We start from the raw sequence: 72,089 nt of genomic DNA on the forward strand, positions 1-72,089 counted from the left end.
TGGTCGACACTCAGCAACTTCCTTCGTCTCTGGCGGACAGGCCGAACCTTGGGATCCATGGTCAGGCGATGGAACAGGAAGTCTGAGTTTATGCCAAGCATGTCCGAGGCGGACCATGCGAAGGCATACAGGTTCCGCGCTATGACCTCGACTATCTGATCTTGCACTGCTTGGTCGAGAGCGCTGCCAAGCTTGAAATATTTTCCTCCAATCTCTCTTTCCCTCACATCACCGGCCGACTCAGGTCTCCTCTCCCGGGTGATCTTTGCGCGGGTGATCTCTGCTCTGACGACCCGCTTTTCACTTTGTTCCCGAGTGGTGATAGTGGGTACTGCTCTCTGTACTCGCTCCCCCAGGCGATTTCTGCGGGAATGATATCGGACTGGGTGACCTCTTCTGAGTGCGGTGCACACGTAGTGACCATGAATACCCCTCTTTTTGTTTTGAGGTTGTTCTCGGAACACCTCTTGGCCTCCTTCTGATCTGATTTGATGGTGATCACCTTTCCCCCCAAGTCAGGTAGCTTCATCTTCATGTGCCTTGTTGACGATACCGCCCCCAGCCTATTCAGCGTAGGTCTACCTAGCAGTATGTTATAAGCAGAGGGGGCATTGACGACGAAGTACCTGATCTTCTCCGTACGAAACGCGGTACCATCCGTGAAGGTGGTCCTCAGCTCTAAGTGCCCACGCACCTCCACCTGGTCTCCCACGAAATCGTACAAGAGGCCAGTATAAGGCCTTAGCATGTTAGGGGACAACTGCAGCTTGTTGAAAGTCTTCCAGAATATCACGTCCGTTGAGCTTCCTTTGTCCACCAGCACACGGTGCACCTTCCTCCCAGCGGTTACTACTGAGATCACCACCGGATCATTGTTGTACCGCCCTGGTAGTCGGGAGTAATGACGTGGCGTCAAGCTATTATATATAGGCGTGTTGGACGGGACACCTGGCTGGCAGAAGGGAAGGAGGTCGGGGGGTTTGCGTAGTCGCCAGTTATTAAGTTGGCGTGCTCTGATCTCCACCATACCTAAACCGGCGGTCACCGAGTTGAAGATGAAGTCGCCAGATATGAATCCAGGCGACCAAGTGATTAGAGATCGCCGAAACAAGGACATCGCCGACAGTGAAGGCATATGGTCATTTCCCAGTTAGCCAGAGGATGAGCTTGGGAGATAGCCCACTTACACGGTGAAGCAGGTATGGCAGATCATGAAGGCGGCCGGCGAGACCACAGGGAAGGTGTGTACGAAGGCACCCGAACTCGCCATCCAGAAGAGATCGCGCTCCAAGGCAACTATGCACTGAGTAGTATCATGCATAAGTAACTTAGCCAAAGAAGAGTCAGAAGTAGCGCCCAAGTCAAGGATGCTCCAGATGAAGTGATGAGAATCAAATAAAGAAGGCTTTTATTAATGAAGGGAGAGGTCATTCACCTACACATTTGAAGTTCTTCCTTCTAGTCTGATTAAGTGAGTGAGATTTGATTTCTCCTCTTCCTAGTCTCATCTTGAGTGCCTTGGTTCTCTCAAGTGGCGGCGTTGCACACTTATCTTGGAGCATTCACACTTCAAGTGGCGTGTTCATCAACCAAGAACTACAACCACATAAGTCCTCTTTCTTCTCCATCTTCTCATTCCATTTCCGTGCCTATTTGAATTCCTAAACATGTCTTAGGTTCCTTTCTTGCTTTCTATTCGGTGTTCTTGCTTATTTTCATGTTTCAATCGGTTCATCTTCTTTCTCCTTGGATTTGTTCGGTGCATTTCAGTTTTGAAGCATTTTAATCGGTTCATTTCATTTGTTAAGCAATTTAATCGGTTCATTTGCATTTTTACATCTTTTAATTGGTTCAATTGGCAAGAAATGGGTCTTCCATGTGAGTTTGGTGTTTGGTGCAAGTTTTGGTGAGTTCTTGAAACTTAGAACATTGATCCAATTCTATTAAAAGTGCCTAAGCTATCTCCAACTCAAGGTGATTCCTAAGAATGTCAAGAATCATTCTCTATATGGCTAGTGGAATCACATCATGTGGTATCATGAGTCTTAGGTTTGTTCTTGTTTAATTTTGAGTTGTGTTGCACTTTTAATTCAAGAGCTCTATCTTCTTGTTGTTTCTTTTCTGTTTTTAGGATTATAATTGAGTATTCTTGCTGTTTTCTTAATTTGTGCATACCAAGTGTTTGTGTTTTTTCCTTTTTGAATCTATACAAGTTTTGTCATAGTCATGTTTTTCCAAGAATGTCATCACTTCTTGTAGTACTTTTATTGCATTTTTTGTTTCTTGCTTTGGTGTAAAACAGTTTTCTGCATTTGTATCTTGATCCTTTGTGCATTTTCTGTTTTAGAATTGAGTTCATACTTGTATTTTAGACCTATACAAGTTCCTATACATCATTTTCCATTATGTCTTTGCTAGTTCTTAATTCTGTTTTTCATTCCTGTTAGGATTCCTCTGTTTTCTGAAAACGTGCTTACTGTTTTTCCTTATTGCAATTGATTTACTCACTGAAAAATTCTGAAATTCTGGATTTGTGTTCTTCAAAGTGTTATAAAAGCATAGAAAAAAGAAGTACTCAAAAATTCAAAGTACACAAAAAATGATAAATAAAATACAAAAAGTGTACAATTCTGCCGAAAAAAATACGGTAATCTGGCAGCGATTTTGAAAAATTTATCTCAATTAATTGGCTTACTGTTTTTAAGTAATACCAGTGCCATTATTGAGTTAACATCTTGAAGTTTCTGTGGTTTAAATTTCATAATCCAGTTCGCTCTATATCATTCCAGTTAAATCAGTGAACATCAAGCACAGTTTGCATAAAAAATATTTTCCAGTAGCTTGTTTTTGTTTTCTTCATCTACTCTAGTGCTTTTCTTTAGGTATTCTTTTGTGTGCCTACTTTTTCATTGAGTTCCTTATTTTCTTGCTTGTCTTTTATTCATTAATCTTTGAGTTTGTCATACATCTAGTTTTCCTTTTGTTATAGCCTTTCATTGCTTATACCTTTTCTTGTTTGTCTTTATTGTTTTATTGGTTTTGTTGTGGTTGGCTTTGAGATTGGTGTGCCTTGCTTTGACATCTTTCATTTGAGGATTCCAAGACCTCAAGATCAGATTGGTGCAGGGACATTATTTCTTTGAGAGTGACTTCTTGTCAAGCCAAATTCACTTCGGCAGTTTGCTACCAAATTACTTTTTGCTAACTTTGTTTTCTTAACTTTGTTTGCTGTTTTGTTGTTTGCTGTTTTCTTTTATACATGGCTTCATATTACAGCAGTGGTTCTTCCAAACAGCTTTCTTCTAGCAAAGCTGCTGCTCTTGATGAATTAAAAAAGGCAAAACGAACCATTAATCTCAATGATGAAGCTATAAGAAAGTTGGAGGAAAGATTACAAAGACTTGAAATGAAGCAAGCTAGGTCTTCTCATTCTATTCATGGAGAGCATCATCATCATAGACCTTCATCAAGAGGCTCTTCCAATGATCATGGACGTGAAGAAGATCATAGAAGAAGGAGACCTCAACCCAACTTTCATGGATTTAGACCATCTCATGCTCATGAAGATAAACGTGAAGATGGCTACTACCGAAATGCAAAGGCTAGGCTACCTTCGGTCCAGCTTCCTTGTTTCAATGGCTCTAGTGATCCTAATGTATATTTAGATTGGGAGGCTAAGTGTGAACAAATATTTGAGACCCATAAGATCCTTGATGAGCACAAATATAAGCTAGCCACCTTAGAATTTAGTGATTATGCCAAAGAATGGTGGCGTACAATTGTAATGGACATTATGTATCGCAAGAAACCTCCCGTGGTTTCTTGGAATACTTTGAAAGAGTATATGCGCGCGAGGTTTATTCCTCATTCTAGGAAGGAACACTTGTTGAAGTTCCAAAGGCTTCCTCAAGGACATAGGATGGTAGATGAATACTTTAAAGATTTTGAAACCACTTTGACTAAAATGAATATGCATGCTAATGAAAAGTCAAAGATAAAATGGTTTGTCCGTGGTTTAAGAAGAGATATTAGAGAATTTATAGAATTAAATGAGTACTCTTCTTTGAAGCAAGTGCTTCGCATAGCCATCAAGATGGAATTATATCTTTTGAAAACCACGTCTACAAAACAAGTTTCTACTACAAATTCTTCTACTCCTAAGTCACCTACCAAAACTTCCAATATAAAATGTTTTAAATGTTTAGGTTTTGGGCACATAGCTCTTCATTGTCCACAAAAAACCTTAATGACAAACAAGGTAAAACAAGACCTACCTCACCCACCTCCCTCACGTAAAAATGAAAAAGACAAAGAAAGCCAAGTTGACATGAGTCTTATCCTTTCACCTCCAAGGTGTTTTCCTTCCTTATCTTTTTCATTACCCAAGGTTTCTATTTCAACACCATCTTGGTTAAAAAGTGTTAGGGATGATTTCATACCTCCTAATGGTTTTCACCACTTAAGAGGCCTTTTTCCAAAAGATATCATCATTCCCAAACAAATTTTTCCAACTTGGTCGATTTATAGAACCTCCTTTTCTGAAATCCCATTGTTTACAAAAACTAAGTCATGTTTGCCTTTTTCTTCTACTTTTACTTGTAAAACTAAACTGACTTTGTTATATGCAGGGATTCAGAATTCGTGGACGAATTCTCTCCAACTCGAGGAGTATGATGAGAATCAAATAAAGAAGGCTTTTATTAATGAAGGGAGAGGTCATTCACCTACACATTTGAAGTTCTTCCTTCTAGTCTTTTCAAAATTAAAAAGAAGACATAAAATAAAGAGAGGATCAAGCCATAAAGCCAAAGAAGTCTACAAGCTTTCAAGAATAGGCTTCATTTAAATATCTCTCTTTATAGTTTCTTTTATAAATTTGTAAATAATATAGAATGTTTAAATACATAGTTTTTAGGAAAGGTGCTTAGAGGGAAACCTTAGATACCTCTTTTGTAAAAGCATCTTTAGGCATTAGTTTAGAATTTTCTAGAAGGTGACTCTTCATGCTTCACTTTAGGTGCTAGAAGTGAGTAGCATGCAAGGGACTTTTGGTTAGCTTGTTTTGTAAGCTTCATGACCAGCCCTTGCTCCTATAAAAGGAGGGCTTAGGTCATTCACAATTCAGATTTGGAATTTGTAGTAAAGAAACTCTCCCAATTTGGTGATTGAGTGAGTGAGATTTGATTTCTCCTCTTCCTAGTCTCATCTTGAGTGCCTTGGTTCTCTCAAGTGGCGGCGTTGCACACTTATCTTGGAGCATTCACACTTCAAGTGGCGTGTTCATCAACCAAGAACTACAACCACATAAGTCCTCTTTCTTCTCCATCTTCTCATTCCATTTCCGTGCCTATTTGAATTCCTAAACATGTCTTAGGTTCCTTTCTTGCTTTCTATTCGGTGTTCTTGCTTATTTTCATGTTTCAATCGGTTCATCTTCTTTCTCCTTGGATTTGTTCGGTGCATTTCAGTTTTGAAGCATTTTAATCGGTTCATTTCATTTGTTAAGCAATTTAATCGGTTCATTTGCATTTTTACATCTTTTAATTGGTTCAATTGGCAAGAAATGGGTCTTCCATGTGAGTTTGGTGTTTGGTGCAAGTTTTGGTGAGTTCTTGAAACTTAGAACATTGATCCAATTCTATTAAAAGTGCCTAAGCTATCTCCAACTCAAGGTGATTCCTAAGAATGTCAAGAATCATTCTCTATATGGCTAGTGGAATCACATCATGTGGTATCATGAGTCTTAGGTTTGTTCTTGTTTAATTTTGAGTTGTGTTGCACTTTTAATTCAAGAGCTCTATCTTCTTGTTGTTTCTTTTCTGTTTTTAGGATTATAATTGAGTATTCTTGCTGTTTTCTTAATTTGTGCATACCAAGTGTTTGTGTTTTTTCCTTTTTGAATCTATACAAGTTTTGTCATAGTCATGTTTTTCCAAGAATGTCATCACTTCTTGTAGTACTTTTATTGCATTTTTTGTTTCTTGCTTTGGTGTAAAACAGTTTTCTGCATTTGTATCTTGATCCTTTGTGCATTTTCTGTTTTAGAATTGAGTTCATACTTGTATTTTAGACCTATACAAGTTCCTATACATCATTTTCCATTATGTCTTTGCTAGTTCTTAATTCTGTTTTTCATTCCTGTTAGGATTCCTCTGTTTTCTGAAAACGTGCTTACTGTTTTTCCTTATTGCAATTGATTTACTCACTGAAAAATTCTGAAATTCTGGATTTGTGTTCTTCAAAGTGTTATAAAAGCATAGAAAAAAGAAGTACTCAAAAATTCAAAGTACACAAAAAATGATAAATAAAATACAAAAAGTGTACAATTCTGCCGAAAAAAATACGGTAATCTGGCAGCGATTTTGAAAAATTTATCTCAATTAATTGGCTTACTGTTTTTAAGTAATACCAGTGCCATTATTGAGTTAACATCTTGAAGTTTCTGTGGTTTAAATTTCATAATCCAGTTCGCTCTATATCATTCCAGTTAAATCAGTGAACATCAAGCACAGTTTGCATAAAAAATATTTTCCAGTAGCTTGTTTTTGTTTTCTTCATCTACTCTAGTGCTTTTCTTTAGGTATTCTTTTGTGTGCCTACTTTTTCATTGAGTTCCTTATTTTCTTGCTTGTCTTTTATTCATTAATCTTTGAGTTTGTCATACATCTAGTTTTCCTTTTGTTATAGCCTTTCATTGCTTATACCTTTTCTTGTTTGTCTTTATTGTTTTATTGGTTTTGTTGTGGTTGGCTTTGAGATTGGTGTGCCTTGCTTTGACATCTTTCATTTGAGGATTCCAAGACCTCAAGATCAGATTGGTGCAGGGACATTATTTCTTTGAGAGTGACTTCTTGTCAAGCCAAATTCACTTCGGCAGTTTGCTACCAAATTACTTTTTGCTAACTTTGTTTTCTTAACTTTGTTTGCTGTTTTGTTGTTTGCTGTTTTCTTTTATACATGGCTTCATATTACAGCAGTGGTTCTTCCAAACAGCTTTCTTCTAGCAAAGCTGCTGCTCTTGATGAATTAAAAAAGGCAAAACGAACCATTAATCTCAATGATGAAGCTATAAGAAAGTTGGAGGAAAGATTACAAAGACTTGAAATGAAGCAAGCTAGGTCTTCTCATTCTATTCATGGAGAGCATCATCATCATAGACCTTCATCAAGAGGCTCTTCCAATGATCATGGACGTGAAGAAGATCATAGAAGAAGGAGACCTCAACCCAACTTTCATGGATTTAGACCATCTCATGCTCATGAAGATAAACGTGAAGATGGCTACTACCGAAATGCAAAGGCTAGGCTACCTTCGGTCCAGCTTCCTTGTTTCAATGGCTCTAGTGATCCTAATGTATATTTAGATTGGGAGGCTAAGTGTGAACAAATATTTGAGACCCATAAGATCCTTGATGAGCACAAATATAAGCTAGCCACCTTAGAATTTAGTGATTATGCCAAAGAATGGTGGCGTACAATTGTAATGGACATTATGTATCGCAAGAAACCTCCCGTGGTTTCTTGGAATACTTTGAAAGAGTATATGCGCGCGAGGTTTATTCCTCATTCTAGGAAGGAACACTTGTTGAAGTTCCAAAGGCTTCCTCAAGGACATAGGATGGTAGATGAATACTTTAAAGATTTTGAAACCACTTTGACTAAAATGAATATGCATGCTAATGAAAAGTCAAAGATAAAATGGTTTGTCCGTGGTTTAAGAAGAGATATTAGAGAATTTATAGAATTAAATGAGTACTCTTCTTTGAAGCAAGTGCTTCGCATAGCCATCAAGATGGAATTATATCTTTTGAAAACCACGTCTACAAAACAAGTTTCTACTACAAATTCTTCTACTCCTAAGTCACCTACCAAAACTTCCAATATAAAATGTTTTAAATGTTTAGGTTTTGGGCACATAGCTCTTCATTGTCCACAAAAAACCTTAATGACAAACAAGGTAAAACAAGACCTACCTCACCCACCTCCCTCACGTAAAAATGAAAAAGACAAAGAAAGCCAAGTTGACATGAGTCTTATCCTTTCACCTCCAAGGTGTTTTCCTTCCTTATCTTTTTCATTACCCAAGGTTTCTATTTCAACACCATCTTGGTTAAAAAGTGTTAGGGATGATTTCATACCTCCTAATGGTTTTCACCACTTAAGAGGCCTTTTTCCAAAAGATATCATCATTCCCAAACAAATTTTTCCAACTTGGTCGATTTATAGAACCTCCTTTTCTGAAATCCCATTGTTTACAAAAACTAAGTCATGTTTGCCTTTTTCTTCTACTTTTACTTGTAAAACTAAACTGACTTTGTTATATGCAGGGATTCAGAATTCGTGGACGAATTCTCTCCAACTCGAGGAGTATGATGAGAATCAAATAAAGAAGGCTTTTATTAATGAAGGGAGAGGTCATTCACCTACACATTTGAAGTTCTTCCTTCTAGTCTTTTCAAAATTAAAAAGAAGACATAAAATAAAGAGAGGATCAAGCCATAAAGCCAAAGAAGTCTACAAGCTTTCAAGAATAGGCTTCATTTAAATATCTCTCTTTATAGTTTCTTTTATAAATTTGTAAATAATATAGAATGTTTAAATACATAGTTTTTAGGAAAGGTGCTTAGAGGGAAACCTTAGATACCTCTTTTGTAAAAGCATCTTTAGGCATTAGTTTAGAATTTTCTAGAAGGTGACTCTTCATGCTTCACTTTAGGTGCTAGAAGTGAGTAGCATGCAAGGGACTTTTGGTTAGCTTGTTTTGTAAGCTTCATGACCAGCCCTTGCTCCTATAAAAGGAGGGCTTAGGTCATTCACAATTCAGATTTGGAATTTGTAGTAAAGAAACTCTCCCAATTTGGTGATTGAGTGAGTGAGATTTGATTTCTCCTCTTCCTAGTCTCATCTTGAGTGCCTTGGTTCTCTCAAGTGGCGGCGTTGCACACTTATCTTGGAGCATTCACACTTCAAGTGGCGTGTTCATCAACCAAGAACTACAACCACATAAGTCCTCTTTCTTCTCCATCTTCTCATTCCATTTCCGTGCCTATTTGAATTCCTAAACATGTCTTAGGTTCCTTTCTTGCTTTCTATTCGGTGTTCTTGCTTATTTTCATGTTTCAATCGGTTCATCTTCTTTCTCCTTGGATTTGTTCGGTGCATTTCAGTTTTGAAGCATTTTAATCGGTTCATTTCATTTGTTAAGCAATTTAATCGGTTCATTTGCATTTTTACATCTTTTAATTGGTTCAATTGGCAAGAAATGGGTCTTCCATGTGAGTTTGGTGTTTGGTGCAAGTTTTGGTGAGTTCTTGAAACTTAGAACATTGATCCAATTCTATTAAAAGTGCCTAAGCTATCTCCAACTCAAGGTGATTCCTAAGAATGTCAAGAATCATTCTCTATATGGCTAGTGGAATCACATCATGAAGGCACGTGTACAGCTGGATACGAGCCACGTGTCCAGATGTGTAACTGCCAGGAGAGAGAAAATGCCCAGGTATATAAGAGTTCCCAACGAACTTCTGAGGTACGCACGTTCAGATTGTCTTCTTTACGCTTGCGAGTCTTGAGTACACGGAGAGAGAACTGGTCACGGTTCCTTAGAGTTTTTGAGTCTTACTCTTGAGTAATTGGTGGTTCAGTCGCTGACTTGGGCGTCGGAGCGCGATCGGCCGCAGCGGCGCCGTTTCGTCTTTTGCAGGTTCTTGAGGTGGATCGTGGCGAAGGACAGAGGCAAACACGGCGCACACGTCGATCCAAGTTTGACGAGGCAAAGCTCCAGCGTTTTGGTCAACAGGCAGGATCAATTGTCATGGGGAATGACATCTCGGAGGTCAGCCATGGTGAAGACAAGGTCAATGTCAAAGGCATCGTCTGTCCTTTGTGCTTCTACCGGTATCACCGCTCGTGCATACTTCTTCCGCTAAGAAGCGGTGCACTCTCCTCCTGAAAAACCTCTCGAAATGGTGTGGATTTCACCATGCACGGGGATTTCATGCTCCTGGTCACCCCCTGTCACCGCCACGTCCTCGGCACCCTACGTTTCCTACAAGTAATCCCTCAGGAAGTCGTTCTTCACCAACTCGTCTAGCTGGTGTCCTAGCGCCAAACAGTTGCGTATGGGGTGGCCGAACGCTTGGTGGAACTCACACCAGACGTTCTTGTTGGTCTCGAGCTTATTTTCAGTCTTGGGGGGTATCTTCAGCCTCTCCGCTATGTTGGGGATAGCGATGTGTTCCTTTAACTCTACCACGAAGTTGTGCCTTGGTGGCATGTTCTCCCTTGCACGCCCATTGGTTTGGGGCTTTCTCGATTGGTAGGGCTGCTGCTTCACTGCGGCCTTCTTCTCTGTCGTTACCTCATGTATCCTTAGAGGTTGAGGTCGATTTGGTGCACGTAGGCGCGTGGGAACCACGCACGTGCGTTTCTCATTAACTTCCCCTTTTGTCGCAATGTGAGCCACCGCGCAGCGCCTTATCTCGGCGAAAGTTTTGGGGCGGTTCTTGATGAGTGACTCGCTGAAAGGTCCTGACACGATGCCCTTTCTAAACGCATGCACCATCATCGTTTCATCCTTGGTGTTCAGCCTCACCACCTGTGCCCCAAAACGGTTGAGGAACTCCTTTAGGGACTCTCCCTAATACTGCCTTACTTCAAAAAGATCGTGTACCATTCGGTCATTGGGCGTTGACTGGCCTCAGGCGTTGATCAAAGTCAACATGATGGGACTCTGAAGGTGGAACCTCTGGAAAGTACAACAGGTTAGGAAAGTGTCCCCTTAGGCTCACAGGCTCACGGGTGAGGGCGACCGTGGAGGGGGCGGCACAGAGGCAGGGCATGGAGGCCTCGGGCCTCAGCACCTCAACAATGAAGATGGACAAAGTAAGGTGGTTTTCAAGCCAAACCCCAGTTACCAGTAGGGAGAGGCCCAGAACACGAGGGACCCGTGCATGAGGTGTAGGGAAGCGGTAGTACGCGCCACCGTTAGAGAGCCACTGAGGCAGAAACGACCCGTAAGGGTCACGTCCCAGAAGGTGATCTGCATGCATGGCACGTGAGTAAGGCAGGGAACTCCTAGGGTGGATGACTCGGAGATTGGGTGCATGAGTTTGCACCCAAGCAGTCATCCCGCACTAGTTGCACTTCGGCAAGGCCGTCTTACACACTGGAGGACCCTAAGTTTGGGTGTTAGTGTCGCTAAGACGTGCCTACAGAATGCTTAAGTTACAGCTAAACAGAAGGGCAATGACACCAAAGGTATATAAGGATAACAACAGACATAACCAAGGTACGTTTTGACATTTTCACAGAACACTCTACGCTTTCATTAGTGCAAGTTACGCATTTCTGAGAGTGAACAGAGTGAGAGAGAACACACAGTGATCTAAGAGTGAGAGTTTGGTGTTCATTGCCCGAGATACTGACTTGATCGTCGGAGTGCAAACGGTCGCGAGGGCGCCCTTTGTTTCTCTGTTTTCAAGTGATTCCACCGTCAGGACCTGCTGATGGACCAAAGGAAGCTCAGGGGAAGGAGCTGGCTCAGGAACACTCTCGGCCCCACCCTCGAGTGCAAGAAGGTTTGGAGGTGAGGAGGCGCTAGGAGGGTCGCCCCTGAGTGAGGCAGGGCATCTGACAGAGGAAGAATGAGAGGTGGCTACCATTGTGGTTTTCCGCCTCTTGAAGGCAGGGCCCTCCATGGTGTCCTCATCGTCATCTGAAGTGATGAGCACCACCCATTTGTTTTTCTCTAGGGGGCCTAGAGGTGGAGAAGCCCTGATTGTTGCTAGAGGAACAGTCGCAATGGGAGCTGGAGAAGTGGGGGCAGGCGTAGCTTGTGGAGAAGTGGGAGCAGGAGTAGCTTGTGGAGAAGCAGGGGTGGGGGTGGTTTGAGTAGAAGGTGGGAGAGAAGCAGTCTGAGAGGCAGGAAAGGCAGGATGTGCAGAGGTACCTGCCTTAGCAGTCGCGTCATCGCGAGTAGACAAGACCTCAGCTAGCCTAGCCCGCTTCTCCGTGTTCAGCACCATGCCTGCACCAAAGAAGAGGAGATAAGAACCAAGTAAACAAGAAGAATCAAAGAATCAGTACAAGTGTAAGTTAACAAATTCAGAAGAGGCATAAGTAGAGTGGTGTATGAAGAAGGTTAGGAAAGGACTCCTATACCGATATAGCCAGCGAGCCGAGTTGGTCTATATTCATTTTTGATAAGTTCTGCGGTGTTGAAGATCACCCCCAGGCTGGCCAAAACCTGACATACCCTGCGATCAGCTGAAGAGAGCTCATCCATGGTCTTGACCTTCTTGAGTTTGAGTTTCTCCACCCAGTATAATGGAAATCCATCAAAGGCAGTGCGGTCACGCTCAAAGCATCATACCCTGAAGAATTTTCCTTTAAATCCTTTATAGGATTGCTGGAATAGAGTGAGGATGACTCTCTCAGTTATCCCGCTAAAGCTAACCTAGAGGTTCTTCCCCGGATTTTTGGCCTCAAAAAAGTGCAGGAAGACATCCACTGAGGGGGCATGGCCGAAGAAGTTGCAGAGGATGGAAAAAGCCCTGATGAAGGCCCAGCTGTTGGGATGCAGCTGAGCTGGGGCAACGTTGATCTCAGTTAAAAGCTCCCTCTCAAAGCTACTGAAAGGGAGGCACTGCCTAATGCGCTTAAAGACTGTTTGGTAGAAGAAGAAGAATGGCTCCCCGTCGTTGGCTCGGTTATCTACACAAACAGGTTAACCCTCTACACAAGGGCGAGCAGAGACGTAGGCGTCACATTCCCTCTCGAACGCTCTACCTTTAAAGTCGGGTTCACTATCCAAGTTTGCCCTCCAGTCAACAAGGGAGGTGAGGGAGGAGGTTTCAGCGAGGAGATTGTCGGGGGCCCAGGGGTACAGGGGCTTATAATTGATGCTAGGAGGAGGAAGGTTGGCAGTGACTTTTGTTCACGCCATGATGAAAGAAAGCTAAGAAAAACAAGGAAAGGAAGAAACAAAGGTTCAGCAAGGGGAAAACTACGGTGTGAAACTAAAAAGCTCAGAAAACCCTATTTTTCGTGAAAACCCAGAAACAGGGGAACGAAGAAGATGCAGAAGAAGATTCGAAACATGGAAATATAAACAGACCCAGGCAGTTATTAATGCGCGAAATCAGAAATGAAGAGCAGTTAATGGAGAAAAATCATACCTTTGATGATTGATGAGCGAAAGTTTCGGTTTTTTGTGGAAGGAAGAAATCAGAGAGCTCGAGAAACAAGATGAAGAGTGTAAGAAAGGTTTCAAGTGATGGAACAGTGCATGAAGCGCGCGTTTTTGAAAGGCTTAATGTAAACTTGAGAAGCACAAGCGACGTTAAGTCCCAGCCACATGATTAAGCCACGTGTGCGCTGATTACAACATGAGCAGGAAGGCGTCACTTCAATGCACTGTGCACGTCCTATCACGAGAGGCCACATAGGTCGGTAGGGCGAGGCCATAGTCTCTTCGCTGAACTAGTTGACAGCTCGAGACTGGGGGGCTTATGTACCGTCCGGTCCTCGGGCGTTGATTGAACTCAGGCGTTGACCAGCCTCGGGCGTTGACTGGCCTCGGGCGTTGACCAAAGTCAACATGATGGCACTCCGAAGGTGGAACCCTTGGAAAGTACAACAGGTTAGGAAAGTGTCCCCTTAGGCTCGCAGGCTCATGGGTGAGGGCGACCGTGGAGGGGGCGGCACAGAGGCAGGGCATGGAGGCCTCGGGCCTCGGCACCTCAACAGTAAAGATGGACAAAGTAAGGTGGTTTTCAAGCCACACCCCAGTTACCAGTAGGGAGAGGCCCAGATCATGAGGGACCCGTGCATGGGGTGTAGGGATGCGGTAGTACGCGCCACCGTTAGAGAGCCACTGGGACAGAAACGACCCGTAAGGGTCATGTCCCAGAAGGTCATCTGCATGCATGGCACGTGAGTAAGGCAGGGAACTCCCAGGGCGGATGACTCAGAGATTGGGTGCATGAGTTGGCACCCAAGCAGTCATCCCGTGCTAGTTGCACTTCGGCAGGGCCGTCTTACACACTGGAGGACCCTAAGTTTGGGTGTTAGTGTCGTTAAGACGCGCCTACGGAATGCTTAAGTTACAACTAAACAAAAGGAAAATGAAACCAAAGTTATATAAGGCTAACAACAGACATAACTAAGGTACATTTTGACATTTTCATAGAACACTCTACGCTTTCATTAGTGCAAGTTACGCATTTATGAGAGTGAACAGAGTGAGAGAGAACACACAGTGATCTAAGAGTGAGAGTTTGGTGTTCATTGACCGAGATACTGACTTGACCCTTGAAGTGCAAACGACCGCGAGGGCACCCTTTGTTTCTCTGTTTTCAGGATATTCCACAGGTGGAAGGGAACGTGGGAGCGAAGGGTTCTTGGAAGCGAAGTAAACAGAAACGCACGAAGGCGTTAGGTCAACCGGCGCGAACAAATCGTAAGAAATGGACGGGGGAGCCCGATTCGCGATGTATTGTTCTCTGAACGACTTAGTGAGTTATGGGAACGACGTCACGTGGCCATCAGGGAGACTGATGAACCAATCCATCGTTGTTCCCACCAAAGTGCTCATGAACAGCTTGCATCGCACCACGTCAGAGCCCCCAACCAACATCGTCTGCGTATGGAAAGCCGTCAGATGAGCTTCTGGGTCCTTCATACCGGTGAAAGTGACTTTGGGCCCTATGAATGTGGTTGGTATCACTGCATCCATGATCGCTTGCGAGAACGGCATCGGGAACTCCCTGGGTGGTGTTGCAGGTTCTTGATCTTCCTCCTCACGTTCGCGTGCCTGATTTTGCAGATCCCTATGCAATTCCTCATTCAATTGGCGCAGTTCTTCGTTTGTTGTCCGCGACATAGCCAAATTATCCTGGATGCGTTCTTGATCCGCTCTTGACACGACCACTTCTTCTTGAAGAGCCTGTATCGTGTCCATGATCTGTTGCAGGGTGAGGCTTTCGCCCCCGTTTGGCACAACAGATCCTTGCCTCGTATTTCTCATCCTATTGATCTTTCTTGTTGTTGCTGTTGGGATTGTGTTTTAGATCGAGCCTCACGGTGGGTGCCAAATGTTCCTGCCGGTTGACGGAAAACGTCTTCGTGCGTCTACGACAATCTCACGTCCAAGAATCCCTGCGTTCCCTCGTGATTTACTTCCGATTGAACACCTGAAAACACAAAGACAAAGGGTGCCCTAGAGGCCGTTTGCACTCCGACGCTCAAGTCAATCTTAGGGCTAGGAAACACCAAACTCTTAAGCGTAAAAGCTCTATGTAAACTGTGTGTGTGAAGTGATGCAAATGAATAGCGTACCTTACTAGATTTATCCTTACCCTTTATATAGCCTAGGGTTTCCGCTGTTTCCAATACCTAAAATAGGCTTTCTAGGGGTGGGCCCTAATGCCACTATTACCCACTCTTAGGATAACCTAACGCGTAGGGCTCCCTAATTGGAGTACGACCTCTGATGGGATGACCACCTAGATGCCACCTCGTGCACCTGATCTCTGGGGTCCCCCATCTTGGGAGTGCCCTAGCTACTCACGTGCCATTCCCACTACAGGCATGGACTTTTGTGGCCTAGGCTTCTCCGTCACTGATAACTGGTGTGTGGTCTGGGGTCCACCTTTTATTGTCCAGCCCTACTGTTTGAGTCATCGATGTCCGATCTCTCATCCCCTCACTATACTGCCGAGGACACATAAACACATCCCGGTGATCGATGCCCCGTCAGACACTGGCCCACGCCGCTCGTGGAACCCAATTTACGTGGCCCCATCATTACTAGTGGTCAACGACGTCCGAGGACTGGTCAGTACATCTTTATTGGATTTTGTCTCAGCCAGACATTGTTTTTCCTTTAACTAAGTATACATGAAACGTCTCCTGATGGAGAAGATTTTACTTATGTCTGAGTATTCTTTCAAAGAATTAGATATTTGCTTTCCATTAACCAACTTTGAATGCCATTTTTTAACACTGATCAATGATAGGCTAAGCTTTCCAAGTTTTGTGTAGTCACCTTCATATTTTACCAAATATGTACGTTTTTATGTATTTCTATCAACTACAACACAGTAGCAAGGTTGCTTGGGTTTCCTGTATGGTACCCTATACGTCTCTCTCCACCGTATACGCCTCCTATTTCAAAAACTTCGAAAATAAGGTTTTTAAGCTTAGAATCATTCCCGAAGATTCACACAAGAGATTATTATTCTTTCCAAACCATATGCCCCGATTCCTTTATACTGGAAACAACCAATTAAATTTAGATTTGTAGCCCCAAACCTCCTCTCCCCTGCGGAAAAGAAGAATATAGAAATAATTAAGGCCCTACCAAAGACTATAAATTGTAAGGGGCTTCTCAACGTTGTCTTAGTCAAGGACCCTAACGAAAGCCATGTTTCTAGGTAAAAAATCGTCCTCTATCTTTAAATTTGAATATGTATAATTGATCTCACAGTGTTTTATATCTTTGACAGTGGTGATGGGGAAAAAGTTTAATTCGAAGATGATGCTGACCATGGCGGGTAGATCAAAGACAAACCCAATAGTCAAGAATCCCATTCTCCAACCTTGTAAGAAGCTGAAGCTAGAAGTCATCCAGGCTGCTCCCACTCTCCTGATTCCTGGAAGAGAAACCAACACTGAAGTGCCTAAGACTGCTGAGAACCCGGTAGCAATGCCCAAGGTCCCAGACTCACCTGCTCGAGATGATTAAACTAGTGATGATACAAATGCGACTGCCAAGATGGGCGAAGGTAGGAGCTCGGCTAAGACGAGCAAACCTACTCCCACAATGACTTTGGGAGAAACACTCAAGACTACCTCAGTGCCTCCCGGGGTAATCATTCAAAGGAAAAAGTCTCCCCCGACTTGAACATATTTCTACCATTGCCAAGGGAAGCAACTCTCTTTGGCACGTGGATACCCGAGCAAACAATATTCGCCTTAGCGGGCCATTCCCCAATGGCTACGATGGCAGTCTTATAGAATTTATAGGGGCCCTTGAAAGTGCAAATGGCATTGAGGTCATGATGGCGAGGTGCATGGTCGTCGCCCGTCATTACAAGGGAATGGAAGGTGAAGCCTGGATAATGGCTTTGGAAAGCAAACTGCTGGGGCTTATAAGGCTTAAGTCGAAAGCCGACGCAGCTGCCCGAGCTCATTGGCTTGAATTTGCAGAGTGCCTCCCACTTGCTCAAAATGAAGGCAGAGACTGATGTTTCCACTCAAGCTTATCAGCTGGAACTGACTAAAAGTGCTTCCCATATCAAATCTTTGGAGAAAGAACTACAAAAAGCCAATGCCACCTTGGAGGATATCAATGAGACCTCCAAGAAATATAAGGAAAAAGGAAAACAATAGTTGAAGGAAGTTGGGGATAAGATCAATCAACTTCAAGAACTCACCAAGACTTAGCACCAACCAAGACTCATATGGAAGTCCATATATTGTCAAATGGAATCAAAACACAAGAAATAAAGAACAAGAATTGCAAGCTGGACAGAATTGAAATAATAAACTACTGCACCGAACAGAAACTAGAAACAAAGCTGGAAAACAGAAAATCAAACGGTAGAAATGAAAAGAAACAACAAACAAAGCTAATCTACCGAATGGAATTGAAAGAACATGAAGGAAGAACACTTATAGAAGGAGTTTGCTGGATTTTGAGAATTGGAAGAACACTTCACGCCACTTGGTTCCTTGATCCAAGATAAGTGATGGAGTGCCGCCACTTGAAGCTCACCATAGCTCACAAGATAAGGCAAAGGAAGAAGAAGACTCAAGACTCACAATTTCTCTCCAAATTTGAGTATAGTCTCTCTACTATAAAATTCCAATCTCAATTGTGAAGGACCTAAGCCCTCCTTTTATAGGAGTAAGGGCTGGTCATTTACATAGCTTATTCCCTAAGCTACCCAAAAAGCTCTTAAGATCACACCCCTCTTACTAAGCTCACTCCCCAAGCTTCTAGAATTTGCTAAACTAAAACCTAAAGATGCTTTTACAAAAGAGGTGTCTAATGTTTCCCTCTAAGCACCTTTCTAAACATTATTCTATATTATTTACAATTTAAAAGAAACTATAAAGAGAGATATTTAATATGAAGCCTATTATTTGAGAGTTTGTAGACTTCTTTATCTTTAGGCTTGATCTTCTCATTGACTTCTTTTAATTTGTGAGAAGACTAGAAGGAAGAACTTCAAATGTGTAGGTGAAAATCCTCTTCCTTCATTAATAAAATCCTCTCCTATTGGATATCCATCATACTCCCCGAGTGGGAGAGAATTCGTCCACGAATTCAGTACTCCTGCATAAAACAAAGTCAGTTTGCTATTATATAAGAGAATACAAGAAGAAATGGGCAAACATGACTTATCACGTTGAAATGTTGGGAGTTCAGAAAAAGATGGTCTATACACAGACCATGTTGGAAAAGATTGTTTAGGAATGATATTATTTGGTAAAATAGGAGATATGAAAAAATCATCCTTAACATTCTTTATCCAATATGGTGGGGAAGTAGGAACCTTAGGTAATGAAAATGACAAAGAAGAAGAATACCTTGTAGGCGTAGCACGAGTCAACAAAAGTGATTTAGTTGAGAAGGTATTAAGACTCGGTTTATCATGTACTTCAATTTCCTTGTCATTTTCTTTTTGAGTTTCTTTGGGATTGGTCCTATATGCTAGATGATTTGGTAAAGAAACCCTGGGCATTAAGTCTATTTGGTGTTCAATCCCTCTTAGAGGTGGTAAGCCTTTAGGAGGATCTTGAATCACATCTTCATAGTCCTTTACCAAATTGTCCAAACATGTGGGACTATCCTTAGCCGACTCACATTCAATAGTCCTAGGAATAGTCCTAGGCTTTTGAGTAACTATTACCCTTTTAACTTGTTGTGTGGACATGAGAAGGCTTCTCTTGGAACTTTTTATATCTTTTTCTTTCTCTCTCTTTTCTCTCATTTTAACTTGGTCCTCATGTACTTCCTTTGGAGAGAGAGACTTAAGAATGACTTTGTGCCCATGGAAGGTAAAAGAAATTTTGTTGGTAAAGCCATCATGAAAAACTTTTCTATCAAATTGACATGGCCTACCTAAAAGAATATGTGTGGCTTCCATTGGGACAACATCACACAAGACCTCATCTTTATATTTACCAATAGAAAATGTAATGAGGACTTGCTTGTTAACAACAATCTCACCTACCTCACTTAACCATTGTAATTTGTAGGGATTGGCATGAGAGATGGTAGGTAATCCAAGTTTGTCTACCACTCTTGTGCTTGCCACATTAGCACAACTCCCCCCATCCATAATTAAAGAGCATACCCTATCATTAATAAGACACCTTGAATGAAAAATATTTTCTCTTTGAGTTTCATCAAAAGGTTTCAAAACTTGTCCAAGCATGCGTCTTATTACTAATAGGTCACCCTCATGTGGGCTCTCTCACTCTCACTTGGGGATCTCGAAGGTGAGGAATGTCTAGAAGATTCGGACCCAAGCTCACTACTATCTACCCCATTATGCATATACATAGCTCGTTTAGAAGGGCAATTAGAAGCAATATGTCCATAGCTTAAGCATTTAAAACACTTCTTATTAGACGATTTATGTGGTGATTTAGGCCTAGAATTGGAAGTGGAAGGCTTAGACTCTCTAGGTTTGAAAGTAGAGTCCTTTGAAGGGATATCTGAAAAAGAGTTATTTTTATTTTTCCAAGAAGAGTGGTAGTAGTTATCCTTAGCAGAATTTTTGAAAGCATTTTTCCTTGCAAGTTGATTTTCAATTTTACTAGCAAGGTGCACCACATTTTCCAAAGAAGAATATTCTTGTAACTCTACCACGTCTTGAATGTCCCGTCGAAGGCCACTCACAAACCTAGCTATCTTAGCTTCCTCACTCTCATCCATATTAACTCGAATTAAAAGCGTGTCTAGTTGTTTAAAGTAATCATCCACACTTAGCGTGCCTTGATGAAACCGTTGGAGTTTCAACATAAGGTCTTTCCTAAAGTGTGGGGGTACGAATCTAGCGCGTAAACAAGCTTTCAAATCGTTCCAAGAGACCACGGGCGGCCTCTTGTGTAGGTCAATGTCCATGAGGTATTGATGCCACCATTGCATGGCATAGTCCAAAAATTCTAAAGAAGCTAATCTAACCCCATGTACATCAAAAATTTGGTCAACCTTAGCCTCCCATCCTAAGTATACATTGGGATCACTTTCACCACTAAAACTAGGAAGTTTTACATTAGGAGAACAAGGGCCAGCCACATGTTGGCGCCTCTCTTCATGGTGATGATGTCTTGGCCTTGGATTGTCTTCATAATAACCATGAGAAGAATGGGAGTGCCTTGAAGAATGCCGAATAGGAGGAGGATTTCTTCTCTCACGGTTTTGATGCATTTCTTCTCGGTTTAACTCCAAACTTTGGAGCCGTGCTTCCATCTTCCTTATCACCTCAAGATAGTGAGCATTGGATTGCTTGGCATTCTTTAAGTCCTCATAAAGGGCTGCCTTTTGTGGTGAGCACGGTTTGGAGGACTCTCCACTAGAGAAATGAGCCATGAGCAGAAAATACACAAAAACAGAAAACAAAACAGTGAAAGAAACTTGTTAGACAATTAAAAAACAGTGAGATATAGGTTGCTGGAAAATGCCCAAGAAAGCACTCAAACCACTCCAAGAAAATATTCTGTCCTCAACCAAGCCTTGCTTGTGGAATGGAGTAGCCTCAAGTGAAATATGTCACAGCAAACCAACTTACTTAAGAACAAGTCTCCACACAACTTTAAGAAGAACAAAAAGACAAGCAAGAAAAGGTGTAAACAATAAAAGCTAAACCAAAAAATAGAGAGCAATGTATGACAAACTAGAAAGAATATGAATGAAAGACAATCAAGAAAATAAGGAACTCAATGAATAAAGAAGGAACACAAAAAGATTCCTAAAGAAAAGTGCTAGAGTAGATTGAAGAAAACAGAAAACAGCTCCTGGAAAAAAAAATTTAAATGCAAATTGTGCTATGTTTACAGATTTAACTGTACTGATTGAAAGCGAACTGAAATGTGAAAAATTAACCACAGAAACTTCAATGTCTCAACTCAATAATGGCACTGGAATGAGGTAAAAACAGTAAACCAATTGAGAGAAATAAATTTTTCAAAATCGCTGCCAGATTACCGTATTTTTTCGGCAGATTTGTACACTTTCCGTATTTTATTTATCATTTTTTGTGTACTTGGAATTTTTGAGTAATTCTTTTTTCTATGCTTTTGTAACACTTTGAAGAATGTAAATCCAAATTTTCACAAATTTGAAGTGAGCCAATTAATTGCAGTAAATTGAAAACAGTAGCACGTTTGTAAGAAAACAGAGTATCATATTTAGGAATGAAAAACAGTATGATGAACTAGTAAAGACATAATGGAATTTGTGTAAAGGAACTTGTATAGAATGAAAATACAAGCATGAACTCAAATCTAAAAATGAAAATGCACAAAGGATCAAGCAATAAACTCAAAAAACAGAAAGTAAACCAAAGCAAGAAACAATCAAAGCAATAAAAGTACTACAAGAAGTAATGACAATTATGGAATAACATGACTAAGACAAAACTTGACATGATTACAAAATTAAAAGACATATAACAAGATATAACCACAAGTGAAAGGAAGCTTAAGGTCAGCTCTAGGAAGGAGAATGCCATTCCACAAGAGCAGCCATACTCATATGAACAATGAGTGCTAGAATCCTTTTCACAAACACATGGTGTAACAAAAGAAAAAACAACAAGAAAACTCAAAATAAATTCCTAAAACAGAATGGTAAACAACTTGAATTTAAGAGCTCTTGAAATGTAAAGTGCAATACAACTCAAAATTCAAGCAAGAAACAAGCCTAGACTCTGATACCACATGATGTGAATGCAACTACAAGAATACATGATTCTTTGACATTCTTAGGAGCAACTTGAGCTGGTCACAAATGGCACCTTACTTTAGAATTGGATCAATGTTCTTAATTCGGTCGGTCATCGGTTGTCGATGACGTCAGCAACAGATAACCACATGGACCACTCGCAGGGTGACACGTGGATCAGGTGGCAGAGAAATCAGGGAGGAGATCACCCGGTATGGTGATCGGTGGTCAGTAACCGAGTGACCACCGACAGATAAGTTCCAAGATAAACACCCCGGGGGAGAACGCGAGAAGCAATAGAGCACCGATCAGTCATCGGGTGCATGGTCATCGGGGTTTCGTGTTACACGCAGTTAAACTGGGACTGAGATTCCCAGCGAGAGCGTCACGCATGGACCTCGCATGATCATACCCCAGAGAAAGAAGAGCTCCTCGCCGGTATAATCGTGCACGAGAGTGGCCTGAGGGAGTTAGTAAACCAGTCAGTGATTGGTGACTCTCTCAACCCATTACGTGCATGACATCGTGAAGGGGAAATCGTGTATGCAGAGAGCAGTGCTTGGTGAGTGTGCCTAGTCCAGCCACACCTGGCGTTCTCCTGGGAATGTGCGATTCACCCAGATGGAAGAAACGCGCTAAGTTACTCTGCAAGGGAATAACTTAGGCGCACAAAAAGATGCGCTAGAGCCCTTCAGGTAGTGGCACATGGACGGTTAGATGTGAGTTGCATGCCTCCACGTGTCACTGTCTGAGAGGGGCGCGACCCAGATAAAGGTGCACTCCGTGTCATGAAAGGTACAGACAGAAAACACAGACACCCACGTCTTCACTGATTGTGGTACGTTTTCGCACAAAAGCATAACAAAATTCTGACACACGCAGAGAATAGCGTAACAGAATTCTGTTAGGCACAGACACAGAGAGAGAATAAAAAGAGAGAATCAGAGAGAGATACACACACATTACTTTTGTTAGTGATTCTGTGATCTAACTTGAGCGTCGTAGTGCAAACGGCCGCTAGAGGCGCCGTCTGTGTGTTTGCAGGTTGCGTTCGGAGTTCCCAGTAGGAGGAGGTTCTGAGAGCATTCTTGAAGATAGCACAGTTGCATAGGCGGGGTAAGGAAGCGACAGAGCAATTCCTCCACGCTTGAGTTGTCGACAGGATCATTTGGCACCCACCGTGGGGCACGTTTGAATCGTGGTCCCATCCACACCAAAAGTTTCTGGAGTTTCTCAGAGTCTTTGCTAAGTTTTTGCTGAGAAAATGAGGAGAACAAGACAAACATCACCTGAGCCATCTGCTGAGGAAGGAGCCGTGACAATGGCCCAGGTCCTGGAGATGATGCGTGCGCTGCAGGACAATGTCGCAGCGTCGAGAGCTGAACAAGAGAAGATGCAGGCGGAGTTGGCTGCATCGCAGAGTAGGAACGATGAGCTGAATCGCGTTAATGAGGAGTTGAGAAGGGCGTTACAGACGCCGAAGGAACGCGCAGTTGGAGAAGGGATGTCGATGCCACCATCGCCTCCGAGAGCGTTCCCTATGCCGTTCTCCCCTGAAATCATGCAAACCATTGTACCTCCCAACCTAGTGGGAGTAAAGGCGTCGTTCACAGGGGTAGAAGATCCAGAAGCACATTTGACGGCGTTCCACACTCAGATGATGCTGTCTGGGGGCTCAGATGCCGTGTATTGCAAGATGTTCATGAGCACACTGAGTGGAATCGCCATGGAATGGTTCGTAAGTCTGTCAGAGGCTCATATCACGTCCTTCCATCAGTTTTCAAAGCTTTTCACTGAGCAGTACATCGTTAACAGAGCACCTTCAGTGGTGTCGTACGATCTGTTCGATGTACGCCAGTATCAAGGTGAGTCGCTGAAAGACTACCTCAACCGCTTTGGAGCCCAAGTGGTTAGATTGCCCAGCAAGAACGAGGATATGCTGGTGCATGCGTTTAAGAAGGGAGTGTTGCCTGGTCCTTTCAGTGAGTCACTCATCAGAAGCCATCCCAGCACCTTCGCGGAAATCTGGCGACGCGCGGTGGCGCACATAGTGGCAGAGACAGAGGTTTCTGAGAAAAGAGGAAGTGCTGCACCGCTGAAGCCGCGTGGTGGACAGGGGAAGCAACAGCAGCACACGAGGGTGCATGAGGCAAAGGAGGGAAAGAAGGTGCAGGGGAAACCTCGTCCTTATGCACCCAGGAAGGACCAGGGCAGGGGGCGTGTAAGGGAGAACAATGCACCCCCAAGATACGATTTCATGGTAGGGTTGGCGGATCTGATCGCCCTTCCTGCCATAGCCGCGAGACTCCGAGTACCAGAGAAGACAGACAAGGTACTAGGGAGGAAAAAGAACGAGTGGTGTGAGTTCCACCAAGCCTTTGGTCACACACTCCACTCCTGTTTGGCGTTGGGGCACCAGCTGGCGGAGTTGGTAAAGTCTGATTTCCTAGCAGATTACCTGCGGGAGGCGCCGAGTGATCGCGCGTCGTCCCAGGCAGGAGAGCAACAACATGAAATCCCTGTGCATGGGGAGGTGCAGACGATTGCGGGGGGCTTCTCCGGTGGGGATGCACCGCATCACAAAGAAGAAGGTATGCTCGATCGGTAATGGCCGTGGACTCGGTGGATGAGGGCCATTTCCCCGAAGTGGATATCACTTTCAAGAAAGCTGATCTACGGGACGTTGTACCGCACGACAACGATCCTGTGGTCATCTCCCTCATCACAGCAGGAAGGCGAGTGCACAGAGTGCTCGTAGACCAAGGGAGCTCGCAGACGTCATGTTCTGGCTGACGTTCAAAAAGTTGCAGCTGTCCCCCGATCAACTAAGGCCATATACCGGATGTCTCTATGGCTTTGCAGGGGATCAGGTAGAGGTGCGGGGGTACATTGAGCTGAGGACGACGTTCACCGATGGAACAACAGCCCGCACCGAAAAGATAAGGTACTTGGTGGTGAACGCCCCTTCTGCGTACAATATCTTGCTGGGAAGGCCAACACTCAATAGGTTGGGTGCAGTGCCATCGACGAGGCACATGAAGCTGAAGCTGCCGTCGATGGAGGGGACCGTAATAACCATCAAGTCAGATCAGGCTGAGGCTAGGCGTTTTTATGTGAACAGCCTCAGGCAGAAAAGGAGCGTATGCCATGTCACCTCAACACCACCACCAGGAGTGCTCGAAGAGCGATCGGTGGCTAGGGGAACGCGTGGCGATCAGGAGATGGAGGCTGCTACGCTGGGGGGCTCCCAGGTAGCTCAGGTGGAAGCAGAGGAGGAGGGCATGATCACTCCTCGCGAGTCAGGGATCGCGAGGGCGGTCATCGCCAGCGAGGGAAGACCCCACCCAGCTGAGGGGTGGGTAGAAGTAGATATAAGGGGGAAAAAGTTCAAGTTGGGAGGATCGCTCGGCGAAGAAGAGCGAGGGTTGATCGAGAGGCACATGGGCGCGTTCGCATGGTCAGCATCTGACATGCCAGGAATCGACCTCGACTTCCTTTGCCATCGCCTGTCGATGGATCCTAAAGTCCGACCTGTGCGGCAGAGGCGAAGGAAATTCAACGAAGAGAAGAGGAAAGTGATCCATGACGAAGCGCAGAAGCTCCTTGCCGCAGGGCACATCAGGGAGATCCAGTACCCAGAGTGGCTAGCGAACGCGGTACTGGTTCAGAAGCCAAACGACAAGTGGAGGATGTGTGTGGACTTCAATGACCTCAACAAGGCATGCCCCAAAGATTCCTACCCTCTACCCAGCATAGACGCTCTGGTGGATAGCGCGTCAGGGGGGAAGCTACTCAGTTTCTTGGATGCATTCTCGGGATACAACCAGATCAGAATGCACCCCAGGGATGAATGCAAGACAGCATTCATGACTGAACGGTCTTGGTACTGCTACAAGGTAATGCCGTTCGGGCTGAAGAACGCGGGGGCTACCTATCAGCGACTTATGGATAGGGTGCTCTCGCCCATGCTTGGAAGAAACGTGCATGCATATGTAGATGACATGGTGGTCACATCCCGAGAAAAGGAGCATCATGTGGCCGATCTGGAGGAATTATTCACCACCATCGCCAGGTACAGGTTGAAGCTCAACCCTGAGAAATGTATTTTCGGCGTGGAGGCAGGGAAGTTCTTGGGTTTCCTCCTGACAGAGCGGGGAATCGAAGCTAATCCAGAGAAATGCGCAGCAATCGTGGCAATGAGGAGTCCAACGACGGTGAAGGAGGTGCAACAACTCACCGGTCGGCTGGCAGCATTATCCCGGTTTATGTCCGCTGGAGGGGAGAAAGGTCATCCGTATTTCCAATGTCTTAAGTGCAACAGCAGATTCCTTTGCACACAGGAGTGCGAGGAGGCCTTCATCAAGTTGAAGGAGTACCTGGCAAGCCCACCGGTCTTGCGTAAACCACAAGTGGGCACCCCTCTTCGTCTATACTTTGCTGTGACGGAGAGAGCAGTCAGTTCAGTCCTGGTGCAAGAGCAAGATCAGGTCCAGAGGCCTGTGTACTTTGTGAGTAAGGTATTGCAAGGCCCTGAAACAAGGTACCAAGCCCTCGAGAAGGCTGCCCTGACGGTAGTGTTTTCAGCAAGAAGACTTAGGCATTATTTCCACAGCTTCACAGTGGTGGTAATGACAGATCTGCCCATCCAAAAGGTGCTAAAGAAACCAGACGTAGCGGGAAGGATGGTCAAGTGGGCGGTGGAATTGTCAGAGTTCGACATTCAGTACGAGCCCTGAGGACCGATAAAGGGGCAGGTGTTCGCCGATTTTGTGGTCGAGCTGTCGTCGGTCGCGACACCTTCGGAAGCGTTAGATTTCAGATGGGTATTATCAGTGGACGGCTCTTCCAATCAGCAGGGAAGCGGCGCTGGGGTCATTTTGGAAGGCCTGAACGGAGTGCTGATCGAGCAGTCCCTCCGCTTTGCCTTCAAGGCTAGCAACAATCAGGCGGAGTATGAAGCCCTGATCGCAGGAATGTTGCTAGCAAGAGAAATGGGAGCAAGAAGTCTGGTTGCTAAGAGTGACTCTTTGCTAGTCACCGGGCAAGTTACAGGGGAGTTCCAGGCGAAAGATCCCCAGATGGCAGCTTACCTAGAGTACGTACAGCTCCTGAAGACGTCCTTCACCGAGTTTGAACTGGTTCATGTGCCGAGAGAGCAAAATGCCAGAGCAGACCTGCTTGCCAAGCTGGCCAGCTCAGGCAAGGGGGGAAAGCAGAGGACCGTCATTCAGGAGACCTTGAAGGTACCGCGAGCGTTCGTGTCAGACAACCAGGTACTTCAAGTGTACAAATCGATGGAGCGTCTGGCGATCGGTCATGGTTCACTGACTCAAGAGACGTTGAAAGTGCCAAGGGTTAGAGCGCGACCGGCAAAGACCGATGAGGTGATGGAAGTCTGCGCTGTTAGGGAGCCCGACACGTGGATAACACCGTACCAGTTGTATTTAGAAGATGGTGTACTCCCACTGGACCCGGCAGAGGCAAAAAGAATAAAGCGGAGCTCGAGTAAGTTTACTTTGATTGATGGAAACCTGTTTAGATTTGGGTTTTCTCATCCTGTGCAGATCTGCGTGTATGGCGAGCAATGCACTAGGCTTATGTCAGAGCTACACGAGGGGGTGTGCGGAAGTCATGTGGGCGGTCGCGCTTTGGCAAGTAGGATCCTCCGCGCAGGGTACTACTGGCCAACGCTGAAGGAAGACTGCGTGAGGTATGCTCAACGTTGCAAACAGTGTCAATTTCACGCAGATTGGCATAAGGCACCCCCGAGGAGTTGAAGTCCATCCATAGCCCATGGCCATTTCACACATGGGGAATCGACATCCTGGGACCTTTTCCCTTGGCGATAAGGCAGATGAAGTTCCTCATCGTGGCCATCGAGTATTTCACCAAGTGGGTGGAGCTAGAACCAGTCGCGCACATCACCGCACAGAAAGTCGAACACTTTGTCTGGAAGAACATCGTCTGTCGTTTTGGAGTACCCAAGAGGCTGGTCTCCGACAATGGCACCCAGTTCACAAGTCATCAGCTAAGGAAGATGTGCGAGGAGTTAAAGATACAACAGGTTTTTGCCTCGGTGGAACACCCACAAACCAATGGGCAGGTGGAGTCAGCCAACCGAATACTGCTCAGGGGGCTGAAACGAAGACTAGAGAAAGCTAAAGGAAAATGGGCAGAGGAGGTCCCCAGAATCGTATGGTCCTACCATACCACTCCACATTCCAGCACCCATGAGACACCCTTTAGCCTTGTCTACGGGACGGATGCCATGATTCCCGTGGAGATACAGGAGAGCTCCCCCAGGTTTTTGAATTTCATTGCCGAAGAATCCAATGAAGAGCAAAAAGTGAATCTCGACCTACTAGACGAAGTGCGAGAAGAAGCCAGAGTTAATGCTGAAGCCGTCAAGAGAAGAGTAGAACGGAGGCACAACTCCAAGGTGAGGCTCAGGCGCTTCCAGGAAGGTGATCTGGTGATGAGAAAGGCGCATCAGAATGAGATGGAAAACAAGCTGCCTCCAAAGTGGACAGGCCCATATAGGGTGGTTGAGGCATTGGAGAATGGAGCTTATCGGCTGGAGACTCTGGACGGAGGAGCAATCCCCAGAACGTGGAACGCCACCCACTTGAAATTTTATTTCAGTTAAGTTGTAAAGTAGTTGCGTTCTCACGCTAAAGGCACACTCAGTGTATATACTGAAAACAGTTGAACAGATAAGGGGGCACTCTTTTCCCTAAGGAGGGTTTTTAACGAGGCCACCCAATGAAAAGATTATCAGCATATCAAGTGTGCGAAAGTTTTCAAGTTAAAATCCTCCTCGCCCCAGGCGCGAGTGCAGGTGATCGGTTAGGCCTTATTCGCCCTAGGTGCGAATATGGGCGCTAATCTATGTCCTCCTCACCCCAGGTGTGAGTGCAGGCGACTAGGGTGCGAAAGGCCAGGGGTGCTAGTAAGACCAAGAGAGGGAAAGGAAGGATTTTGACAAACGTCCTTACCCACTTGGCATATACCAATATTGGCCCAGTAAAGCCCTTAGTTTAAACCCTTCTCACCCCAGGAGTGAGAAAGGGAATGAACGACCCGATCCGCTCAAAGTTGGTGACCTTGGGGAAGATAAGAGGGGTTATCGAGAAACACTCTTCTTCCCCCAAACAAGGCATCACTTCTGACGATCGATGTCAAAGTCCTCTATGCACTTAGCGCTAGAGCGACAAAGAAGCAAGGTGAAGACCGAAGAACGATGACTGATGAGTTGTCGGTGGATGCTAGTGCGTAGCGCCTTGTCGGAGGAAGCTTTTCCAAACAAGTTCTTACACGACAAGTCGAAGCAGCCAGACTATGCCTAGTCAGTCGTCTAGCACGAAGCTATGCATAAGAACTGTTAAAGACAAAGCTAAGGGAGTAGTTAGTCGTGATCAAGGTAGAGACCAAGATCAAAGAGTACAGATCGCGCTAAACCTAAGCTAGCTAACAGTTAGTCGTGTGCAAAAAGAAAGATGAAGCTTAAGAAGGTACGAGAGAAGAAGCATATAGCTGAAACGAGTATGTATTCACACCAAGGTTTATTACAACTTTCAAATACACAGAAATATGAAATTACAAGAGAAAACTTAAGAAGGAGGAATGAGCTTCCATCTACCACTTCGTGGTAAATGCTGAACTGCGATGGTCCACATCAGGAAGAACGCAACGAATCTGCTCGAATGCCAACTCGAACCCATCAGCCAGGGCGTCAGCACCCACGTTCATAAGTTTGACATTGTTACTTCGAGCTTTTGCTTTGAACTCTCCAAGGCGTTCTTCTCAACGGTGAGGGAAGCAATGGAAGAGACAGCTTCTCCAGTTTGCCCTTTGCTTCGGCAAGCTCAACCTTCATCGCAGAAAGCTCGTCCACTGCCTTCTCAAGTTTCTCCCCCCTTTAGTGGCCTCCTCCTTGGTGGACTTGAGATCCTCCGTTAGTTGTGAGCTCAGTTGGCGTAGGGAGGAAGTCTCAGCCTCCAAGTTGATTACCTTGCTCCTCAGCTCCACCACTTCGCTGTCCAGAGCGTTGACAGCTTGCCCCATCAAGATCTCAGTCTTGATGGTCTCTTGACCTGAGATAGGTACTCTTTCCTGGACTTTTCCACCATGTCCCTCATCAGATCTACGGACCCTTGGGCAGCCTCAAAGTCACTTTGCAGTGACTCCTTGTCGTGCTCAAGCTCCTTGATCCTCTTCTCCAGGACTAGTTGCTTGCGGTGCTGGGTGGAAAACTCTAGGGAAAACACTATCTGCTTGGCCAAGTGCATATCCACCTCCTGCCCACTCCACTCGAGAAGCTCCGGCTGCGTATGAAATGTCGAACCAGGCAATGACCCGACTGAAACTTTCATTACTAGCGCCAGAGCTGCTTGATTACGAGCTGGCCTCACCACCTTCAGCAAATGGCAGCAGAGGTCGGCGGTGGTGGTGTTGCAGGAAGTCTTGAGAAACCCCCGAGTGGGCAGAATCACTCCCAGCAGGCGGAGTGGGTTGACCAGTAGCTTGGCCCGCTGGGGGTGGAGGTGGAAGTGATGCTGGAGACAGAGGTTGAGGCGTCGGAGATGGTAGCGCTGAGGGGAGGGAGAGAAAGTTGGTGCTGAGGCAGGTTGAGTAGGAGGAGGTGGGGGTGAACCCTCCTCGTTCTGTACCACTTCAATTTCCTCAGGCCTAAGAGACGAAGCCCCCCCAACCTCTTGGTGTTTCCTCTTGCGATATATGAGAGGAGAGCCAGAACTCTCCTCCTCAGTTGAGGGGGTAGGATCAGCAGCGACCGCCACAGTTGCGGGAAAGGCCTTTACTAGCCTTCTTCTTTTCCTCTCTGGCTCGGGGCCTTCAGCTGGCGCGACCGAGAGAGGGGGAGCTGCGATGGGCTCGGTGGTAGAGGAGGAAGAACCAGTCCCCTTGGCTCCCCTGGTCCGGGCAAGCTCCAGTAATGCCCTCCTCCTATCTTTCCCTGAAGTCATATCTACATCAAGGGTAAAAAGAAGAGTTAGATGGCATAATTATGCAAGTGGATAAAATGTTATGCAAGTATGCATGAGAGTGTGCAAGTATTCTAAGAGGTGCAAGAAGAAGAGCCTACCTATGTACTTCTTCAGAGACACCACATCAAACTCGTGTTTGATGAGAAGGGCCGAGTTATATTTTGCCCCTAGGAGCAACCTACACAGCTCGCGCTCGTAGGGGGCCATGGCTTCAAGCCCCGGGGTTTCTTAAACTCGACTCCAGGAACCCAATAAAGGGGAAACCCCTCAAGCAGCGTTGGGCTTTGCTGAGTAGCAGAGATCATGTAGAACCTACCCTTCCAATCTTTAAACGATTGCTGGTACAGGCCCAAGATCACTCGTCCAGCAACTCCATTCAGGCTGACCCAAGACCTATCCCCAGGGTTCTTCGCCTCGAAGAAATGTAGGAAGACATCTACTGAGGCGTTATGCCCAAAGTAGTTGCAGAGGATCTCGAATGCCCGTATGAAAGCCCAGGCATTCGGGCGGAGTTGGCAAGGGGCTACGTTCAGCTCCATCATCAGCTCCTTCTCAAAGAAGGTGAAGGGCAAGCGCAGCTTCAACCTTTTGAAGATGGCGGAGTATATGAAGGTGAAGGGCACCCCATTGGTAGCCCTATCGTCCACACAGATTGGCATCCCTCGAGGAGGAATGCGTATACGAACGTTGAAGTCGTTTCCCTATCGATGGTGCAGGAGGGCTCATCAAGGTCGTTGCTCATAAGGGTCTTGAGATGGCCTTTAGGTAGTTGAGTGGAAGTTTCGGCCAGCAATGCCAGGGGAGCCTAGTCGTAGACCCTAGCGTAGTCCTGATAGGGAGCTGCATCAGGTGGAGGTGACGCTGGTGCACTTGCTGAAGGCTGTGCACCAGAGGATGAGGCAACGATGCGAGCAGTTTGCTTCAAGCGAGCCATTGCGAGATAACTGCAATGGAGGAAAGCAAAAGGTCTGATGAACGGAAGATGTTCCTTCCGGTTGACCGGGACGTCTTCGTGCGCGACCTCAACCGTCAGCTAGGGACTCCTTCCCACTGATTGCCTGTGGATTCCTGCAAAAAAAAGAGGACAAAGAGGCGCCCTAGCGGCCGTTTGCACTCCGACGCTCAAGTCAGCCAGCAAGAAACACCAAAAACTGTCCACCTACGTGTCTGAGCACCGCGTGTGGTACTCTGAAGGTGGTAAAAGAACTGTGTATATTTGTGTATTGTCTCTTTCAGGCAAAAATATTTCCCAGTCACTTGTACGTAACCTTCAATCACGAGCAAGCAACTAGAGAGTTCTCTGATAAATTTGCCAAAAGTTCCCACCCTTTTTCCAACATTCTCCGCGCTATTTAAACTACCCAAGCATTTAAAGCGCCTTAAAGCGCTTTTAATTACAAACGTAACGCACTCATTAAAGCGCTTAATTAGAAAACGTAGCGCATTTAAGACGTTGAAACGCTCGGGAGCCATTATAGTACCTGAATGCTCGAAAGGGAAACTGTATTGAATGACTTTTAATTACCTGGCACCTGACTGAAGGGTGTTTCTATTCTGGCATGGCTGTCGTACACGTGGAGGGCCTCACGACGCCATGACCCCATCTGGGGGCGCTCCTGCCCACCTGGGGACGTTTCTACGTGTGAGTCCTCCTGCTGGGAGTGCTACTGCGCTAGGGGTGACTTTTTGGGTGCCAACTCATGCCCCCAAGTATCTAGTCACTTACTTTGAGAGCGTATCTGCCTTCCTTTTGTACCTTGCACCCGGTTGCCCTGGGCGTGACTTTCCTCTTGAGTCGTATCTGCCCCACGGGCGTCTCTGGGGCGGCAGGGGCACTTCACGAGTCAGGCTGCCCTTCACTGGTACTATTACTATGGTCTTGAAGCCACCTTTTCCTTCTCTTTATCACTTTCCCGAGATATCGGGACCTGTGGCCTTCCCACGGCGTCGCTCCCTCCATGGTCTTTCCTACCCATGGGCATCGGGGAACCACACCGCGATTGCCTTACTTTAGCGCGGTTTGATCTGGCGACGCCTTGGTTGGGCGACGCCTTCGCCTAGGCGACGCCTTGCCTTGGCGACGCTTCCTCTTGGCGTCTCTCCACTCAAGCGACGTCTTGCGTTGACTTTGACTCTCCAGCCGTTGACTTTGACCTTGACTTAGTCAACGCCCGGATACGGGACGGTACACAAGCCCCCTAGTCTTAAGCCGAAGACTTGTCTTCAGCGCAAAGACTAAAGCCTTGCCCACGCCATCCACGTGCCTTCCTGGTGACGTGTCATTCTCTGCTGACTCAGTAATTTTTCGAATTACTACGTGACATTTTCTGAACCACAGGGGCATTCTTAATGACTGATTGGACATCCCCCGAAATGAGGATGATAATACCTTTTGGGCTACCCTTGATCGCGCGCCACGTGGCCCATCGCGCGGCCATCCTCTAGGGACCTTTGCGTTTCCCTTGGGTAATTGATCCTCTGACGCGTGGCACGATCCCACGGCCCTAGGTTAGCGCCTCTCGAGTTGCGAAATGTAACGTTTAAGTTACTCCAAACCCCGCGCTTACCTTACTGTTACATTCATCCACTCTGCAACTCCACACTGTTCATCGCCTTCAAAATCCCTTCTGCAATCGCGATTCTCTCCTTGCTGCGCTCGTCTACTGCCTCCACTCCAACAACAAAGGTACGATCTCGAGTATTCATGACTCTTCCCTTTCGTCGCATTATAGGATTCATTGAACTGCCTGGGACTGTTGTTATTCTCGTTATTACTGAATTTCTCCGCTTCTTCTTCCTCCTCTGATTTTTCTCGCGTGGGTGACGCTTCCTGGGGTTCTTTCCCCTTCTTGCCATGGCGAAACTTGCTAAACCCTTTTTCTTCTCTTCTTTCTCCAGCTATCTATTTTCACCATGACGCGCACGAACGCGGAGCCTGATCCTTCTCCCACGACCCCCGAGTCCAACTACAAAGCCTTCTACCCCTGGGCCCCCGACGAGCTCCTGGGTGAGTGCACCAGCCTGACTTCCTTCCAGGACCTGGAAGCTCACCGGGGGGATCCTCATTTGTACAACTTTAACGCCTTCTGCCGCACCCACGACGCCCACATTTCCGTCCGTCCGGCAGGCCTGGGGAACCTGTTTGTTTGGACGACAGACCTAGAAAGGGGAAACCCTTTTTCTTCATGTACCAGACCGTGTTCAAGCGCGTAGGAGTGCGTCTCCCGTTCACTCCCTTCGAACGAGAGCTTCTTACTGAAATCAACACTGCCCCCGCCCAGCTTCATCCCAACAGCTGGGCATTCGTGAGGGGCTTTCAAATTCTTTGTGGATACCTGGGCATCCCCCCTTCTGTAGACATCTTCCTGCATTTCTTTAAGGTGAAGAAACAGGGGAAAAGCTTCTGGGTAAGCTTTTTCGGGATCGCAGGCAGGATCCTCCTATCCCTTTTCCAGAATTCTTATAAAAACTGGAAAGGGAAATTTTTCAAGGTGTACAGCGCCAAGCACGATCCTACAGCTTTGGATGGCTTCCCCCTTTACTGGACGGAGCGCCCTAAATTGCTCAGGGCCAAAACCCTGGAAGAGCTATCTCCCGCCGATAGGGAGGTAAGCAAAGCCTTGGCGGGGTTGGGGATCGTCTTTGATACCTTGAAGCTGGTCGCTAGCGAGTACAATGCTCACGCCCTGACCACCTATTTTGGTAAGGGGCTCTCCCCTCATCTTTCTTGCTGTGAACAGCCTGCTATCGAGTGTTTGTTTCCCCATACTATTATGCTCGTTTTACGCTGTACAATGTTACTTGCATTTCACGTCTCTTCATGCATTGTGAATTCGCATAGCTGCTTTAGTACTAACCCTTGCTGTTTGGCCTGTCTTGATGTAGGATCGGTGATGGGCGCTTCCAAGAGAATGATGCTGGCGAAGGCAATGAAGGAGGCACGCGCCGCCAGGGCGGGCGCCTCCTCCACCCCTGCTGCCGATCCTGTTCCCCCACCGACCTTGTCACCGCCACCTCCCCTCACTGCTGAAGCTCCCTCTAACCCGTCTCCGTTCATCTCCACCTGGCCCTGAAACGCTTCCAACTCCCAACTCTCCTTTGCCTATCGCCACCGTTCCCCTAGCTGCAGCCTCGTCACCGGCTCCAACCCCTCTTGACAAGGGAAAAAGGGTTTTGGAGATTCTATCAGATGATGAGGACTCAGAAGGCGTGGCACCCTTCAGAAGAAGAAAATCCGCGCGGGTTCCTCTTCTGGTAGAGACATCGCCGCAGGGAGGGAACCCCTTCATGGACAACCCTCTGAGTGCAACCTCACTCCCTCCCCTAACACTTCAAGAGGAAAGGGGCGAAGGCGCCGAGTCTGCCCCGCCTCCGCCGCCGCCAGAAACCACTGCTTCCCCGGCTCCCGACGCTGCCGCCCCCGATTTCATCGCCATCCCTCCTCCAATCATGCATCTGATGAGGGGTTTCAGTGGCGGGACTATGCCAGAGGGTACCGACAGGAGGGAAGGCATGCCTTTCTACTTGGGGGCCTTCTTGGCGGTGGCTCTTGAATGGCGCTCCCAGGCCAGAAACGCGGTCTTGCAAGCTCAAACTCTCCAGGCCTTGGAAACAAAGGCAACTACCCTGGAAGAGGAAATGAGGACCCTGGGACGCCAGAACGAAGCCTATCAAACTTCTCTGAAACAAATACAAGAGTCCAAAGCAGAAACAGAGAGGCAACTGGCAGAGGCATTGGAGCTCCAGGCTGGCTTCTACACTCGGGAAGTTGCTCTCCAAGTACAGGTAACGGGTCTTCAGGAATTGGTCAAAGCGGATGCAGAAACTCAAAAGGACCTGAAGGACCGTTGCTGCGAACAGGCTGCCAAGATGGAGCGGATGGAGGGGGAAATGGCCACCCAGACCAAAGCTATGGACCTTCTCCGAGCTGACTACGACAAACTACAGGTCGAGGTTAGCCGGCTTCGCGTGGAGAAAGAGGCTCTAGAGAAGCAGGTGACCTCTGGAGATGCCGTCATTGAGGAGCTGGAGAAGGAGAAAAAGTCTCTTATCCAGGAGATGGCGGGTACTTTCGAGGAGGGGTTCCAAGAGGCTCTGACCCAGGCGTCCTGTGAGAACCCTGGCATCAATATTTCAAACTGCGACCCCCTGCACCATGTCGTCGACGGGAAGGTCGTGCCCCTGGACGTGGATGACTGAACCGCTGCCTCTCAACCGCCACCTTCAGCTTCACGCTTAACTGCTTTATACCTTTCCTTCATTTTTGACTTTATCTGCTAAAACTTGTAATTCTTTGAACTATCCGCACTCTTGTTACTGATTTGGGATGTTCGTATGATTGCCTTTATGTTCTTGCCACATACGATTCTGCTTATGCGATCTCATTCTCATCTTTTCCCTTCACGCGTTTCAATTATTTTATCTGTGTTCTGCCCATTTCTTTCACTTCGTTGGGCGGTTTTGTATGATCGGGAAAGGTTGCACGTCAACCCTCACGCCCATGGAGAGGCTCACTTAGTGTCGCCACATCGTCCACGGGACGTCTCTGATACCGAAAGGTCCTTTCTCTGATCCTTAACGCTCGGCACCCACGCCTAAGGAGAGGCCTGCTACAGCAGCACCGTATCGTCCCCGGGTGTCTAAAACGCTGAATGCTATGGGGGGGTCTGTTCCCTCCATGGTCTTTCCTTCCCATAGGTATCGGGGAACGCCCTGCCAAAGATTCGCTGGCGTTTGGCGGTCTTATCTCCCTCCACAGTCTTTCCTACCTGCGGGTATCGGGAAGGCGACGCCTATGACTAACCTTGCCTTCTTTGATTTCGTCTCCCTCCGCAGTCTTTCCTACCTGTGGGTATCGGGGAGGCGACGCCAGTGACTAACTATGCTTTCTTTGATTTCGTCTCCCTCCGCAGTCTTTCCTACCTGTGGGTATCGGGGAGGCGACGCCTGTTGGTATTTGGGTTGGCGACGCCCGCGACGTCTCGCGCTGTCGTCGCCCTTTACGTCCTTCCGGGCGACGCCTCAGGCGTTACCTTTACTTCGACATTGACTTTAACTCTTGCCTTGGTCAACGCCTGATAACAGCGAAGAGCTCAAGGTTTTGTCTGTGCCATCCGCGTGGCACCTCCTGTATGGCTGATGGGACGTCCTGTCATTCGACTTGATCCACGTGGCGCTGCTTGTATGGTTGATGGGGCATCTAGTCATTCCATTTTCTGACTCCTGCTGTACCCCTGACTCACTCTCAACGGCGCATCGTACCACTGGACATTCTGCTGACACAACATTTTCTGATTTAACCAGTGGTGCCAGCGTCATCCTTTCATCTTCTGCCACGTGTATCAATCGTGCGGTGCATCCATTCACGTTGTTTGGCGCTCTAACCGCTTTATTTAACTCTTCAAGCTCTGGAACTATCTTCATCATTTTCTCACTCTTCATAACCTACTTGCGTTCTTTCTTCTTGCACCCTTTCTTCTTGCACCCTTTCTTCTCTGTCGAAGGTTCGTTCTAGCCTTCGCTCCCCTCACTCAACTCTTGCATTTCTGGCAATCCTGATCTTGTTAGAGAATGTCATCTCACGCTGCTTCCTCGAGGGCTCGCCCCAACGACTTGTACCCTTGGGCTTCGAATGAACTTCTTGACGAGTGTTCATGCTTACTCTCTACCAGGGCCATACGGGAGCACAAAGGGGAGTCATGTTCCTATGACCACCGGGCCTTCGCGAGGAGGCATGACGACGACATCGCTGTGCTCCCCTGCACTCTAGGGGAGCCAGTATGTGGAGACGAACGGGCCAACGACGGGATCCCTTTCTTTTACTTTTACCAGGTGGTGTTCAAGACCATCGGGGTGCGCTTACCCTTCTCCTGGTTCGAGAAGGAACTGCTGACGGAGATCAACGTCGCTCCGGCTCAGTTATACCCCAACAGCTGGGCCTTTGTCAAAGCCTTCGATGTTCTCTTCGGGTTTTTGGGTTGTGCACCCTCGGTTGACCTCTTTCTTCACTTCTTTGAGGTGAAGAGGCAGAGACACAACCTCTGGGTAACTCTCAGCAATGTACCCGGAAGAGTTCTCTTCACACCCTTTCAAAGCTCGTTTACGGGGTGGAAAGGCCGGTTCTTCAAGATCTGTCGTACTGATCTTGTTCCCGACGCCCTGGATGGGTTTCCGCTGTACTGGGTGAGAGAGGAAAAGGTCCTCAAAGCCAAACCCCTCAAGAATCTAGCTCCAAGTGATCAAATAGCTTGCCGGATTCTTGCTGAGGCGGGAGGTTTTGACTCTGCTACGGTGATCAGCCTGGAGTTCAACACTGGGACTCTTGAGAAGTACATACGTAAGAACCACTGCCTTAGGAAACTCGACCTTCGTTACTTTCTAACTGTGCCTGTCTTTCTTCATGGTGTCTCTAACGCGTCTTTTCCCCTGGTGCAGGTTCGAAGCTAAACCAAGAAAAGAGGACACGACTTACTCGAGCGCTACGGGCTGGAAAAGAGGCTTCGCCTTCCTCCAGTGATGACTCTGATGAGCGCTGAGAAACGGCTTGTTCGTGTTTTTGCAAGATTTGTAGCGTTTGCTTCGTTTGTGCTGTTCCCGTTGTACTGAACATTGCTTGTAACAACAATTTTTCAATGTCATACTTGATTTTTGTAACGCTACTTTACTTTGCATATGCTTCATGTACTGCGCGCTTTCTTTTCGTCTCGTTCTTCCAACGATGTATGCCTTCACTTGGGCGACGCCTGCTCAGGGCGACGCCCTTATCTAGGTGGCGCCTTCGTTCTGGGCGACGCCCTGACCTGGGCGACGCCTTCTTTCTTGGCGACGCCATGGCCTAGGCGGCGCATCACATTACTTCTAACAAGGAAAGATAAAAGCTGAAAACCAAGGCACTTCTTTTTCTCAACTGGTTTTTCCTTTTATTAGGGTGACCTCGTTAAAAAACCCCCGAAAGGGAAAAAGAGCGTCCCCTTCAACTAAATTGTTACATACTGCTTACATAAGTCAACTGAAATAAAATTTTAAGTTGGCTGCATTCCAACTGCGCGGGATAGGGCCTCCATCTAAGGTCTCCAGGTTGTACGAACCATTGCCCTTAGCCTCAGTAACCCTGAAGGGTCCAGTCCACTTGGGAGACAGCTTATTCTCCAACTCGTATGGGTGGGCTTTCCTCATCACTAGGTCGCCGACCTGAAACTGTCGCGGCTTTACCTTAGAGCTATATTGCCGCTCTACTCTTCTCTTCATCGCTTCAGCTTTTATTCTAGCTTCTTCCCTGGCCTCTTCTAGCAGATCCAGGTTTACCCGCCTCTCTTCATTGGACTCCTCCACCACAAAGTTTTGAAAACGTGGTGAGCTTTCATGTATTTCTACTGGAATCATCGCGTCCGACCCGTAAACCAAACTGAAAGGCGTCTCCATAGTAGAGGATTGGGCGGTGGTGTGATAGGCCCATACGATCCTTGGTACCTCTTCCGCCCACGCCCCTTTGGCTTTCTCCAACCTTCTTTTTAACCCCCTCAGCAGAACTCTGTTTGCCGATTCTACCTGCCCATTAGTCTGGGGGTGCTCAACTGATGCAAACACCTGTTTGATTCCTACTTCAGCACACAGATTTCTCAACTGCTGACTGGCAAACTGGGTCCCGTTGTCAGATATCAGGCGCCTGGGTACGCCAAAGCGACACACAATGTTTCTCCACACGAAATGATGTACCTTATGCGCCGTGATCTGTGCCACGGGCTCTGCCTCTATCCACTTAGTGAAGTATTCGATGGCGACGATCAGATACTTCATCTGCCTGATTGCCAGTGGGAAAGGGCCCAGGATGTCAATTCCCCATGTGTGGAAAGGCCACGGGCTGTATATGGACCGCAACTCTTCTGGCGGCGCCTTGTGCCAGTCGGCGTGCTTTTGGCATTGCCTACACCGCTGGGCGTGCCGTGCGCAATCCTCTTTCACTGTTGGCCAGAAGAAACCTGCGCGTATTACCTTGGAAGCTAAGGACCTTCCTCCTACATGGCTTCCGCAGATGCCTTCGTGTAGCTCCGCCATTATCCTGGTGCACTCATCGCCACTGACGCATGTTAGGATAGGGTGAGCGAAGCCGTGCCTGAACAGCACCCCATCCGCCAAAGTATATCTTGCGGCATTTCTTTTGACTTTTTTACCCTCTTCAGGGTCCACTGGAAGAGCCCCATCCGCCAGGTATCGTTTATAGGGCGTCATCCAGGTGTCTCCCTTGGACAAAACGCAGACCTGCATCTGCTCTTCTTCAGGCACACCCGCGTATATGCTGATGCGGGGCGCCCTCTGCGTATCTTGGGTCAAAGAGGAATGACTCCTCGGCCTTCCCCTTGATGTATAAATCTGGAGGACATCCACCCTGTTGTCTTCCACGAAACGACGCGGAGCTTTGAGGGTTTCCTGGATCACTGTCCTCTGTCTACCCCCCTTGCCTGAGCTGGCCAGCTTTGCGAGCAGGTCAGCTCTGGCATTCTGCTCCCTCGGGACGTGTATCAACTCAAGAGCGTTGAACGCCCCTCTCAACAACTGGACGTATTTTAGATACGCCGCCATCTGTGGGTCCTTCGCCTGGAACTCACCCGACACCTGCCCCGTAACCAACTGAGAGTCGCTCTTCACCAGGAGGTTCTGTGCGCCCATCTCCTTGGCCAAGAGCATTCCTGCTATCAGGGCCTCATATTCTGCCTGATTGTTACTTGCCTTGAAGGCGAAACGCAAGGCCTGCTCGATTAGTATGCCGTCGGGTCCCTCCAAGACTATTCCTGCACCGCTCCCTTGTTGGTTTGAAGAGCCATCAACCGAGAGCAGCCACTGCGAACCCGCTTCCACCTCTTGCTCACCTCCGGGCGAAAGTTCTGCTACAAAATCTGCGTACACCTGCCCTTTGATGGATCCTCTAGGCTCGTACTGGATGTCGAATTCTGACAGTTCCACTGCCCAGCGTACCATTCTTCCTGCCACATCAGGTTTCTGCAGCACTTTCTGTATAGGGAGATTGGTCATCACCACCACCGTAAAATTGTGGAAGTAATGACGGAGCCTCCTAGCAGAGAACACTACCGCCAGCGCCGCCTTCTCTAGTGCTTGGTACCTCGTCTCAGCCCCCTGTAAGGCCTTACTTACGAAGTAGATGGGCTTCTGACTCTGGTCCTGCTCTTGGACCAACACAGAACTGATGGCCCGCTCCGTTACAGTAAAATACAGCCGGAGGGGCACGCCCGTTACTGGCTTGCAGAGGACCGGTGGCGTCGCCAGGTACTCCTTCAGCTTAATGAAAGCTGCTTCGCATTCATCAGTCCACGCGAAGCGACTGTTTCTCTTGAGGCACTGGAAGTACGGGTGCCCCTTTTCTCCTCCGGCGGAAACAAACCTCGAGAGCGCCGCCATCCGCCCTGTCAACTGTTGCACCTCCTTTACCGATGTCGGGCTCCGCATGGCGATAATAGCCGCACATTTGTCGGGGTTCGCCTCTATCCCCCTCTCGGTGAGCAGAAAACCCAAGAACTTACCGGCCTCTACCCCGAAAACACACTTCTCGGGGTTCAACTTGAGGCGGTATTTGGATATTGTGTTGAACAACTCCTCCAGGTCTACCATGTGTTGCACCCTATTTTGCGACGCCACCACCATGTCGTCTACATAAGCGTACACATTCCTCCCAAGCATTGGCGCCAGAACCTTGTCCATTAGCCTCTGGTAAGTGGCGCCCGCATTTTTCAGCCCGAAGGGCATCACCTTATAGCAGTAACTGCATGTCTCAGTCATGAATGCAGTCTTGCTCTCGTCTCTGGGGTGCATCTTGATTTGGTTGTACCCTGAAAAGGCGTCCAGGAAACTTAGCACCTTGCTGCCGGACGCACTGTCTACCAAGGCGTCGATGCTGGGCAGCGGATACGAGTCCTTTGGGCATGCCTTGTTCAGGTCCGTGAAGTCAACACACATCCTCCACTTTCCGTTCGCCTTTTTCACCAAGACGACGTTGGCGAGCCACTCAGGGTACTGAATCTCCCTGATGTGGCCAGCGCTCAGCAGCTTCTGCGTTTCGTCTTTCACCACCTGTTGTCGTTCCTCGTTGAACTTTCTCCTTCTCTGACGCACGGGGCGGACCGTGGCGTCCATGCTGAGGTGGTCACACAGGAAATCGGGGTCGATGCCTGGCATGTCCGAAGCGGACCATGCGAAGGCGTCCAGGTGGCGCGAAATCACTCCTGCCACCCCCTCCTGTTCTTCTGGGCTTAGCGAACTTCCTAACTTGAAAGTTTTGCCGCCAATCTCCCTTTCTATGGTGTTAGCTGCAGGCTGCTCCCTGCTATCATCTTCGACGGGCGCCGCCTCCTCGACGGGCGCCGCCTCGTCAGGGCCTTCCTCCATTGGCACATCTGCTTCGGGCATCGCCTTCTCCGCTATGGCTTCTTCAGGCGTCAGCCCAGCGGGCGTCGCCTCAATCATCGTCGCGTCCACGCTCGGCGGATGTTCATACACCATGAATACGCCTCTCTTCGTTTTCAGGCTGTTTTCATAGCATTTCCTCGCCTCCTCCTGGTCTGACCTGATGACTATCACCCGGCCACTGAGGTCCGGCAGCTTCATCTTCATGTGACGGGTGGAGGACACCGCACTCAGACGGTTTAACGCCGGTCTGCCCAGCAGAATATTGTAGGCAGAATTAGCGTTCACGACGAGGTACCGGATGCTCTCGGTACGGGAGGCCTCTCCGTCCGTGAACGTAGTCCTCAACTCCAGGTACCCTCGGACTTCTACCTGGTTATCCCCGAACCCATACAAACATCCCGTATAGGGACTCAGCAGATCGGGGGACAACCGTAACTTATTAAAGGTCGACAGAAACATGACGTCTGCCGAGCTTCCTTGATCAACAAGCACTCTGTGGACCTTCCTTCCAGCTGTGACGACTGAGATGACAACGGGGTCGTTGTCGTGGGGTACCACATCTCTGAGGTCTCTTCTTGTGAACACAATATCTGACTCCCAAGGCTCCCCCAAGAGCCTTTCTTCGATTGAATTCACCCCCCTCGTGTATTTCTTCCGCTGGGAGGCGGTGGGTCCTCCGCCGGAAAAACCTCCAGCAATGGTGTGGACCCAGCCAAGCACAGGCATCTCGTGGGCTGGCTCCTCTGCCGGCGGCGGCAAGGTGGCGGTCGTTGTGGAATCTGTGACATAATCTTTCAAAAACCCAGTTCTCACCAGCTCATCTAGCTGGTAGCCCAACGACAGGCAATTATCAATCTGGTGCCCGAAAGCCTCGTGGAATTCGCACCAAGAGTCTTTACGGGGCCCTAACACCTTGTCGGTCTTCGCCAGTCGCCTCAGCCTCTCAGCTATGTTGGGCACGGCGATCAAATCCTTCAACTCAACCACGAAGTTGTACCTCGCCGGTCTTGCTCTTTCTCTGGCGGGGCGTTCGCCTCCTGCTGGGCCCCGGGGCTGGGGCTTTCTGGCCTCGTAGGGGCGTCTCGCCTCTTGCTTCTTTTTTCCCGTCGTGGTCTCATTGACTCTGACGGGTTGAACTCGCGCCGGTCCCCTCGGGCGTGAGGGCACGGCGCAGGTGCGCTTCACACATACCTCCCCTTCCGAAGCAATATGCTCTACCGCCCTGCCCCGTAATTCAGCGAAAGTCCTAGGGCGATTGCGGATAATGGATTCTCCGAAGGGGCCGGGGCACACGCCTTTCACAAACGCGTACACGATCATAGGCTCCTCTGTTGTGCCAACCTTCACGACCTGGGCCCCGAAGCGATTGATGTACTCCTTCAGGGTCTCCCGCTGATACTGCTTTACATCGAACAGATCATAGGAGACAATCGCGACAATTGGCGGAAAGATGTGATATGACCCTCTAGGAGGCTAATGAACCAGTCCATGGCCATCCCGGTCAGGGTGCTCATGAAGAGCTTGCACTTGGCAGCATCAGAACCGCCTATCAGGACCATCTGCGTGTGAAATGCAGCCAGGTGCGTCTCTGGGTCCTCCATCCCGGTGAAGATCACCTTGGGTCCCGCGAACGTGTTTGGGATCGCTGCGTCTAGGATCTCCTGTGAGAAAGGAGTGGAAAACTCCCTTGGTGGGGAATGGTTCTCCATCTCGTCATGCCCAGGCCGCCTCCTATCGTTTCTCAGGCCCTGGCGCAACTCCTCATTCACACGGTGGAGCTCTTCGCTTCGCTCATGCGAGGCGTCAAGGTCTGCCTGCATGCGTTCCTGCTCCATTTTCGAATCCGCCATGTCCTACTGCAGCCCCCTCATTATTTCCAGGACCTGCTGCATGGATAGGTCTGCTGGGGCTGCGCGTGCTGCTCTTCGTCTGGTGGGGGCCATTGTCACTCCAACCTCCTTCAGCGCTACTGCAACCTGATAGATTTTCTCGAACTTGTGATGGGACTGATGTTTTATATCGGTCCCACGGTGGGCGCCAAATGTTCCGTCCGGTTGACCGGGACGTCTTCGTGCGCGACCTCAACCGTCAGCTAGGGACTCCTTCCCACTGATTGCCTGTGGATTCCTGCAAAAAAAAGAGGACAAAGAGGCGCCCTAGCGGCCGTTTGCACTCCGACGCTCAAGTCAGCCAGCAAGAAACACCAAAAACTGTCCACCTACGTGTCTGAGCACCGCGTGTGGTACTCTGAAGGTGGTAAAAGAACTGTGTATATTTGTGTGTTGTCTCTTTCAGGCAAAAATATTTCCCAGTCACTTGTACGTAACCTTCAATCACGAGCAAGCAACTAGAGAGTTCTCTGATAAATTTGCCAAAAGTTCCCACCCTTTTTCCAACATTCTCCGCGCTATTTAAACTACCCAAGCATTTAAAGCGCCTTAAAGCGCTTTTAATTACAAACGTAACGCACTCATTAAAGCGCTTAATTAGAAAACGTAGCGCATTTAAGACGTTGAAACGCTCGGGAGCCATTATAGTACCTGAATGCTCGAAAGGGAAACTGTATTGAATGACTTTTAATTACCTGGCACCTGACTGAAGGGTGTTTCTATTCTGGCATGGCTGTCGTACACGTGGAGGGCCTCACGACGCCATGACCCCATCTGGGGGCGCTCCTGCCCACCTGGGGACGTTTCTACGTGTGAGTCCTCCTGCTGGGAGTGCTACTGCGCTAGGGGTGACTTTTTCGGTGCCAACTCATGCCCCCAAGTATCTAGTCACTTACTTTGAGAGCGTATCTGCCTTCCTTTTGTACCCTGCACCCGGTTGCCCTGGGCGTGACTTTCCTCTTGAGTCGTATCTGCCCCACGGGCGTCTCTGGGGCGGCAGGGGCACTTCACGAGTCAGGCTGCCCTTCACTGGTACTATTACTATGGCCTTGAAGCCACCTTTTCCTTCTCTTTATCACTTTCCCGAGATATCGGGACCTGTGGCCTTCCCACGGCGTCGCTCCCTCCATGGTCTTTCCTACCCATGGGCATCGGGGAACCACACCGCGATTGCCTTACTTTAGCGCTGTTTGATCTGGCGACGCCTTGGTTGGGCGACGCCTTCGCCTAGGTGACGCCTTGCCTTGGCGACGCTTCCTCTTGGCGTCTCTCCACTCAAGCGACGTCTTGCGTTGACTTTGACTCTCCAGCCGTTGACTTTGACCTTGACTTAGTCAACGCCCGGATACGGGACGGTACAGAAGAAAAGGGAATGATGAATGGTTCGGTGAAAAACAGAGGAAGGGAAGAAGAAAGAAAGGTCCAGGCGAAGAAGAGGAAGGGGGAGAAGTAGAGAACGAAGTGAGAAACGCAAAAAACCCTAACGCGGGTTGAGAAGAAGAAAAACAGAGAAGATGAATGCATGGTAGTGAAAAGGGTGAATGCAATCGGTGAAAAGAACCTAAATGGATCAAGGAAGAAGAAAAGTCATACCTTTAGATGATCGCGGAAGGCCTTGAGGTAGAAAGCTCGAAGAAAGTTGGGCGCGCAGAGAGGAGATTTGAAGTGTCTGAGAGTTGGAGTATTGAACAAGATGATGAAACAGTGAAAGCGCGCGCCTATTTGAATAACGGAAGCGTTAGCGACACTCCACACTGGCCGTTGATGCGTCCACGTGTCGCGAGATTAAGGGAGGAAGTCATAACGTCAAAAGGCAACACGTGAGGTGGCACGTGATGTGGCCCCACTTGCCACGTGGACCGAGAGCGTGACCACTTAGTCTCTTCGCTGAGAACGAGTTCACAGCTCGAGACTAGGGGGCTTGTGATCCGATCGGTCATCGGTAGTCGATGACGTTAGCAGCAGATAACCACGTGGACCACCCGCAGGGTGACACGTGGATCAGGTGGCGGAGAAATCAGGGAGGAGATCCCCGGTATGGTGATCGGTGGTCAGTAACCGAGTGGCCACCGACAGATCAGTTCCAAGATAAACACCCGGGGGGAGAACGCGAGAAGCAATAGAGCACCGATCAGTCATCGGGTGCATGGTCATCGGGGTTTCGTGTTACATGCAGTTAAACTGGGACTGAGATTCTCAGCGAGAGCGTTACGCATGGACCTCGCATGATCATACCTCAGAGAAAGAAGAGCTCCTCGCCGATAGAATCGTGCACGAGAATGGCCTGAGGGAGTTAGTAAACCAGTCAGTGATTGGTGACTCTCTCAACCCATTACGAGCATGACATCGTGAAGGGGAAATCGTGTATGCAGAGAGCAATGCTTGGTGAGTGTGCCTAGTCCAGCCACACCTGGCGTTCTCCTGGGAATGTGCGATTCACCCAGATGGAAGAAACGCGCTAAGTTACTCCGCAAGGGAATAACTTAGCGCACAAAGAGATGCGCTACAGCCCTTCAGGTAGTGGCACGTGTACGGTTAGATGTGAGTTGCATGCCTCCACGTGTCACCATCTAAGAGGGGCGCGGCCAAGATAAAGGTGCACTCCGCGTCGTGAAAGGTACACACAGACACCCACATCTTTACTGATTGTGGTACGTTTTCACACAAAAGAATAACAGAATTCTGACACACGCAGAGAATAGCGTAACAGAATTCTGTTAGGCACAGACACAGAGGGAGATAAAAAGAGAATCAGAGAGAAATTCAAACACACATTATTTTTGTTGGTGATTCTGTGACCTAACTTGAGCGTCGGAGTGCAAACGGCCGCTAGAGGCGCCGTCTGTGTGTTTTGCAGGTTGCGTTTGAAGTTCCTGGAGAAGATTCTAGGAGCACTCTTGCGGATAGCACAGTTGCATAGGCGGGGTAAGGAAGCGACAAAGCGATTCCTCCACGTTAGAGTTGGCGACAAGATCAAAACTATTATTATACAGAACATTCACTTTGTTATCGTTTCCTAGGTTATAAAACCTTAGATTGTAAATGAAAGAAGTATTAAACATATCAAAACACAATTTTAACACATTAAATTGTTTTTCAAAGATATCATAAGTGTTTCAATCAATTAATAGACCTTAGATTGTAAAAGAAGTATTGAACATATCAAAATACAATTTGAACACATGAAATGGTTTTTCAAAGGTATCATAAGTGTTTAAATCAATTAATAGACCTTAGATTGTAAAAAATATATTAAACATATGAAAACACAATTTTAAACACATGAAATTGTTTTTCAAACATATTCATAACTGTTTCAATGAATTAATAGACTAATATTGTAAAAGAAATCAAAACACAATTTTAACACATGAAATTGGTTTTCAAAGATGTCATAAGTGTTTTCAATCAATTAATAGCGAAAAGAACAAGTTGCAAACATTTAGTTAAGTAATACGCTTGTTTTCAATAGTTAAGATACTTTTAAACTATTATTATTCAGAACATTCACTTTGTTATAGTTTCCAAGCTTATAAAACCTTAGATTGTAAATGAAAGAAGTATTAAACATATCAAAACACAATTTTAACACATGAAATTGTTTTTCAAAGATATCATAAGTGTTTCAATCAATTAATAGACCTTAGATTGTAAAAGAAGTATTGAACATATCAAAATACAATTTGAACACATGAAATGGTTTTTCAAAGGTATCATAAGTGTATAAATCAATTAATAGACCTTAGATTGTAAAAAATATATTAAACATATGAAAACACAATTTTAAACACATGAAATTGTTTTTCAAAGATATTCATAACTGTTTCAATGAATTAATAGACTAATATTGTAAAAGAAATCAAAACACAATTTTAACACATGAAATTGGTTTTTAAAGATATCATAAGTGTTTTCAATCAATTAATAACGAAAAGAACAAGTTGCAAACATTTAGTTAAGTAATACGCTTGTTTTCAATAGTTAAGATACTTTTAAACTATTATTATTCAGAACATTCACTTTGTTATAGTTTCCAAGCTTATAAAACCTTAGATTGTAAATGAAAGAAGTATTAAACATATCAAAACACAATTTTAACACATGAAATTGTTTTTCAAAGATATCGTAAGTGTTTCAATCAATTAATAGACCTTAGATTGTAAAAGAAGTATTGAACATATCAAAAATACAATTTGAACACATGAAATGGTTTTTCAAAGGTATCATAAGTGTGTGAATCAATTAATAGACCTTAGATTGTAAAAAATATATTAAACATATGAAAACACAATTTTAAACACATGAAATTGTTTTTCAAAGATATTCATAACTGTTTCAATGAATTAATACACTAAGATTGTAAAAGAAATCAAAACACAATATTAACACATGAAATTCGTTTTCAAAGATATCATAAGTGTTTTCAATCAATTAATAGCGAAAAGAACAAGTAGAAAACATTTAGTTAAGTAATACGCTTGTTTTCAATAGTTAAGATACTTTTAAACTATTATTATACAGAACATTCACTTTGTTATAGTTTCCAAGGTTATAAAACCTTAGATTGTAAATGAAAGAAGTATTAAACATATCAAAACACAATTTTAACACATGAAATTGTTTTTCAAAGATATCATAAGTGTTTCAATCAATTAATAGACCTTAGATTGTAAAAGAAGTATTGAACATATCAAAATACAATTTGAACACATGAAATGGTTTTTCAAAGGTATCATAAGTGTTTAAATCATTTAATAGACCTTAGATTGTAAAAGGTACACACAGACAGCCACATCTTTACTGATTGTGGTAAGTTTTCACACAAAAGCATAACAGAATTCTGACACACGCAGAGAATAGCGTAACAGAATTCTGTTAGGCACAGACACAGAGGGAGATAAAAAGAGAATCAGAGAGAAATTCAAACACACATTATTTTTGTTGGTGATTCTGTGACCTAACTTGAGCGTCGGAGTGCAAACGGCCGCTAGAGGCGCCGTCTGTGTGTTTTGCAGGTTGCGTTTGAAGTTCCTGGAGAAGATTCTAGGAGCACTCTTGCGGATAGCACAGTTGCATAGGCGGGGTAAGGAAACGACAAAGCGATTCCTCCACGTTAGAGTTGGCGACAAGATCAAAACTATTATTATACAGAACATTCACTTTGTTATCGTTTCCTAGGTTATAAAACCTTAGATTGTAAATGAAAGAAGTATTAAACATATCAAAACACAATTTTAACACATTAAATTGTTTTTCAAAGATATCATAAGTGTTTCAATCAATTAATAGACCTTAGAATGTAAAAGAAGTATTGAACATATCAAAATATACTTTGAATACATGAAATGGTTTTTCAAAGGTATCATAAGTGTTTGAATCAATGAATAGACCTTAGATTGTAAAAAATATATTAAACATATGAAAACACAATTTTAAACACATGAAATTATTTTTCAAAGATATTCATAAGTGTTTCAATCAATTATTACACTAAGATTCTAAACGAAATCAAAACACAATTTTAACACATGAAATTGGTTTTCAAAGATATCATAAGTGTTTTCAATCACTTAAAATCGAAAATAACAAGTTGCAAACATTTAGTTAAGTAATACGCTTGTTTTCAATAGTTAAGATACTTTTAAACTATTATTATAGAGAACATTCACTTTATTATAGTTTCCTAGGTTATAAAACCTTAGATTGTAAATGAAAGAAGTATTAAACATATCAAAACACAATTTTAACACATTAAATTGTTTTTCAAAGATATCATAAGTGTTTCAATCAATTAATAGACCTTAGATTGTAAAAGAAGTATTGAACATATCAAAATACAATTTGAACACATGAAATGGTTTTTCAAAGGTATCATAAGTGTTTGAATCAATTAATAGACCTTAGATTGTAAAAAATATATTAAACATATGAAAACACAATTTTAAACACATGAAATTGTTTTTCAAAGATATTCATAAGTGTTTCAATCAATTAATAGACTAAGATTGTAAAAGAAATCAAAACACAATTTTAACACATGAAATTGGTTTTCAAAGATATCATAAGTTTTTTCAATCAATTAAAAGCGAAAATAACAAGTTGCAAACATTTAGTTAAGTAATACGCTTGATTTTAATAGTTAAGATACTTTTAAACTATTATTATACAGAACATTCACTTTCTTATAGTTTCCTAGGTTATAAAACCTGAGATTGTAAATGAAAGAAGTATTAAACATATCAAACACAATTTTAACACATTAAATTGTTTTTCAAAGATATCATAAGTGTTTCAATCAATTAATAGACCTTAGATTGTAAAAGAAGTATTGAACATATCAAAATACAATTTGAACACATGAAATGGTTTTTCAAAGGTATCGTAAGTGTTTAAATCAATTAATAGACCTTAGATTGTCAAAAATATATTAAACATATGAAAACACAATTTTAAACACATGAAATTGTTTTTCAAAGATATTCATAAGTGTTTCAATCAATTAATAGACTAAGATTGTAAAAGAAATCAAAACACAATTTTAACACATGAAATTGGTTTTCAAAGATATCATAAGTGTTTTCAATCAATTATTAGCGAAAAGAACAAGTTGCAAACATTTAGTTAAGTAATACGCTTGTTTTCAATAGTTAAGATACTTTTAAACTATTATTATACAGAACATTCACTTTATTATCGTTTCCTAGGTTATAAAACCTTAGATTGTAAATGAAAGAAGTACATATCAAAACACAATTTCAACACATTAAATTGTTTTTCAAAGATATCATAAGTGTTTCAATCAATTAATAGACCTTAGATTGTAAAAGAAGTATTGAACATATAAAAATACAAATTGAACACATGAAATGGTTTTTCAAAGGTATCATAAGTGTTTGAATCAATTAATAGACCTTAGATTGTAAAAAATATATTAAAAATATGAAAACACAATTTTAAACACATGAAATTGTTTTTCAAATATATTCATAACTGTTTCAATGAATTAATAGACTAAGATTGTAAAAGAAATCAAAACACAATTTTAACACATGAAATTGTTTTTCAATGATATCATCAGTGTTTCAATCAATTAATAGACCTTAGATTCTAAAAGAAGTATTGAACATGTCAAAATACAATTTGAACACGTGAAATGGTTTTTCAATGGTATCATAAGTGTTTGAATCAATTAATAGACCTTAGATTGTAAAAAATATATTAAACATATGAAAACACAATTTTAAACACATGAAATTGTTTTTCAAAGATATTCATAAGTGTTTCAATCAATTAATAGACTAAGATTGTAAAAGAAATCAAAACTCAATTTTAACACATGAAATTGGTTTTCAAATATATCATAAGTGTTTTCAATCAATTAATAGCGAAAAGAACAAGTTGCAAACATTTAGTTAAGTAATATGCTTGTTTTCAATAGTTAAGATACTTTTAACCTATTATTATACAGAACATTCACTTTCTTATAGTTTCCTAGGTTATAAAACCTTTGATTGTAAATGAAAGAAGTATTAAACATATCAAAACATAATTTTAACACATGAAATTGTTTTTCAAAGATATCATAAGTGTTTCAATCAATTAATAGACCTTAGATTGTAAAAGAAGTATTGAACATATCAAAATACAATTTGAACACATGAAATGGTTTTTCAAAGGTATCATAAGTGTTTCAATCAATTAATAGACCTTAGATTGTAAAAAATATATTAAACATATGAAAACACAATTTTAAACACATGAAATTGTTTATCAAATATATTCATAACTGTTTCAATGAATTAATAGACTAAGATTGTAAAAGAAATCAAAACACAATTTTAACACATGAAATTGTTTTTCAATGATATCATCAGTGTTTCAATCAATTAAGAGACCTTAGATTCTAAAAGAAGTATTGAACATGTCAAAATACAATTTGAACACGTGAAATGGTTTTTCAATGGTATCATAAGTGTTTGCATCAATTAATAGACCTTAGATTGTAAAAAATATTTTAAACATATGAAAACACAATTTTAAACACATGAAATTGTTTTTCAAAGATATTCATAAGTGTTTCAATCAATTAATAGACTAAGATTGTAAAAGAAATCAAAACTCAATTTTAACACATGAAATTGGTTTTCAAAGATATCATAAGTGTTTTCAATCAATTAATAGCGAAAAGAACAAGTTGCAAACATTTAGTTAACTAATATGCTTGTTTTCAATAGTTAAGATACTTTTAACCTATTATTGTACAGAACATTCACTTTCTTATAGTTTCCTAGGTTATAAAACCTTTGATTGTAAATGAAAGAAGTATTAAACATATCAAAACACAATTTTAACACATTAAATTGTTTTTCAAAGATATCATAAGTGTTTCAATCAATTAATAGACTAAGATTGTAAAAGAAATCAAAACACAATTTTAACACATGAAATTGGTTTTCAAAGATATCATAAGTGTTTTCAATCAATTATTAGCGAAAAGAACAAGTTGCAAACATTTAGTTAAGTAATACTCTTGTTTTCAATAGTTAAGATACTTTTAAACTATTATTATACAGAATATTCACTTTATTATCGTTTCCTAGGTTATAAAACCTTAGATTGTAAATGAAAGAAGTACATATCAAAACACAATTTCAACACATTAAATTGTTTTTCAAAGATATCATAAGTGTTTCAATCAATTAATAGACCTTAGATTGTAAAAGAAGTATTGAACATATAAAAATACAAATTGAACACATGAAATGGTTTTTCAAAGGTATCATAAGTGTTTGAATTAATTAATAGACCTTAGATTGTAAAAAATATATTAAACATATGAAAACACAATTTTAAACACATGAAATTGTTTTTCAAATATATTCATAACTGTTTCAATGAATTAATAGACTAAGATTGTAAAAGAAATCAAAACACAATTTTAACACATGAAATTGTTTTTCAATGATATCATCAGTGTTTCAATCAATTAATAGACCTTAGATTCTAAAAGAAGTATTGAACATGTCAAAAGACAATTTGAACACGTGAAATGGTTTTTCAATGGTATCATAAGTGTTTGAATCAATTAATAGACCTTAGATTGTAAAAAATATTTTAAACATATGAAAACACAATTTTAAACACATGAAATTGTTTTTCAAAGATATTCATAAGTGTTTCAATCAATTAATAGACTAAGATTGTAAAAGAAATCAAAACTCAATTTTAACACATGAAATTGGTTTTCAAAGATATCATAAGTGTTTTCAATCAATTAATAGCGAAAAGAACAAGTTGCAAACATTTAGTTAAGTAATATGCTTGTTTTCAATAGTTAAGATACTTTAAACCTATTATTATACAGAACATTCACTTTCTTATAGTTTCCTAGGTTATAAAACCTTTGATTGTAAATGAAAGAAGTATTAAACATATCAAAACATACTTTTAACACATGAAATTGTTTTTCAAAGATATCATAAGTGTTTCAATCAATTAATAGACCTTAGATTGTAAAAGAAGTATTGAACATATCAAAATACAATTTGAACACATGAAATGGTTTTTCAAAGGTATCATAAGTGTTTGAATCAATTAATAGACCTTAGATTGTAAAAATATATTAAACATATGAAAACACAATTTTAAACACATGAAATTGTTTATCAAATATATTCATAACTGTTTCAATGAATTAATAGACTAAGATTGTAAAAGAAATCAAAACACAATTTTAACACATGAAATTGTTTTTCAATGATATCATCAGTGTTTCAATCAATTAATAGACCTTAGATTCTAAAAGAAGTATTGAACATGTCAAAATACAATTTGAACACGTGAAATGGTTTTTCAATGGTATCATAAGTGTTTGAATCAATTAATAGACCTTAGATTGTAAAAAATATTTTAAACATATGAAAACACAATTTTAAACACATGAAATTGTTTTTCAAAGATATTCATAAGTGTTTCAATAATTAATAGACCAAGATTGTAAAAGAAATGAAAACACAATTTCAACACATGAAATTGGTTTTCAAAGATATCATAAGTGTTTTCAATCAATTAAAAGCGAAAATAACAAGTTGCAAACATTTAGTTAAGTAATACGCTTGATTTCAATAGTTAAGATACTTTTAAACTATTATTATACAGAACATTCACTTTCTTATAGTTTCCTAGGTTATAAAACCTTTGATTGTAAATGAAAGAAGTATTAAACATATCAAAACACAATTTTCACACATTAAATTGTTTTTCAAAGATATCATAAGTGTTTCAATCAATTAATAGACCTTAGATTGTAAAAGAAGTATTGAGCATATCAAAATACAATTTGAACACATGAAATGGTTTTTCAAAGGTATCGTAAGTGTTTAAATCAATTAATAGACCTTAGATTGTCAAAAATATATTAAACATATGAAAACACAATTTTAAACACATGAAATTGTTTTTCAAAGATATTCATAAGTGTTTCAATCAATTAATAGACTAAGATTGTAAAAGAAATCAAAACACAATTTTAACACATGAAATTGGTTTTCAAAGATATCATAAGTGTTTTCAATCAATTATTAACGAAAAGAACAAGTTGCAAACATTTAGTAAAGTAATACGCTTGTTTTCAATAGTTAAGATACTTTTAAACTATTATTATACAGAACATTCACTTTATTATCGTTTCCTAGGTTATAAAACCTGAGATTGTAAATGAAAGAAGTACATATCAAAACACAATTTCAACACATTAAATTGTTTTTCAATGATATCATCAGTGTTTCAATCAATTAAGAGACCTTAGATTCTAAAAGAAGTATTGAACATGTCAAAATACAATTTGAACACGTGAAATGGTTTTTCAATGGTATCATAAGTGTTTGCATCAATTAATAGACCTTAGATTGTAAAAAATATTTTAAACATATGAAAACACAATTTTAAACACAAGAAATTGTTTTTCAAAGATATTCATAAGTGTTTCAATCAATTAATAGACTAAGATTGTAAAAGAAATCAAAACTCAATTTTAACACATGAAATTGGTTTTCAAAGATATCATAAGTGTTTTCAATCAATTAATAGCGAAAAGAACAAGTTGCAAACATTTAGTTAAGTAATATGCTTGTTTTCAATAGTTAAGATACTTTTAACCTATTATTATACAGAACATTCACTTTCTTATAGTTTCCTAGGTTATAAAACCTTTGATTGTAAATGAAAGAAGTATTAAACATATCAAAACACAATTTTAACACATTAAATTGTTTTTCAAAGATATCATAAGTGTTTCAATCAATTAATAGACTAAGATTGTAAAAGAAATCAAAACACAATTTTAACACATGAAATTGGTTTTCAAAGATATCATAAGTGTTTTCAATCAATTATTAGCGAAAAGAACAAGTTGCAAACATTTAGTTAAGTAATACGCTTGTTTTCAATAGTTAAGATACTTTTAAACTATTATTATACAGAATATTCACTTTAATATCGTTTCCTAGGTTATAAAACCTTAGATTGTAAATGAAAGAAGTACATATCAAAACACAATTTCAACACATTAAATTGTTTTTCAAAGATATCATAAGTGTTTCAATCAATTAATAGACCTTAGATTGTAAAAGAAGTATTGAACATATAAAAATACAAATTGAACACATGAAATGGTTTTTCAAAGGTATCATAAGTGTTTGAATTAATTAATAAACCTTAGATTGTAAAAAATATATTAAACATATGAAAACACAATTTTAAACACATGAAATTGTTTTTCAAATATATTCATAACTGTTTCAATGAATTAATAGACTAAGATTGTAAAAGAAATCAAAACACAATTTTAACACATGAAATTGTTTTTCAATGATATCATCAGTGTTTCAATCAATTAATAGACCTTAGATTCTAAAAGAAGTATTGAACATGTCAAAAGACAATTTGAACACGTGAAATGGTTTTTCAATGGTATCATAAGTGTTTGAATCAATTAATAGACCTTAGATTGTAAAAAATATTTTAAACATATGAAAACACAATTTTAAACACATGAAATTGTTTTTCAAAGATATTCATAAGTGTTTCAATCAATTAATAGACTAAGATTGTAAAAGAAATCAAAACTCAATTTTAACACATGAAATTGGTTTTCAAAGATATCATAAGTGTTTTCAATCAATTAATAGCGAAAAGAACAAGTTGCAAACATTTAGTTAAGTAATATGCTTGTTTTCAATAGTTAAGATACTTTTAACCTATTATTATACAGAACATTCACTTTCTTATAGTTTCCTAGGTTATAAAACCTTTGATTGTAAATGAAAGAAGTATTAAACATATCAAAACATAATTTTAACACATGAAATTGTTTTTCAAAGATATCATAAGTGTTTCAATCAATTAATAGACCTTAGATTGTAAAAGAAGTATTGAACATATCAAAATACAATTTGAACACATGAAATGGTTTTTCAAAGGTATCATAAGTGTTTGAATCAATTAATAGACCTTAGATTGTAAAAATATATTAAACATATGAAAACACAATTTTAAACACATGAAATTGTTTATCAAATATATTCATAACTGTTTCAATGAATTAATAGACGAAGATTGTAAAAGAAATCAAAACACAATTTTAACACATGAAATTGTTTTTCAATGATATGATCAGTGTTTCAATCAATTAATAGACCTTAGATTCTAAAAGAAGTATTGAACATGTCAAAATACAATTTGAACACGTGAAATGGTTTTTCAATGGTATCATAAGTGTTTGAATCAATTAATAGACCTTAGATTGTAAAAAATATTTTAAACATATGAAAACACAATTTTAAACACATGAAATTGTTTTTCAAAGATATTCATAAGTGTTTCAATAATTAATAGACCAAGATTGTAAAAGAAATGAAAACACAATTTCAACACATGAAATTGGTTTTCAAAGATATCATAAGTGTTTTCAATCAATTAAAAGCGAAAATAACAAGTTTCAAACATTTAGTTAAGTAATACGCTTGATTTCAATAGTTAAGATACTTTTAAACTATTATTATACAGAACATTCACTTTCTTATAGTTTCCTAGGCTATAAAACCTTTGATTGTAAATGAAAGAAGTATTAAACATATCAAAACACAATTTTCACACATTAAATTGTTTTTCAAAGATATCATAAGTGTTTCAATCAATTAATAGACCTTAGATTGTAAAATAAGTATTGAACATATCAAAATACAATTTGAACACATGAAATGGTTTTTCAAAGGTATCGTAAGTGTTTAAATCAATTAATAGACCTTAGATTGTCAAAAATATATTAAACATATGAAAACACAATTTTAAACACATGAAATTGTTTTTCAAAGATATTCATAAATGTTTCAATCAATTAATAGACTAAGATTGTAAAAGAAATCAAAACACAATTTTAACACATGAAATTGGTTTTCAAAGATATCATAAGTGTTTTCAATCAATTATTAGCGAAAAGAACAAGTTGCAAACATTTAGTTAAGTAATACGCTTGTTTTCAATAGTTAAGATACTTTTAAACTATTATTATACAGAACATTCACTTTATTATCGTTTCCTAGGTTATAAAACCTGAGATTGTAAATGAAAGAAGTACATATCAAAATACAATTTCAACACATTAAATTGTTTTTCAAAGATATCATAAGTGTTTCAATCAATTAATAGACCTTAGATTGTAAAAGAAGTATTGAACATATAAAAATACAAATTGAACACATGAAATGGTTTTTCAAAGGTATCATAAGTGTTTGAATCAATTAATAGACCTTAGATTGTAAAAAATATATTAAACATATGAAAACACAATTTTAAACACATGAAATTGTTTTTCAAATATATTCATAACTGTTTCAATGAATTAATAGACTAAGATTGTAAAAGAAATCAAAACACAATTTTAACACATGAAATTGTTTTTCAATGATATCATCAGTGTTTCAATCAATTAATAGACCTTAGATTCTAAAAGAAGTATTGAACATGTCAAAAGACAATTTGAACACGTGAAATGGTGTTTCAATGGTATCATAAGTGTTTGAATCAATTAATAGACCTTAGATTGTAAAAAATATTTTAAACATATGAAAACACAATTTTAAACACATGAAATTGTTTTTCAAAGATATTCATAAGTGTTTCAATCAATTAATAGACTAAGATTGTAAAAGAAATCAAAACTCAATTTTAACACATGAAATTGGTTTTCAAAGATATCATAAGTGTTTTCAATCAATTAATAGCGAAAAGAACAAGTTGCAAACATTTAGTTAAGTAATATGCTTGTTTTCAATAGTTAAGATACTTTTAACCTATTATTATACAGAACATTCACTTTCTTATAGTTTCCTAGGTTATAAAACCTTTGATTGTAAATGAAAGAAGTATTAAACATATCAAAACATAATTTTAACACATGAAATTGTTTTTCAAAGATATCATAAGTGTTTCAATCAATTAATAGACCTTAGATTGTAAAAGAAGTATTGAACATATCAAAATACAATTTGAACACATGAAATGGTTTTTCAAAGGTATCATAAGTGTTTGAATCAATTAATAGACCTTAGATTGTAAAAAATATATTAAACATATGAAAACACAATTTTAAACACATGAAATTGTTTATCAAATATATTCATAACTGTTTCAATGAATTAATAGACTAAGATTGTAAAAGAAATCAAAACACAATTTTAACACATGAAATTGTTTTTCAATGATATCATCAGTGTTTCAATCAATTAAGAGACCTTAGATTCTAAAAGAAGTATTGAACATGTCAAAAGACAATTTGAACACGTGAAATGGTGTTTCAATGGTATCATAAGTGTTTGAATCAATTAATAGACCTTTAGATTGTAAAAAATATTTTAAACATATGAAAACACAATTTTAAACACATGAAATTGTTTTTCAAAGATATTCATAAGTGTTTCAATCAATTAATAGACTAAGATTGTAAAAGAAATCAAAACTCAATTTTAACACATGAAATTCGTTTTCAAAGATATCATAAGTGTTTTCAATCAATTAATAGCGAAAAGAACAAGTTGCAAACATTTAGTTAAGTAATATGCTTGTTTTCAATAGTTAAGATACTTTTAACCTATTATTATACAGAACATTCACTTTCTTATAGTTTCCTAGGTTATAACACCTTTGATTGTAAATGAAAGAAGTATTAAACATATCAAAACATAATTTTAACACATGAAATTGTTTTTCAAAGATATCATAAGTGTTTCAATCAATTAATAGACCTTAGATTGTAAAAGAAGTATTGAACATATCAAAATACAATTTGAACACATGAAATGGTTTTTCAAAGGTATCATAAGTGTTTGAATCAATTAATAGACCTTAGATTGTAAAAAATATATTAAACATATGAAAACACAATTTTAAACACATGAAATTGTTTATCAAATATATTCATAACTGTTTCAATGAATTAATAGACTAAGATTGTAAAAGAAACCAAAATACAATTTTAACACATGAAATTGTTTTTCAATGATATCATCAGTCTTTCAATCAATTAAGAGACCTTAGATTCTAGAAGAAGTATTGAACATGTCAAAATACAATTTGAACACGTGAAATGGTTTTTCAATGGTATCATAAGTGTTTGCATCAATTAATAGACCTTAGATTGTAAAAAATATTTTAAACATATGAAAACACAATTTTAAACACATGAAATTGTTTTTCAAAGATATTCATAAGTGTTTCAATCAATTAATAGACTAAGATTGTAAAAGAAATCAAAACTCAATTTTTACACATGAAATTGGTTTTCAAAGATATCATAAGTGTTTTCAATCAATTAATAGCGAAAAGAACAAGTTGCAAACATTTAGTTAAGTAATATGCTTGTTTTCAATAGTTAAGATACTTTTAACCTATTATTATACAGAACATTCACTTTCTTATAGTTTCCTAGGTTATAAAACCTTTGATTGTAAATGAAAGAAGTATTAAACATATCAAAACACAATTTTAACACATTAAATTGTTTTTCAAAGATATCATAAGTGTTTCAATCAATTAATAGGCCTTAGATTGTAAAAGAAGTATTGACCATATCAAAATACAATTTGAACAAATGAAATGGTTTTTCAAAGGTATCATAAGTGTTTGAATCAATTAATAGACCTTATATTGTAAAAAATATATTAAACATATGAAAACACAATTTTAAACACATAAAATTGTTTTTCAAAGATATTCATAAGTGTTTCAAACAATTAATAGACTAAGATTGTAAAAGAAATCAAAACACAATTTTAACACATTAAATTGTTTTTCAAAGATATCATAAGTGTTTCAATCAATTAATAGACCTTAGATTGTAAAAGAAGTATTGAACATATCAAAATATAATTTGAACACATGAAATGGTTTTTCAAAGGTATCATAAGTGTTTGAATCAATTAATAGACCTTAGATTGTAAAAAATATTTTAAACATATGAAAACACAATTTTAAACACATGAAATTGTTTTTCAAAGATATTCATAAGTTTTTCAATGAATTAATAGACTACGATTGTAAAAGGAATCAAAACACTATTTTAACACATGAAATTGGTTTTCAAAGATATCATAAGTGTTTTCAATCAATTAATAGCGAAAAGAACAAGTTGCAAACATCTAGTTAAGTAATACGCTTGTTTTCAATAGTTAAGATACTTTTAAACTATTATTATACATAACATTCACTTTGTTATAGTTTCCTAGGTTATAAAACCTTAGATTGTAAATGAAAGAAGTATTAAACATATCAAAACACATTAAATTGTTTTTCAAAGATATCATAAGTGTTTCAATCAATTAATAGACCTTAGATTGTAAAAGAAGTATTGAACATATCAAAATATAATTTGAACACATGAAATGGTTTTTCAAAGGTATCATAAGTGTTTGAATCACTTAATAGACCTTAGATTGTAAACAATATATTAAACATATGAAAACACAATTTTAAACACATGAAATTGTTTTTCAAAGATATTCATAAGTGTTTCAATCAATTAATAGACTAAGATTGTAAAAGGAATCAAAACACAATTTTAACACATAAAATTGGTTTTCAAAGATATCATAAGTGTTTTCAATCAATTAATAGCGAAAAGAACAAGTTGCAAACATCTAGTTAAGAAATACGATTGTTTTCAATAGTTAGGATACTTTTAAACTATTATTATAGAGAACATGCACTTTGTTATAGTTTCCTAGGTTATAAAACCTTAGATTGTAAATGAAAGAAGTATTAAACATATCAAAACACAATTTTAACACATTATATTGTTTTTCAAAGATATCATAAGTGTTTCAATCAATTAATAGACTTTAGATTGTAAAAGAAATATTGAACATATCAAAATATAATTTGAACACTTGAAATGGTTTTTCAAAGGTATCCTAAGTGTTTGAATCACTTAATAGACCTTAGATTGTAAAAAATATATTAAACATATGAAAACACAATTTTAAACACATGAAATTGTTTTTCGAAGATATTCATATGTGTTTCAATCAATTAATAGACTAAAATTGTAAAAGGAATCAAAACACAATTTTAACACATGAAATTGTTTTCAAAGATATCATAAGTGTTTTCAATCAATTAATAGCGAAAATAACAAGTTGCAAACATCTAGTTAAGTAATACGCTTGCTTTCAATAGTTAAGATACTTTTAAACTATTATTATACAGAACATTCACTTTCTTATAGTTTCCAAGGTTATAAAACCTTAGATTGTAAATGAAAGAAGTATTAAACATATCAAAACACAATTTTAACACATGAAATTGTTTTTCAAAGATATCATAAGTGTTTCAATCAATTAATAGACCTTAGATTGTAAAAAATATATTAAACATATGAAAACACAATTTTAAACACATGAAATTGTTTTTCAAAGATATTCATAAGTGTTTCAATCAATTAATAGACTAAGTTTGTAAAAGGAATCAAAACACAATTTTAACACATGAAATTGGTTTTCAAAGATATCATAAGTGTTTTCAATCAATTAATAGCGAAAAGAACAAGTTGCAAACATCTAGTTAAGTAATACGATTGTTTTCAATAGTTAGGATACTTTTAAACTATTATTATAGAGAACATGCACTTTGTTATAGTTTCCTAGGTTATAAAACCTTAGATTGTAAATGAAAGAAGTATTAAACATATCAAAACACAATTTAAACACATTAAATTGTTTTTCAAAGATATCATAAGTGTTTCAATCAATTAATAGACCTTAGATTGTAAAAGAAGTATTGAACATATCAAAATATAATTTGAACACATGATATGCTTTTTCAAAGGTATCATAAGTGTTTGAATCACTTAATAGACCTTAGATTGTAAAAAATATATTAAACATATGAAAACACAATTTTAAACACATGAAATTGTTTTTCAAAGATATTCATAAGTGTTTTAATCAATTAATAGACTAAGATTGTAAAAGGAATCAAAACACAATTTTAACACATGAAATTGGTTTTCAAAGATATCATAAGTGTTTTCAATCAATTAATAGCGAAAAGAACAAGTTGCAAACATCTAGTTAAGTAATACTCTTGTTTTCAATAGTTAGGATACTTTTAAACTATTATTATAGAGAACATTCACTTTGTTATAGTTTCCTAGGTTATAAAACCTTAGATTGTAAATGAAAGAAGTATTAAACATATCAAAACACAATTTTAACACATTAAATTGTTTTTCAAAGATATCATAAGTGTTTCAATCAATTAATAGACCTTAGATTGTAAAAGAAGTATTGAACATATCAAAATATAATTTGAACACATGATATGGTTTTTCAAAGGTATCATAAGTGTTTGAATCACTTAATAGACCTTAGATTGTAAAAAATATATTAAACATATGAAAACACAATTTTAAACACATGAAATTGTTTTTCAAAGATATTCATAAGTGTTTCAATCAATTAATAGACTAAGATTGTAAAAGGAATCAAAACACAATTTTAACACATGAAATTGGTTTTCAAAGATATCATAAGTGTTTTCAATCAATTAATAGCGAAAAGAACAAGTTGCAAACATCTAGTTAAGTAATACTCTTGTTTTCAATAGTTAGGATACTTTTAAACTATTATTATACAGAACATTCACTTTGTTATTGTACCGCCCTGATGGTCGGGTATGATGACGTGGCATCCTGCTACAGTATAGGCGTGTTGACAAGGCGCCAGGTTGGCAGATAGGAAGGAAGTTGGAAGGCACGTGTAGTCGCCAGTTGTTAAGTTGGCGTGTTCCGACTTCCAGCTTACCAGAATAGGCGATCGCCAGGTTGAAGATGAAGTCGCCAGATGTAGACCCAGGCGACCAAGCAGTCGGAGATCGCCAGAACAAGCACATCGCCGAAGATGAAGGAGAAGCAGATTATGAAGGCGGCCGGCGAGACCACAGGGAAGTTGTATGAAGGCCCCTAACTCGCCAGTTCCAGTAGAGATCGCACTCCTAAGTTAGCTATGCACTGGGCAGTACCATGCATAAGTAACTTAGCCAAAATGAGAGCAGAAGCAGCGCCAAGTCAGGGAGCCTCCAGATGATGGCACGTGTACAGTTGGATGCGAGCCACGTGTCCAAGTCTGTAACTGCCAGGAGAGAGAAAGCCACCAGGTATATAAGAGTTCTTGACAGACTTTCTGAGGTACGCACGTTCAGTTCATACACTTTACGCTTGCGAGTTAGAGCTGACTGTGAGAGAGGATTTGCACGGTTCTTGTTCTTAGTATTTGGTGATACCGTCACTGACTTGAGCGTCGGAGTGCGATCGGCCGCAACGGCGCCGTGTCGTTTCTTTGCAGGTTCTTGAAGTAGATCCCGGAGAGGAACGGAGGTGAGAAGCGGTGCGCACGTCGATCCTTTGACGAGGCATTCTCCAGCGTTCCGGTCAACAGGCAGGATCATCAGGCGCCCACCGTGGGGCCGTGTAAAACTTGCTCCCATCCACAGCGTGAGTTCGTGGAAGTTTTCGAAGTTTTCTGCGTGGTTGTGTGCTGGTGCAACCGTCGTTCGCAGTTTCTTTGAGTTTCGTTCGGTGAATCGGCGTTTTGTACCGTTTGTTTGGTTTTCGATCGGTGGAGTAAGGTCTTTTGTTGCTTGCGCGCAATCTGTTTGGTGGAAGTTCGAGTTCTTTCGCTTGTTTGGTTGTCCGCGGGGAAACGGTGGTTTTTGGTGAAGTTGTGGTTTTCTTCGAAGGTTTGCGGTGTTCTTGAGTTCTTGTGCAGTTTCTTGAGTTTTCTCTGATTGATCGCTGATTCGATCGTGGTTGAAGTGTTGTTTGCTGTATTCCTGTGGTTCGCTGAAGTTAATGAGAAAAATGAGAAGCAATCGTTCCAGTCCCGTGGCGCCTGTCGCTGCTGAAGGCGACGCCGCCATGACCATGGCGCAGATGGCAGAGATGATGCGCTCGTAGCAGGCAACTGTGGAAGCCTCGCGCGTAGAGCAGGCGAGGATACATGAGGACCTGGTCGCCTCTCGCGCCAGGAACGAGGAGCTCAGCAAGGTAACTGAGGAGCTGCGTCGAGCTCTTCAGGAGCAGCAAGGACGTTCTTCTGTTGAAGAGGCGGCGCCGTCGACGCCACCTCGTGTGTTCCCAATGCCTTTTGTTCAGGCGATTACCGACACGCCAATTCCCACGAGCGTGGTTCCGGTTAAAGCTGTTTTTACCGGCGTGGAGGATCCAGAGGCTCATCTGACCACGTTCCACACGCAGATGATGCTGTCGGAAGGGTCAGACGCCGTCTACTGCAAGATGTTCGTGAGTACGCTCCAGGGAACGGCGATGGAGTGGTTTGTGAGCCTGCCTAACGGCCACATAACCAATTTTCAACAATTCTCAAAAATCTTTGTCGAGCAGTACATTGTGAATAAGGCACCGCCCAGGGTGTCCTATGATCTGTTTGATATAAGGCAGTACCATGGGGAGTCCCTCAGAGACTACCTCAATCGCTTCGGAGCGCAGATGGTCAGATCGCCGGCCAAGGATGAAGAAATGATGGTCTATGCCTTCAAGAAGGGCGTGCAGCCAGGGCCATTCTGCGAGGCCTTGATCAGGGCTCATCCAGCGACGTTTGCTGAAGTCAGGCGACTTGCGGTGGCCCACATCGCCGACGAGAGTGAAGTCGCCGAGAAGAGAGGCAGCGTGGCTCCCGCCAGGCCACGCGCCCAGACCAGGATCCAGCCGCAGAGGGTGCTGGAAACGGCGGCGGCGGCCAGAAAAGACCAGAGGACTCGCCATCCTTACGACAGGAGAAACAAGGGAAGAAGCCAAGCGCGCCAACAACCAGCACGCCGGGAATACAATCGCCAGCCTAAGCACAAATTCGTCATGGGACTAGCGGACCTGATCGCTATCCCTAACATATCTGCTAGGTTGAAGGCGCCCGAGAAGGTGGGCGACAAGGTGTTGGGGTCAAAGCCGGACGCCTGGTGCGAGTTCCACCAATGTTTTGGCCACACCTTGGACTCGTGTTTGTCTTTGGGGTATCAGCTCGACGATCTGGTTAAGAGCGGGTTCCTAAATGACTACCTGCTGGATAGAAGGACGGGGGGAGCGTCGAGTTCCCAGCCAGCAGGTGGAGAAGCCCAGCAACACGAGATGCCTATCCATGGGGAGATCCACACCATTGCAGGGGGTTTCTCAGGTGGTGGATGCACCGCATCGCAGAGGAAAAAGTATGCGCGATCGGTGATGGCAGTGGACATGTTTGAAGATCACTCGCCGGAAGTGGACATCACGTTCACAAAGCAGGATCTTCGGGACGTTGTGCCTCATGACAACGATCCCATAGTTATTTCGTTGGTTACGGCGGGAAGGAAGGTCCACAGAGTTCTGGTGGACCAAGGAAGCTCGGCAGACGTGATGTTCTGGCCGACATTCACGCAGCTGGAATTGCCCCTTGACCAGCTAAGGCCCTATGGAGGGTGCTTATATGGGTTCGCTGGCGACCAGGTGGAGGTCAGGGGGTACATTGAGCTGAGAACCACGTTTACAGATGAGGCTGGGTCGAGGACGGAGAAAATCAAGTACCTCATCGTAAACGCCCCTTCAGCATATAACATCCTGTTGGGAAGGCCCACTCTTAACAGGATAGGCGCCATTCCGTCGACTCGGCACATGAAGGTGAAGTTGCCGTCCATGGAAGGGGTGGTGATCACGATCAAGTCTGATCAGAAAGAAGCGAAAAGGTGCTATGAGAATAGCCTAAAAAACAAAAGATCAGTGAGTTATGTAACAACCACCCCACCTCCCGGTGTAAAGCCCAGACCGCCGGTAACAGAGGAGGCCGCCGGAAGGGATGTAGAGATGATAGACGCTGAGCTAGGGGAGAGGAATGCTGGCCTGGAAGAGGAAGAGGCGCGGAATCGCCCCGAGGAAGCAAGGGAACAGGGAATCGCCAGGGCGGTGATCGCCAGAGAATCCAGGCCCAAACCTGTCGAGCAGTGGCTCGAGAAGGAGATCGGAGGGAAAGTTTTCAAGCTCGGAAGATCTCTGGAGGTCGATCTCCAGGACCAGATCGCCAAGGTGATTGAGCGGCATCTGGACGCGTTTGCTTGGTCCGCTTCGGACATGCCCGGGATCGATCCCGACTTCTTGTGCCATCATCTGGCGATGGACAACATGGTGAGACCGGTGCGACAAAGGAGAAGAAAATTCAATGAGGAGAGGAGGCAGGCGATCAGGGACGAAACACAGAAACTCCTCGCTGCAGGCCACATCAGGGAAGTCCAGTACCCTGAATGGTTGGCAAATGTCGTACTGGTGAAGAAGAGTAACGGGAAATGGCGCATGTGCGTCGATTTCACCGATCTGAACAAAGCTTGCCCAAAGGATTCGTATCCTTTACCAAGCATTGATGCCCTGGTTGATAGTGCTGCAGGGTGCAAGCTGCTGAGTTTCCTGGATGCCTTCTCGGGCTATAATCAGATCAAGATGCATCCCATGGACGAAGAAAAAACAGCCTTCATGACGGAGAGGTCGTGCTACTGCTATAAGGTGATGCCGTTTGGGCTGAAGAACGCGGGGGCCACGTACCAGAGGTTGATGGATCGAGTACTTGCACCGATGCTGGGAAGGAACGTGCAAGCCTACGTCGATGACATGGTCGTGACCTCGCAGGAGAAGAGCAAGCACGTTGCGGACTTGGAAGAATTGTTCACGACGATCGCCAAGTTCAAGTTGAAGCTCAACCCGGAGAAATGCATTTCCGGCGTGGAGGCTGGAAAGTTTTTGGGTTTTCTCTTGACTGAAAGGGGGATAGAAGCTAACCCAGACAAGTGTGCCGCCATCTTGGCGATGAGAAGCCTAGCTACGGTGAAAGAGGTCCAGCAGCTAACAGGTCGGATGGCAGCCCTATCTCGCTTCGTGTCAGCTAGCGAAGAAAAGGGACATCCCTATTTTCAGTGTCTGCGGCACAATAACAAGTTCGTTTGGACGAAAGAGTGCGAGGAGGCTTTCGTCAAACTAAAAGAGTATCTGGCGAGCCCGCCGGTTCTGTGCAAACCGCTGGCGGGAATCCCTCTCAGGTTGTATTTCGCTGTGACTGAGAGGGCGGTGAGTGCGGTGCTCGCCCAGGATCAAGATCAGGCCCAGAAGCCTATTTATTTTGTGAGCAAGGTGTTGCAGGGCCCAGAAACGAGATATCAGGCCCTGGAGAAGGCTGCGCTGGCTGTGGTGTTTTCGGCGAGGAGGTTGCGCCACTACTTCCACAGTTTCACAATACTGGTGATGACTGACCTGCCCATCCAGAAGGTCTTGAAGAAACCCGACGTTGCGGGAAGGATGGTGAAGTGGGCGGTAGAGTTGTCAGAGTTTGATATTAAGTACGAGCCCCGAGGCCCGATCAAAGGGCAAATCTTTGCAGATTTTGTGGTCGAGCTCTCATCAGAGGCGACGCGGGTTGAAGGAGACGATTTCCGTTGGGTACTCTCGGTGGATGGATCGTCGAACCAGCAGGGTAGCGGTGCTGGAGTCATATTGGAAGGGCCCAACGGCGTGCTGATTGAGCAATCTTTGAGGTTTGCCTTCAAAGCCAGCAACAATCAAGCAGAGTATGAGGCGCTGATCGCCGGGATTTTGCTGGCCAAGGAGATGGGAGCTAGGGTGCTGATGGCTAAGAGTGACTCGCTGCTAGTCACAGGGCAAGTAACAGGCTAAAGATCCACAAATGGCGGCTTACTTGGCGTATGTGCAGGAATTGAAGAGTTCCTTTGCCTCCTTTGAAGTAGTACATGTGCCCAGGGAGCAGAATGCCCGAGCTGACTTGCTTGCTAAGCTCGCCAGCTCAGGCAAGGGGGGTAGGCAGAGGACGGTGATTCAAGAAACTCTGAAGACGCCGAGGGCATTTGTAGCAGATCACCTGGTCCTTCAGATAAGCAAGTCGACGGAGAGAGCAGCGAGAAGCCATAAGTCTTTGACGCAAGAAACTCTGAGATCGCCGAGAATTAGAGCATGTCGAGGAGAGAAGGTGGACGTGATGCAGGTCTGCGCCGACCGTGAGCCAGACACTTGGATAACACAGTACAAGCGGTGCTTGGCAGATGGCCTCCTCCCGCTGGATCCAACAGAAGCTAGGAAGGTAAAGAAAAATTCCAGCAAGTACACATTGATTGATGGCGATCTGTACAGGTTTGGGTTCACTCACCCACTCCTGGAATGCATACACGGCGAGAAGTGCACGAGAATTATGGCAGAGCTCCACGAAGGTATATGTGGAAGCCACGTCGGGGGTCGAGCTCTGGCCGCGAGGACTCTCCGTGCAGGCTACTACTGGCCATCCATGAGAGAAGATTGCAAGAAATATGCCCAATGTTGTAAACAATGCCAGCAGCACGCCGATTGGCATAAGGCACCTCCCGAGGAGTTGAAGTCGATCTATAGCCCTTGGCCGTTTCATACTTGGGGAATCGACATCCTGGGACCTTTCCCGCTGGCGATCAGGCAAATGAAGTACTTGGTGGTGGCGATTGAGTATTTCACCAAGTGGATTGAAGCAGAACCAGTGGCCCGGATCACCGCACACAAGATCGAAGGTTTTGTATGGAAGAACATTGTGTGCCGGTTTGGAGTGCCTAAGCGCCTGGTGTCAGATAATGGGACGCAGTTTGCAAGCCACCTGTTGAAGAAGCTTTGCGAAGGGGTGGGAATTCAATAAGTGTTTGCATCCGTTGAGCACCCTCAAACAAATGGCCAGGTGGAATCAGCTAATCGGGTGTTGTTGAGAGGTTTGAAGAGAAGGCTTGAGAAAGCCAAGGGAAGTTGGGCTGAGGAGGTGCCCCGTATAGTCTAGGCGTACCACACCACCGAGCAGTCAGGAACCCATGAGACCCCGTTTAGCTTGGTCTATGGGTGTGACGCCATGATTCCGGTGGAGATCCAGGAGAGCTCGCCGAGATTCCAGAACTTTGTGGAGGAAGACTCAAATGAAGAGAGAAGGCTGAACCTGGATCTGCTGGATGAGGTCAGGGAAGAGGCGAGGCTGAAGGCTGAGGCGGTGAAGAGGAGGATCGAGCGAAGATACAACTCAAAGGTGATGCCAAGGCAGTTCAGAGAAGGCGATCTGGTGATGAGGAAGGCCCACCAGTACGAGATGGAGAATAAACTATCACCCAAGTGGACTGGACCGTTCAGAATAACCGAGGCGCTCGGAAACGGGGCCTACCGCTTAGAAACGCTGGAAGGAGGGGCGATTCCTCGCACCTGGAACGCCACACACCTGAAGTTGTACTATAGTTAAGAGCTTTGTAAGTAAAGACAAACACAGTGTTATGTTACAATGTCTCTGTTAAAACAGTTTGAAGGGGGCACTCTTTTTTCCCTAAGGAGGGTTTTTAATGAGGCCACCCAATAAAAGAAGAGTTTTCGAAGTATAAGGTGTTTTCAGATTGCATGTGTGCTATTTTCAAAAGTTTTGAAGAAAGACCTTGTCATTTGTACATGTTTTAAGGCAAGAAAAGATATATCGCGTGCTTTCTAAAAGGTTTTAAGTCCTCATCATTTTTCGGCGATTAGAGGCACCAGTTGAGTTTTAAGTCCTCATCATTTTTCGGCGATTGGAGGCACCAGTTGAGTTTTAAGTCCTCATCGTTTTTCGGCGATTGGAGGCACCAGTTAAGTTTTCAAAGTCCTCATCGTCTTTCGGCGATCGGAGGCACCAGATGAAAGACCTCAACGCTCTCGCGCGTCCTGAGGCAAGTAAAAGACCTCCTCGCCGTCGAGCGAGTGCAGGCGAGAAAGAGTAAAAAGTCCTCCATGTTTCTGGGGGCGAGAAGATGGAACCCCTGGGGCAATGTAGAGGCAAGTTAAAGACCTCCTCGCCGTCGAGCGAGTGCAGGCGAGAAAGAGAAAAAGTCCTCCGTGTTTCTGGGAGCGAGAAGATGTAACTCCTGGGGCAATGTAGAGGCAAGTTAAAGACCTCCTCGCCGTCGAGCGAGTGCAGGCGAGAAAAGAGGAAAGGTCCTCAGTGCATCCAGGGGGGAGGAGATGTACACCCTGGGCAAGTTGAGGCACCAGATAAAGTCCTTATCGCCGTTGTGCGAGCTAAGGCCAGTTAAAGACCTCCTCGCCGTCGCGCGAGTGCAGGCGAGAGAAAGAAAAGGTCCTCAGTGCATCTAGGGGGAAGGAGATGTACACCCTGGGCAAGTTGAGGCACCAGATAAAGTCCTTCTCGCCGTTGAGCGAGTTCAGGCGAGTTAAAAGACCTTCTCGCTTACGTGCGAGCATAGGCAAGATAAAATCCTTCTCGTCTCGAACGAGTTCAGGTATGGCGAAGAGGGTGGAAGAAGCTTGAAAGGTGGCTAAGGTAGGTTCGAAGAGAACGCCTAGTCAGCCGGTCTTTCGCTCTGAAGTTCAGGAGGGCAAAGGAAGATTCCAAAGGGCGCTTCTACCCCAGATAAAGAAACGATTGCCAAAGCATGAGGCTAGGAAAAGCTGATGTTACCAAGAGGTCTTGGCGATCGGGGAGAGTTTAAACGACGGCGAGAAGGTTGAAAGACTTGTTTGATAAAGCAGGTCGAGTGGGACGTTGTTTGAGCCAATGATTGAGTTACAGTTCGTTGCTTGGAGGGTATTCTTGCAATAAGGTTAGTTGCCTTAAGAATACAAGGTGTTTAAAGTGATTATTGCTTAAGTTTGAATTGGCTCGAGGCAGTTACTTCAAAAGTCGCGTTTGCAAAATCACTAAGTTAAATCCGACAAAGTCAAACATGCAAAGAAGGCTAAAGCGCTTAAAAGGAGTCAGGGGAGAGAATATCCAAGCTTTGTGATTGAAATAAGTATCTGTTCAAAACACATATGCACGAGTTTTTATTACAAGGTATATACAAGGGAAATTATAAAGTAGCAGATGAGGTGGAGTGGATTAGTCTTCAGCAGGAACGACCTTTCCATCTACTACTTCGTTGTTCAACGACACCATGCTGAGGTCGAGATCGGGGAATAGGCATGCGAATTGTTCCCGAGCGGCTTCGAATCCAGCAGCCAGAATCTGAGCAGAATTTAGCTTAAGTTCTTCAATTTGCCCTTGAAGTTCTTCAACCTGTTTCTTGAGCTCTTTGTTCTGCTGCTCCAGCTCTTCAACCTGTTTTCGGAGTTGTTCGTTGGTCTCTTGAGCATGTAGAAGGTCGTCAGTAACCTTCTTGGATTCCGTTTGAGCTTGGGCCAACTCGGCAGCCATCTTTCCTTTCTCCTTGTTAGCCTCGGCGAGATCAGCCATGGCGTCGTCCC

At 42.7% G+C, this 72,089-nt stretch overlaps 2 protein-coding genes across 2 annotated transcripts; both read left to right on the forward strand.

The window, feature by feature from the left end:
- The first annotated feature begins 23,281 nt into the window (after positions 1-23,281).
- On the forward strand, positions 23,282-24,568 carry LOC137817450 (uncharacterized). Its single transcript, XM_068620740.1, has one exon. The coding sequence runs from the start codon at positions 23,282-23,284 to the stop codon at positions 24,566-24,568; it is 1,287 nt and encodes a 428-aa protein (XP_068476841.1).
- A 613-nt stretch (positions 24,569-25,181) lies between these two features.
- On the forward strand, positions 25,182-28,606 carry LOC137817451 (uncharacterized). Its single transcript, XM_068620741.1, has 5 exons — positions 25,182-26,032; positions 26,596-26,831; positions 26,995-27,233; positions 27,525-27,670; positions 28,186-28,606. The coding sequence occupies exons 1-5, from the start codon at positions 25,182-25,184 to the stop codon at positions 28,604-28,606; spliced, it is 1,893 nt and encodes a 630-aa protein (XP_068476842.1).
- Positions 28,607-72,089: the final 43,483 nt, after the last annotated feature.

The sequence above is a fragment of the Phaseolus vulgaris genome, unplaced genomic scaffold (assembly GCF_000499845.2).
Source record: "Phaseolus vulgaris cultivar G19833 unplaced genomic scaffold, P. vulgaris v2.0 scaffold_68, whole genome shotgun sequence".
Lineage (NCBI taxonomy): Eukaryota > Viridiplantae > Streptophyta > Magnoliopsida > Fabales > Fabaceae > Phaseolus > Phaseolus vulgaris.

Excerpts from the sequence above, each read along its gene's own strand:
- LOC137817451 (XM_068620741.1), top strand. The coding sequence starts at position 25,182 with ATGGAGGCTGCTACGCTGGGGGGCTCCCAGGTAGCTCAGGTGGAAGCA. Across the intron at positions 27,234-27,524 it reads CGTTCGTGTCAGACAACCAG|ATCTGCGTGTATGGCGAGCA; the intron begins GTACTTCAAGTG and ends CATCCTGTGCAG. Across the intron at positions 27,671-28,185 it reads CTGAAGGAAGACTGCGTGAG|CACCCATGAGACACCCTTTA; the intron begins GTATGCTCAACG and ends TCCACATTCCAG.
- LOC137817450 (XM_068620740.1), top strand. The coding sequence starts at position 23,282 with ATGGCCCAGGTCCTGGAGATGATGCGTGCGCTGCAGGACAATGTCGCA.